Below are 71,016 nucleotides of genomic sequence, written 5' to 3' on the forward strand. Positions count from 1 at the left end.
ATGTCCTTGTCCAGTGTGGCATCTGGGATGGGTGAAAGGATCTTGCTCATTGCTGAAAGTGTCTCCTGGATTTTAGTCACGCAGAAATTCATACACACCTGTTTGGTAATCGATTCTGTTATTTGTCTTCCAACCTCCGCCGAAAACATTCCATGAGACAGCTGACGTCATGGCCTCAGACACACAGGACGGCTACAGTAGACATCCTGTCTCAGCTTCCCACAGATTTCCCACATTGCACAGCAGCACTATCTGGAAGAAAGGTATGCTTTCACCATTTCTTCTGGAGTACTGGTTTCCTCCCTGCCGCCCGGGGCCAGTTCACTTAGCTTCTCTGCTGCCAACATGGAGACGAGACTGGGACCCCCCAGTCAGTCTGGAGAAGCTGGGTGGCAATGTTCCACTGCAGAGCTAGAAAGATGTTACATGGATAATCATGATAGACTTTTAATTATGGAATATAAAGATACATGATGAACATGTCAAACAGTAACAAATCTACAGGACACACACACACACACACACACACACACACTTTGCATTACATAAGGGTGAATTGAAACAATAACAACTTCCAGACCCCCCCCCCCCCCGCCCCCCCCACTCGTTATGCCATTTTAGTGAGTGTTTGCATTGACTGGCTTTGCTAACCACAGGAAGAGTGGGAGAAGAGAGGTGGGGCAGCGGTAAACCTCATGACATCACGGCCTGTGCTGCTATTGGCTGCTGCCCCGGGCAACAGGGTTTAAAAAGCTGACTGGCAGCATCTCCCCAAGCAGCATCGGAACAGGACAGCCAGTCCTCCCCAGGAATCCGCGACAGCACATCGTGCAGCCTTGAAAGCCAACTCTGCCAACAGCAGGAAGCTTCAGCAATTCTCTGCAGACCTCCAGAGGTAAGAGGTGATCTCTCTCACGATGCAGCCAGCGTGGCCGTCATAATAACAGGGGGAAAATGCAGATGATCATTCAGTACTGTGTCACTACTGGAATTCTGCAACCAGTGCACAATATTCAGGGGCTATTGCAAAATGACTGAGGGCTGTTTTGGTAATTGAGACTCCTGCTTTTTGGATTATTAATACAGTTTGAGAGTAGTAATCACATTTCAGGTACAGGAGACAAGCATGTCTCCAGTACCTGAATGGACTGATGGATAAATAATAAGTTGCTTTATGTGCCTGACTACCGTGTGATTCAGTCCGGTGTCCCTTGCAAAGTAACATCAGCGTACGTGTTGTACAGGTGTGTCTTTGCACAGTGGCTGAGTCTGGTCAGACTGGTAAACAAATGCATGCCCACGAGAACCGCCCCACTGCAGAACCCTGCGGACACGTTCTCTAAATCATGTGTGTTTACTCACCCCAGTGTTTGGTATAGCGGCACCAGGTGCCACACCCTCTCGCTGAGTCTGTCCCCGGGTGTGGCGGCGGTGAGGTGTGAGGGGTACGGTTCGGCCCGACCCGTGAATGCTCGGATGACTTTGTTCTAAATCTGATGGGGGAAGGATCCCTTGAGGTGGCAGAGTGGCTGCAAGGAGATGACCTGGTGGCTGGCAAAACTTCAAAGCATGTCTTGACTTAACCTTTTCCCAAACAGAGCAACGTGTCCCCAGAGAGGCCTCCAGCCTGGGGGCGTCACTCCAGAGCTACCAAAATAAGGCTGGGATGATTTGCACTTCCCTCAGAAACATATGCATTTAACTCCCAAAATGGCCCATGGGCTGAGATCATTGCAGGCGCAGATGCACGTGTGTGTGACTCTGGAGGTGCCACACATGTGGACTCTGCGGACCGGCAGGTGTGGCTGAAGGAGATCCAGTGCAGATTTTGCAGTCTGACACTGCTGCTCGACTGGGCAGCTTTGCAGTGAGATTCCAGAGGAATTCCACTGCTGGGAATTTTTCCAGAACAGAACCTTATGCATCAGAATAAGCAGCAGTTTAATTCCATGTCCCACTTTAGCTGTACCTATCATTTCTTGTTTTACTTGTAGATGTAATTTTTCTGTTTTCTGAACATACTTTTATATTTATAGTACAGCTATTCCATGACTTAAAAGCTCTACTGACAAAACTGTTCCCTGGGATGTATTTATACGTATGTTAGATTATATTTATGGATGTTTATGTTTGATTATGTTACGTTTATAGATATGAAATGCAGGGCTGATTTCACCCTTATAACAAACAGAATTACAGCTAAACTACAGAGCCGTAGGACCCGCAAAATGTATGTGCAAAATACCTCCATCCACCAAATCCGGTAATATGGTCCCTTTCATGCTACACTTTGTTTAGCAGCAATTTAGCAACAACAGCAGCCTGACAGACATACGTAGCAGAAAATGAGTTAAGCGCCTGTCTGGAAATAACCAAACCCTGGGGAGGGTCTCAACCCAGCCCCCTTATGGAAGAAATGGTCATATGGGAGGGTTAGGGTCATGTCCTCTTCACTGCTAAAATGCTACACAGAATGTGTTTAACATAAACCTTTTGTTTTCTAGGATAACGTCAGAGAAAATGAAAACTGCCGTCATATTTCTTGTTCTCCTAGCAACAGTCATCTGCCATCCCGTAAGCAACAAAAGAGTTTATAATTGTGCTTTGAAATTAATAAAGTAATAAATATCTTCAACGGGGATAAGGAACTAGAAATTAAACAAATGAGATGTGAGATCATTACTGATTCAGAGACGTGTTCATGTAAAGACTAGTGGAGGAATTCTGGCATGTATTTTGTCTTATTTATGACTTTTCTAACTCACCCCCCACCCCCCCGGGTCCGTCTTCAAGGTGAAAAGATCTGCAAGCAGCTCAGAAAGCTCGGAGGAGCAGGTGAGAGATTCTCTTCCCAGAACCATCCAATCTCCCAAACAAAGCTGTATTTCGCTAATTGCCGATTGAACAATGCAACACCTCCCTCTGTGTCCTCCTCTTGGCCAGGTGAAGCCGGCTCGCGGGCAGGCAAAGCCAGCCCTCTCGCTGATGAAAGCCGCAGCGGATCTCTCTCAGACAGCCCCTGAGCAGGTAGGGGGCTTCCACCGGGCAGACACCATCCACAGCCGTCCAATTGTGAATTCCATTCATCTTACTCTCCATTTCAGGCTGTGACGGCGGGATCTGATGAGAGCTCTGACAGCTCCGATGAGAACCAGGTACCACTCCCCCCTCTTCTGCGTCTGGGTTCTGAAGGAGATCCCATCCACCTCGACGCTCACCGCCTCCTCCTTGTCTTTCAGGAGTCCGACACAGCGTCAGATGACAGCGATGATGATGACGTGAGTCACACACAGCGGCGTGACGGGACACTGCTGTAGCGTGTCAGAAACAATGGGCCCGTTTATTGCATCTGCTGCTGTGACGCACATCGCTACCCTCTGCTGCCTTTCCACAGCGCAGACTGACACACCTCAGATAGCCAATTGTAGCTACCTATGAACCAGTCGCTAGTGTCACTGGAAAAAGAGAGAGCCTGCACTGAAACTGCTGTCTCCACAGGACACCAGTGAGAGTGATGAGACCACGGAGGTCACCTCCGTGGCCCCAACCCTGGCGGCATGGACATTGCCCCCCTTCAACGGGAGAGGGGACAGCCTGGGCTACCCCAGCGACTACAAATCCAGCATGTTCATGGAGAGCAACAAGGTAGAGCAGGACCCATCTTCCTACAAGTCCTACAGTGCTAACAAAATGGATGAGAACTCCAACCTGGTGAACAAGAAGTCTTCTGTCTATACCGAAAAGGACAGGAACGACATTGAGAAGACCTTGAAAGTATACAAGGTGTGTGCACACTTTTACTCTCCATGTAGCTTCATTCCTGTTAGCTTCTGCCTTAAGCCTCGGCATCTGCGGAGCCGACATCGCAGTAGGCGGTGCCGTTGAGCGACGGTACATTCTCAGATTTTCATCCCTGCAGGCAGTCCAGGTTTATGAGGACCCCGCTGAGGAGGACACCAGCACCCCAGAGATGGATTCCCAGGGTCTCGACCCCTCCAGTGAGCGTCAGGGCCCGGCGGCCAGCCAGGGGACAGAGAGCACCGACGAGACAGAGGAGGCGGCGAACACCAGCAGCGACAGCACCAGTGCTGCCGATGGCTCTGAGAGCAGTCAGAGCAGCGAAGAAGCCACAGCTACACCCGGGGCCGCTGACGGCGACTCCTCGCAGAGCTCCGAGAGCCAGGAGAGCGACTCGACAGAGGACCACAGCGCGGCGCCTGAGCTCATCACTGCCAAATAACCTTCCTCCCATACCTACAGCGTCTAACCCTGAGCCCCCAGGTGCAATTAACAGTGAAGAACACGAGTGTACCCACAGCGCCACCTGGGGGCCCTCTACCTGCATGTCTCCACCACTAGAAAACAACACAGACGCAGTAGCAGAAGCGGCTTCGTAGGCCCTGTTGCTGCAGTAGCTGTTAGAAGCGCTCCTCTCTCAGGGACGCCCGGTCCTCGTTGGTTGCACAATGAATTATGTTAAGTGGTTATTTTGTTGAAAATATTTTATACTGCTTTGTATCATGTTTGATTATTTCTAAATAAATGTCCTTTTTGAGACGGACAATAACATCACAAACCTTGGGTCCTTTTGTCTGTTTACGCCCAAAGTCCGCAACCCTTGTGTGGTAGCAGCATCCACCGGTGAGGCGAATGCTCACCACACACCACTCAGGCATGATATAACGGCCATAATGAAATGCATGGGCAGAAGTACCAGACCACGCAGCAGTTAGAAAAACAGGAAGTCACAGAGGGGGAGATGCTGTTGTACCCTTGGGTTGGGCATTAGTCATAAATGAGCCGCGCCATTTAAAGGGGGGGGGGGGGGGGGTTAGGACAACTTGTCTATCATTCTAAGCTATGTCAGGTGCATTCTTTAAAAGCAGCTCTTAATTTTTTCCCAAGTAGTGTTTTATATTAAAATCGGCTATTAGTTTGGGAGCAAACGCTTCATAGCAGGAAGCCATCTGGAGGTCCTCACCTTCCACTCCTCTGCTTCTGGTTCACGTTGTACAGACCAAACCACTCCCAGCCAAACTTGGAGCCCTTTTCACAGTAATTATATTTGTCCAGCATTATTTATATCCGATGGATCGCTGTGTAATGACTGGGGTACGCTTGTGGGCATGCTTTGAAGTTCGTGTCATGCCATACCCTGCATTGTCCCTGAAGAGTGTGCCATGTAAACACTGGCAGATCTCTATGTTCCCTTATTTTGTTAGTTTGTGTGTCTCAGCCCAGCGCCATTTTTACCGGAAACCCAGTGTCACTTCTGCTGTTGGCCATTTGTACAGCTGCACCTTCGCGTTTTTACTGCACCGCCCCCTCAGTTGCTGGTGCATGAACTTCACTAGCACCGCCCCATCCGCTGCCCTCCCCATCCACTCTCTGAGGCTTAGCGCTAATGAGCTTCCGCAGGGCTTCTGCCGTGTGTGGGTGTGGCAGCTGGTCTGCGTGTGATTGGACCAGGCCAAAAACACACCAAAGCACCCCGCCGTGGTGCCCCTCACTGCGGTTTTGCTGTTTAAAAATACACAAGAATCCAGTGGGCCCACCAGGGATCACACTATGATTCTGCACAACACAGAAGAAGAAGCTCCTTTTAAAAAGCCTCTTACACTCACCCTTCTCCTAATCACTTCCAGTTTGATTCATATTCCCTTCCCAGAAATCAGAAAAACTAACAAGAGACCAGCCCTTGGTGGTTCCCATTAGATGGCAATGGAAATAAGACAAGCATCTGACCACAGGTGTATGATGTCAACCCATCCAGATGCCAGATTGTGGGCCCTCTAGTGGACATAATATTGTATTGCTGTCACTCTCTCTCTTTAAATGTAAAATGACAAACATCTTCCGAAAGCGCTGCACAGAAACCCGAAGGGAGCTGAGAAAAACGGGAAATTGTACCCAAACTGATTTCATTTTTTGATGTCTGATAGATTGGGCTTTACTGTACAAATCCCTGTATTTCCTAAACAGATTGTTGGTTGTTTTTACAAATAAAACAAATTTTTAAATAAAGTATATTAAATGTACCCTATGCAAAATAAAATGTGTGTGAGTACCACATTTCTTCTTATCCTGGGATTTCAGGGATTTGGATTACTCTGTTTATCCAGACGTCTCTAAGGACCCTCTGGTTAATCTTCTTCTTTCAAAAAAGCCGCAGAATTGCACTGACGGCTACGAAATGCATCTGTTCTTCCCGGATTCAAAACCAGACAAAAACTCCCAGTGGAAAAATACCAGGGATTTAAATCCAGTGCAGTTACTGTGGGAAACTGCTAATCACGTCCCCTCTGAATGTATTGTGTTGGTACCGTTCCCCAACCCTTAATAAGGCTACAGAAGTTAAACTGGCTGTCAAAATCAGTGTGTCCTTTATGGTGCCAGCACAGAAGACCTCGCACACCTTGGTGATTAATCACATATACAAGTATGCTGCAGTACCAACAGAAAAAAAATGTTTTAGTTTGTATATTCAGTATAGAAATGAAGGGTTATAAAGGGTTTATAAATGGTTTATAATCCGGTTATTAATTAGGTTGTAACACTTTTAAAATCATTAATAGAGGATTACAAACGGGTTACAGCAGGTTTTTTTTTTATTAACAAGGTACTATATTATACTACATATAAGAGGCATAAAAGGGGTCATATTGAAAAGCGGAACCATTAAATTCTATTTAAAATCTTTGTTCATGCTATTCTCCCTGTTAAAGTTACCACAATCAAAAAAATGATAACATTATTAAAATAAATAACATATTACAACATCAAAACAAGTTATTTATACTATTATAATCTGTCATTATTAATTTTTTGTTTTATTATGATAATGCTGTTCATCCAAGGAGCAGAGAGTTCTCCACATTGACAGTTTTATCCCTAAATCACAACTAAACCCCTCAATATGATAAAAGATAGACAGAGATATCGAAAACTGGAAAACTGTCAATTCACATGTGTATAAAAAGGCAGTGGTCCCTTCCTCACTTCAAAATGGCACTGAAGGAAGGTTATGTAGGCCTACCTATCTAAGGACAACAATAAGCACAACCAATGGGAAAGTAAATGAAGAATCAGAAGCAAATAGCATTATTTTTGCATAATGAGCGTCACATCCGAGTGACTCTCAGTTGTCCCCTCTACGGATTGTAGAAACAGGACTTGTAGTTGCTCCAATGGCCTTTGAAGTTGTCATCTCAGTGTTGATCCCCGGAGTCGTCATTTCAGTGTTTATCCCCGGAGTCGTCATCTCGGTGTTGATCCCCGGAGTCGTCATCTCGGTGTTGATCCCCGAAGTCGTCATCTCCGTTTTGATCCCCGGAGTCGTCATCTCGGTGTTGATCCCCGGAGTCGTCGTCTCGGTGTTGATCCCCGGAGTCGTCGTCTCGGTGTTGATCCCCGGAGTCGTCGTCTCGGTGTTGATCCCCGGAGTCGTCGTCTCGGTGTTGATCACCGGAGTCGTCGTCTCGGTGTTGATCCCCGGAGTCGTCGTCTCAGTGTTGATCCCCGGAGTCGTCATCTTGGTGTTGATCCCCGGAGTCGTCGTCTCGGTGTTGATCCCCGGACTCGTCATCTCGGTGTTGATCCCCGGAGTCGTCATCTCAGTTTTGATCCTCGGAGTCATTGTCTCTGTGATGATCCCTGGAGTAGTCATCGCTGTTCCTGAAGAAATAATTAATGTCATCGTGCTTTCCTCAGAGACACTACTCTGATCTGAATCTGATGACTTGGACGACTCTGACGATGATTCTGATGACTCTGATGATTCCAGTAATTGCGAGGACTCTGACGATTCAGATGACAGAGAAAGATTTGATGATTTTTTTGATGCTGGCAAATACCTGGAATCCGACGATTCAAATGATTTGGATCTTTTACCAGCCTGATATAGCTGTTGGCCAGAAAAACAGGCAACCTGAAAATGCTGAAAATTTCTGCCTTAATTTAAAAGAACAATACATGTATAAATACAATAATTACATTAAATATTTCAAGCCATGAAAAATTTAAGAGGAAACATAATTGTAAATAATTCTTACTGGCTTTGCGGATGCTGTTGCCACAATAATAATAGCAAAAAGTATCATCTTCCAGATCTTCATTTCACAATTCTGGGTTCTTAAAAACACACAGAGAGAGAGAGAGAATCACTGTTATTTACAGTTACTTTGGGTATATAAGACCCATGTGTTATGATCGCTGAAAGCGGGTAAGGCGCACGGACAGGCAGGCATCAGGCAGTCAGGTAGAATAAGGGGTAAACTGGGTTTAATCACAGGACTAAGGGCAAGAAGCATCAGATGCCAACTAACATCAATGACAGACGATGAACTGAGGCAAGACGGGGACTGAAATAGACAAGACAACAGGGTACAGCTGGGTACAATCAGGGAAGCACATGTGGATAATCAGGGGGGCGTGGCACACACAAGGATCGTACGAGCTGGGCATGACACCGTGAACACAATGAAAGTTGCGTGTGTCTATATGTAACATTACCACGACTTTTGTTGGATATGCACAGACATTCATAGTGTGGAAAAAAACCCACAGATTTAAAATTTAGACTATAGGCTTGAACAGAAAACCATACACCCATACATTTATATTTAGCTCAGGGGGGGAAATGTCATATTTTTAGAACAACTTCCTGTAACAAAACCATGGCAGGCGTATAATTTGAAAGCATTACCTTAGCCGCAGCAGACTCACGCTGTTCTTCTGGCAATCTGAGGAGCCCGACATCCCACTAATATACTCCCTGTCAGTGAGTAACAGCGGAAGAGTTAATCACCAGACAGACGTTAATGGCAATGACTGATTAGCTTTTTGTGGGCTGAACGCTTGTGGTTCTTGAGCAACTTTATGTTTTTCTCATCACTGTGTGACTAACTTCTCACATGATTACCACACCGCCGAGGACAAATACAGAGCAAGAGGCATTGGCATGGGCCACAGGGTCTCGCACCACCAGAAGGTACAATGTAAAGGTAAAAAAAAAGGTAAAAGGTACAACAAATTCACCATGACATTTAAGCCACTTTACAATCACGTGTGATGTTCACAGTAATTCAATATCACAACCTTCAGAAACAAAAATGTATTTCAGTCCTACATTACATATTACTTTAACATGCCAGAAAAAAATAACTTTTACCAAAAAGCCAAAACAAATCAGATATATATATATATATATATATATCTACTGGCCAGCTTACACCTCCATCCATCATGAATGGGTTGTTTTCTTCCCTGTTTGCATGGACATATTCCAAGACTAGAATGCCAAGATTCATTGGGTTCGAACTGTCAAAGAGTGGTTCAGGGGGCATGAGGAATTATTTTCACATATGACTTGGTCACCACAGAGTTGTGACCTTAACCTCATTGAAGGTCTTTGGGATGTGTTGAAAGAGGTTTTATGGAGGTTCAACTCACTTGTCAATGCAGGATCTCGGTGAGAAATGAATGCAAATCTGGATGAAAATGAAGGGTGAGATGTTTCATAAGCCTGTGGAAACAGCGGCATGACAGATGTCTGCCATAATCAAAGCTAAAGGTGATCCAACGAAAAATTCTAATGGCGGCTTTTTTGTGTGGCCGGGCAGTGTATGTGTGTGTGTGTGTGTGTGTGTCTTCCTTGGCAGGAAGAAGATTAAGATACACATGCAACTTGAATACTTGATAATATAATTTAAAACTAAGAGGGATATTTCTGTTAAAGGCAGTATTTAAATTGCTCCAGTAAATTATCCACTTGCACATCTGGGCAGAAAAATCACTTAAGAAGAAAATGTTTGCTGGGCAAAATACATCATTCCTGACTGAAAGTGTTTGTATACTACAGTATGTTCATTCTGGCATAAGCTGTGTGGAATTTGGAAAAGTTTACACAAACGAACATGTGTGTTCTTGTGCTTAATGCGGAATGGCAGCTGATGTTAAACAGACTCTAGCCGGCTGCTTCAGTGGTGAAGAGTCATGCAGCCACAAGAACTGGCTGGTGCAATTTACACAATAGTGGTGCAGATGGTGTTTCCGAGGTCCTCACACGTATTTTCTAGTGCGATGGCCTCCTTGGAATTTGTCTAAGGGAAAATTGGAGAATTTTGTTTGGTACGTTGAAGGGGATTGAAGGGGACTGAAGAGGATTATCAAGGGGGGGACTGTTGTGCTGTTACATGTCCAGCAGCACCGTTGTGGCCACCAGCCAACCAAAGCCTGGGACATGGCACCTGGAAACTCTGACTCAATCTCTCAGTACACAGCATGGAGATGCCGCTAATGTCCTGCTGAGCGTCACACCTGAGTAGCAGAACTGAAGACAGTACGACGCTGTTCTGTCTATTCTTACGAGTTTACGTCACTCACCTAATATTTCATGACCTTGTTACCTCATTTTCTTTTGTTAATTTCTTTTATTATCCATCTGTATTACCCTGTTAAATGGTGTGTTTCATTTATATATTATTCCATTTTCAACGCATCGCTCATAGTATGTTATTCGGCTCCTGCTGGGCTTCAAGCAGACTCTGGCTTCCTGCTCTTTTTATTTTCGCTTTCTGTACTTTTCAAAAGATAGAGACAAACTGGCTCAAGTAATCTGTAAATATTTAAGAATTGTTCACGCTGGCAAAGCTACTTTGTTTATGTTTCAGGAAACATAAAAGGACGGTTTCGCGAATTTAATTTCAAGAAATAATTGAAAAGTTGTCTGCAAGTAAATTTTACTTGCTTAGAGCATCAATGAAGAAAAGTGCATTTTGTCCATATCATTGTCTTGTTTTAGTTGATTGCACCGCCGTAGCTGGGGTCTCGCCCCTGTAGGGTGGCTGCTGGTTTGCTTGGCTGTTTTTACATACAGTATGTGTGAGAGGAGTGTTGGGTGTGCGGGGAAAAATGTTTAGCCTAGAGCAAATCGTTACTGCTCTGATTTCAGAGCGATTGGACCAGTGTCACAAAGTGAATCTGCTGCTACTCGCTGATTTCTTCAGCATCTCACTTGATCGGCATGTCAGGAAATTGGAAATTAAGTCTGCTTTGCACCAAAGGATGGGGCGGTGGCCAAGGCTGGGACAACATCTCTGTGCATGGCTGAAAGAACTGCAAAAACTGGAGCTCAAGTGAATAGCAGGTTCGTACTCTTGAAAATGAGGCTGAAAAGGCCATCAAATTGCAATAGCAACAGAAGGAGGTGAGATATGACCGGCAGGAGCCCACGTCTCACATCCCCATGCCCATCCTGTCTAGAAACTCTCTGGGGTTTGATATAAGCAGATTAATTAAACTAGTGCCTCAATTTCAAGAAACTGAAGTGGATTCCTATTTTTCAGAGTTGAAACGCATTGCTACATCTTTGCGTTGGCTGAGAAATGTTTGGCCTTTGTTATTGCGATGCAAACCGGCAGTGTTGCAAGCTAAGAATTTGCAAAGCATACTGTCAGAATTTTAGAAGGCCATGAAAAAACAGCCAATCCAACCGGTATTTGCTTGAGATACTGTAAAGGTGTTTTATTTGACAAATGGTGTAAAGACGGTAAAATTATTTGAACAACTTAGAGAATTAATACTACTTGAAGATTTTAAAAGCTGCTTGCCAGAGAAACATCTTATATATTTGAATGACCAGAAATTTGCTTGTCTTGCTGATGCCACAGTCACAGCAGATGGATATGTTTTAACCCATAAGATGGTGTTACCTGTTTTGACGATCTGTGATACCACCCAACTCCCCTTGGTTAATCAGGACCTTAAAGGTCTTTAAATTGGGTTGGTCAGTGCTCAAAAATTTATTATGACTCATTTCAATACCCAGTAGGATAAGCGGTTTGGAAAATGGATGGATGGATGGACTCATTTCAATGAGTGGAAGATTCGTGAATGTTTTAATTGCCACCAAGCTGTTCATCTTATTGCGGACTGTCCTGCCTTGAAAAGACATTAAAAAGATGTGGCTTTAAATCAGTCTATTTGTCAATTGTGATGCTGATTTTAAGCCTTTCATTTAACAAGTGTTTGAATCGGGTTCTGATGGCATGCACAATAAGCAACCAGGTACCATCTTAAGTGATACTGGAGCAGCTCAATCTTTTTTGCTTGAAGGTCTTCTGCAGCTGTCCAACTAAACAAACTGTGAATCTGAGGTCTTCAAGGCATCGGGTTACGGTACGTAAGGGTCCATTTTATACTTTATCTGCTGTCTGATTTGGTTTCTGGAAAGGTATGGGCTGGTATTCATTCTCATTTGCCAACCAAAGGGGTGACACTCATTCTAGGAAATGATTTAGTAGGTGGCAAGGTACTTCCCATTTTGGAAGTTATACCGGAACCAAGAGACGGTGGACAGCGAAATATTACAGAAATGATTTCCTTCTGTTTTTTCAACATTCGCAATTACAAACGCTCAAGTTTGTAAATATAGGGATGTTGGGCTTAATGAAACCCCTAATTCCCTTGCACTCCCTTGCACTCATGATGAGAGGGACCAACTTTTAACTGATTCTGGTACTACAGGTATTCCTGATTTGGGTTTTTGTGTTAATAGAGCAGATATGCTCGCAGCTCAGAGGGCAGATCCCCCTCTAGAAAAATTTAGGGCTGTACTAGCAACAGATGACCCTGAGAAAACTGGAGCCCATTTTCTTGACAAGAGTTTGCAAATAAGAAAGCGGATTCCTCCTACCTCTTTAGACCTGGACTGGGACACAGTCTTTACACAGTATTTTATTTGGATTCCATACTGGCAGACATACAGTATTACAACGTCTTGTAATCACAGCAGGATAATGATGGCCCTAAAACACGCAGTGCTTTCATCAGTAGTCATTCTTCAAGCTTCATTTCTCAGTTTAATGACAGTTTAGGTTAAACTAAAAATGCTAACTGTAAGGATCGGTGCCCATCTGTCCCTGTGCCATGTGTCTTTTCCCCGTTTGGCCAGTAATTTTCACTGGCCATCCCGTCTGGTGTTACCCTAGCGTGTTGTCTTGCTCCCTGGGCCACTGTATGGTTTATCATGTGTTTGTGTACAGTCGTTGCCAAAAGTTTTGAGAATGACACAAGTATTGGTTTTCACAAAGTCTGCTGCCTCGGTTTTTAGGATGGCAATTTGCATATACTCCAGAATGTTATGAAGAGTGATCAGGTGAATTGCAATTCAATGCAAAGTCGGTCTTTGTCATGAAAATGAACTTAATCACAACTGTATTTCAGTTACAGTTCCTTGTTTTTTGTTCCCTGATCCCTTTTTGTTTGATTTTGTTTCACTTTCCCTTGTTGTTTGGACCTTTTCTGTATCTGTTGATTTATTACCCCCACTTGTTCCCTGTTGCCCGGTGTCCTTAGCAACTGATTACGTTTGTCACCTGTGCCTTGTCTAGTCTTATTATCAGTGTATTTACGTGCCTGCTTTTGTTCTGTAGTCATTGCGGTTGCTATAATGTGTTAGCGTCTGTGTTTTTCGTGTTCTGTTCTTTCTTGATCTCCTCATGTTTTCTTAGTTGTATTTTTACTGGTAGTTTTCTTTGTGGTTAATTATTGTTAGTTCTTGTTTTTACCTGCTTGTTTTGACCCCTTGTGGTTCCTTTGTTTCCCGGTTCTCCCTTTGTGTTCTGTTCTGTTAAATAAACCATATTTGATGCGATCTAGGGGAGTGAATCATAAGTATAGTATAACAGTATAGCTCAGTATAACAGAGACAACAGACACGGTCACAGTCTTTTCAACTAGGCCTACTCACTCTTGTGCTGTTGTGATTTATTGGGAAACCGACATTTTCTCAAACTGCTAATCATGACTGAGTGTAACCAACTGACTGTGACCAACTGAGTGTAGCCATCAGCTATAACAAACTCCCAGCCACAATTAGCATAATGTTTTCTGTGTTGAACATCTACTTCTGAGTTTAGGTTCTGCCTGAGCTACGCCCTGTATTCTTGTATTCTTTTTTTTTCACTGTGGTTGCCGAACTGAAAATGAGGTACAAATGGTACATGATGAATACATGTACCACTGCAGCCTGAATAAAATCTGAGAAAAATCTTGTTTGCCCATGAATGAGGTCATCCTTGTGCAGTAGTTTTAAGAATTCAAATTAAAAATTACCAGTACAGCCCTAATATCATGAGTAAATCAATACTTTTTTCACAAACCAACAAGGAATGTTGGTGAATGATTGAGTTGTGTTATAGTTCAATTCGGAATGGGTAAATGTGTCGGTAATTTTTCGGTCGAGAGTGCGTATAATTGGAACGTCTAGGAGAAACAATGCTTCACTGGGTGAGTTTTAAAATGCATCATATTCTACAATTACTCAATCACATACTAAATAGAAAGTGATGTTGAATTTATTTAAGTCTATTTGCGTAAGGCCATTTGATACTTCACCTTTCCGCGTGCACCTTCGGGCTGCGGACGGGGTCGTCCGTGCGGCAGCTTGTGTTCATACTACTTTTGGCTGCGGATGCGGATGTGGGTCAAGGACGGTGCATGTATACAGCAGTGATATTCCACCGGAGCAGGAGAGGGCAGGTGTACTGCAACAAGCACAAATACCAGCAGTGCAGTCTAACAGGGAAATTTTCATGAACGGTTTTAAAGCTAGCAGTGTACGCTTCGTATTATGGTAATATGGCATAATGTGATGTTTTATAATCCTTATCGCAAATTCTATCTCCAAGATTTAAAAATGCCTCGGTATAATGTATGGACAGCGTGAAAATTCAGATATGCGGGTACCGCCGACACTCCTCACCATAACTACAATAACAGCAATAACTATTCTTCCTCTGCTCTTTCGTTGTTATCCACTGAACTGTGAAAATCAGCACTGCCACCTACTGGAAATACCTATTTAATTATCTTGCACATGCGAAGTTGTTTCCGCTAAACAAAAAAATCTGGGCTAGATGCACCAGCTACAGCCGTCTGCAACCAGCCCCTGATTACAAAATTTATGTCACTTCCCCACGTGTATGACCAAAAAAGTAGTGAGATGGGGTCCAGCAATATCGCATGGCTCTCTCCATTGACGAGCTACTCAAGTTTTAACTATGACTGTCACAGCACACATGAAATAATGTCATTGACATAAAGTTCATGCTGAAATTTCAAAATTTGCTGTCAAAATGAGCTGCCAGAAGTATTTTGTTTTTAATCATACAATTTTCGTTCTGAAAGAAATATAATGTATGCAGATGATATTTTTTGGGAACTACGTCATTAATGTTACGATGAACAATACAGAACTAGACACAACGACAAATACAGTGAAAACCTTATGAAAAGATTAGGTTGCATTTGCATTAAGTGAAAATTTTTCTGGTATAATACCACAGGATTTACAAGGTTTTGAAAAGAGGCTAACTTTGAAACTGCTTATTTTTTTTCATCTTGTTTTCAATGCTGCTCATTATTTGTTGAACAGTCAAAACACTTTTTTCAAATATGCTCAACCTTGCTCAAATCACGTTAGATAAATTCATTAGACATAAATGCATAATCGGATGGGTTTTTCAGTGGAGCTCTGAAATCGGGCACAGTTCTAAATCATATGACCTAAATACATAATCCAATTGGTTCCTCCAGCGCAACTGCAAATTGCGAAGCTGTGGAGCTTTGCAGCTGGACTCCGTTGCTTCAGTGAGTCGGAAAATCGATTTGTTTCGCTGAAGCTCTTTTTCATTAACCTTAGGGTGGTGTTACATGGAGATGGTCGATGTGATGATACGCTGGCATTAAAAAGATATTTTAGGTTGCAGTATATGAATGTTATGTTTCTTTACTTTATGTGAGGCACTGCTTCTTCTATTGCCTTAAAGAAACATCCTCAGTTAGAGGCTGACCTCACAAGAGGCACTGCATACAGTACACCAGTGGGTTACAATTATCTGAGCACTGACATCCAGGGGGGGGGGGGGTGTGATTGATACTTCATTAATCCCCCCATAAGGAAATTCTCTTAATGCCTCCCCCCAATTTGCTCTCTGTAGCTGACAGTAAGCTGGCTGTAAAGGGCAGCCCACCCCCATAGCAGCACCTAGGGAGGTGGGGGTTAAGGGCCTTGCTCAAGGACCTGCAGATGAGCTGAGGCTGGGCTCAAACTGGCAACCTTCTGACCACATGCACAGAGGCATAGCCCACTGAGCCACCCGCTGCCCCCTGCCCCAAATCCATCTCCGGAATGGGCTAGAAAGGTTCCAAATAGCTCGAGGGCTGTTATGTCTCTATATTGTGCACTGAATGTCTGTGTTATTGCATTGTAGAATTGACTCAAGTTGCCATCCGTTGAACCTGCTATTTTAGCCATTGATTTTCCTGCAGCATGTGTTACACACGTCAGCTATTAAGCATTAATGTTGCTGACGATGCAAATCTGGTCATTTTTCTGCACGCTTCCACGTGTCTGAATGCTAATTTCCTGGAAGGTGTAATACGGGAACATACAGTTATACAGTTAGTTCACAAGAGAATGTAATTATTAAATTACACTGAATAAAATAAATTTCTTTCCAGGGTTTTAAACTGAGTGACAACTGCCCCCTAGTGTCCATATAAAGAAATGCAAAAAACTGCATATCTGTATAAACTCCTTAGAGGTTAAAGACAAGCTAGGCACAATACATCAGGTTCCTCTTTAAGGAAACTGATGCTAGTGGGTTGTTAGCTTATTATCCTTTTGTATGGAGAGACGCAAATGTTGACATTGTTTCTCTGGATTGTGCGACATCGACGTCGAAACTCATAGTATCTTTATTGTCACCTTAAGCAGCCTGATCATACGTTGAGATGAAATCACAATCTCGTTTGTCGTACTGCAAAAAAAAACAGCGATAAATCTAGTATAAATGTCAATATGAAAGACAATTTCAACACGACATACGTATTGAGACAGGCACATAAGACATTGAGAAATATAATCAAAATACAGGTTAACAATATATACAATTGTGCAAAGGGGCATGAGTTGTTTGGGACAGAATGTTTACAGTAATAATAGATTAAGGTTACAGTATTGAATGTGCAGTATCGATTTTTGTTAGTTACAGTTACGATTCCAGTGCAGAGAAAGAGAGAGGGAGTCCTTTTAGGAGATTCTTAGATTGTTAGGGGGGGAGACCATTCCACAGCAAAAACAGCCTCGGAAGAAAAAACTGTTCTTAAGCCCCCCTGTCCTGGCTTTGAGGCAGAACCTCCAGTGGGGCAAAGAGGTTGTGAGAGGAGTGCAAACTGATCTCTGCCCAATCTGGCAGCCCTCGGGATGCAGTGGTCATCGTAGATGCAGTGTGGCCTTGTCAACCTTCTCTGCTGCTTTGCTGACGCACTGGAGGGACTGGTGTTTTGAGGTGGAAAAAACTCCTGGGTTACCATTCTTAACTTTTCAGTTTTAACCTCTAAGACAGAGGTCACCAACATGATGTCACCAGGACGCCCCCAAGGACCACATGAGTCGCCCGCGGACCTGTTCTAAAAATAGCACAACTCACCAGTGAGCAGCGTCTAAAATGTAATTTTATCCTGTTGCTATTCTTCTTTGATCACATTTGCATTTATATAGATTTGACATGTTTATTATACATGACGCTTAGGGGGGCATTTCAAACTGGTAGCCATTCGTATGGCTCAGTACCTGTGAAGTAGCCCTCAGTTTCAAATAGGTTGGTGACCCCTCCTCTAAAATATATTCTGAAAATTACTGTCCAAGTTAGTTGTAATATGTGTTCTTGTAATTTTGTTCGCTCACCCATTTGTTTTAATCATTCTTCATCAACAGCAACATCAACTTAAGCATGGAAGCAGGATGGAGTTTGGCCTGGGAGAGACTGACCAATAAACTCACCCCATGGAAATGAGCACATCCCTGGCAACCTATTAATTATCATTCAGAAAGATGGAGGGCAATTACCTAAGCTGGAGGGTGTTTATGTGTGACATTTGCCAGCAGAGTGTGTTATTAGCACAGTGACGGACAATTAGGAATGTTACTAAATACAGTGCTTGTAACATTTAGCAGAATCGGGCATTCACATAGTCCTCAGCTGGCATGTCCACAATGGTTCTGAACGCATCTTTGTCTGTTTCAAAAAACAACAGTGGATTCTTTGTCAGAAAGACTTAAAAATACCTCAGCAGATGTCGCATCTTAGGCAATGGATTAGTGTTGTTAAACACAGAGAAGGGTGGTATTTGTACCATAGTCACTGGCGCATGAGTTGAAGTCTAGTTTAGGAGTAAGTGTAGGTGAAAAACTTCCATCATTTTACGCTTCTGAAACAATAGATTGCGGATTTGGTTACAGACAATAGATCTTTGTGCCTTGGTACCAGCCAGGATGTTTCCCTCTGGGAAATGATTTTAAAAAGTCTGGGGTTCTTGAAGATTCGGGAACTGAATCTAGGACACTTGTTCCTCTCCCTCGAAATACTGTCAACTGGAATGCCCCTCCAGAGGCAGGTAAGAAGAGGATGAAAGCAAACTAGGGAAGGAAATGCAGGTCAAAGGTCAAGTATTTACAAATACAAGTTAATTAATCTGCATGCCAAACATTATCCAAGCAGATATACCATTTCTCGAGAAATAAATAACTAACTAACAATAAATAAATAACTCTGCTCTCAGTTAGAAATAACTCTACTCTCCGTACATCTGAATGGCATTTAATCGTCACTAAATGACTATCTGCTGAGAAAAAAAGATGAAGCTGATTGCCTGTTTCCTTTTAACTGCGTTGTGAAACCGAAATTCTCGATCTGCTCAAAGGGCAGAGATGCACAGCAAAGATTCCATGACTGGTTATTATTTAAAGGCTCTTAACTCACAGGCGGAGTTTTACAGCACTTAATTACATCCTTATAATGTCTCTGACGCGATAATCACAAGGAGGGGACACAAGTCATATTTCATATTTAGAATTCCAGGAAATCTCACGCAGTGCTGATAGCAGGAATGGTTCTCTGTGGGGGAAAATGCAGTGAACGCACAAGGCTAATTACAGGCATTGAGGAAACCATTTTAGGACATTGACCAGAAAGCAGATTTTACTTTAACCCTCGGATGCTCAGTCGAACCGAAAGGAAAGTTGGAATGCAGTTGTGAGCCACAGCTTGGTCAGAATTCCTGTATTTCAGCGAAGGTTGTAGGTTTAAATCTCACTCTGCTTCATGACACTGTACACTGCATGCACACTGTCCCCATACACAACGCAGCAGGAATAAGCCTGGGACTGAACACTGTTCTTTCACAAGAAAAATCACGCACATACCCTAATCAAACAGTCTTTAATCTTTTTATTCGTTGTTTCTAACACGACTTTTTTAAAACTCGGGATGAACACTTTCTTTAACCAGTGTAACACAACCGCACGCTTTGTAAACCCTTCTCTTTATGACCTTGTGAAAGATGCCAACCACAGCATCCTGTCAGCTTGTGAAATCATCCCTTTTGGAGGAACACTTCTGAGGCCCTGGGCTGGTGTGCAGCAGTACTCACAGTAACAAGGTAAGGATCAGATTTTGATTAGCAGAGCGCAGAAAGGCTACCAAGAAGAAGACAGAGAGGAGGAGGAGGAGGAGGAAGCAGGACCTGTGAGGATGGAAGAAGATCCTCCTACTGAATGGCGAGTCTAAGTTCTCTGATCCTCTAATTTTTAACCAACAGTCTGTTGATTATATCCATTGGTGCGGATCTTACTCACAAATATAATCCATTACAGACAGAGGTGGAAAATTCCGGTCCAGTAAGTAGAAACCTAGACCAAGGTTTTGTTTCAGCCAACCAGCTGAGTCCTCTGTGACTGTGACTTTTTTTTTTTTTGCTGAACTGAACTCTGCTACATGTTAATCTTCAAAAACGAAATAAAACCACCTTTCAACAAAAGATTCTGAGGAACGTTTGAGAAGAAGAGGCTGTGTCTGGGCCCTGACGTGTGCCTGCGGCCTTTCAGGCAGCACTTCCTGAAAGTGACTGCCAGTCAAAACCACTTCCTGTCCTGAGTGTACGTTCATCATCAGAGCTTAACTGTCAAGTAGGTAAGGAAACATTATCACACACCTGCACTCGTTGCAAAAATCGCATTGTCTATTTACAGGAAAGAGAATTTTAAAATAAATTCAAGTCACATCTAGAGATTAGCCGATAAAAAAAATAAAAACAGCAGAAACAAAGAATAACACCAATAAAGTGTCACAGTCACATTTTAGGGAAGGCAGTTGGTGTGGACAGCTGACACATCCCCATTCCTTCTGGCGGCATCTCGGGGGCAGACCTCCATCCTGAAAGCCAGCGAGAGGCTTGGCTTCTCAGTGCTCGTACAGTGGATTCTGGAAGTTGCCGACGGTGCTGTACTCGGTGTCTTCGAGGAGGCGACCATACGAAGATCTTCTGTAAGCACAGAGGCGTGTATCATTCTCAGGAAGGATGTGAACAATGCGGTCGCTCGATTCAAGCTGCAGGTTTAGGTGTCTGCATTTGAAAGGCCTTGTCTGTACTCAAAGGAGGTTTTAAAAGCTGTATTTCCCATGCAAACCGCTCCTCGGGAACCCACAGTCAGCAGCAAACGTTTTTGCATCCTTTATGTTTATGTTATGAATGTTTAATAGTAAAAACAGAGATACTTCATTCATCCTTGTGAGGAAGTTCTCTTCTCACCTGCTCCATCTGTCCCTCCATGAGACACACAGACACATATACAGGTAAGTGCAAACAGTGCTGGGTTCAGGGTGACCACCTAATCCAAGTCAGCGGGGACAATATGAGCCAGGACAGGGTTTGTAAACTACCATTTCAACCATTTCAGTTAAAAGGACCTGGATTGGATGGAGTTCTTGCTGTGCGCTGATTGGTCAATCTCCTATAATCATGCTAATATTCACTAATGTTAATGTAAAACAGCTGGGTGATTCAAAGTACTAAACAAAGTACTAAAAGTATAAAACAAACCGAACAATTTAGCCGAGCACGGGAGCCTTTAAAGTAGTTAGGAAAACCTGAATTAGCTCGTAGTGTCTGTCCTGACATGGATTAGGTGGCCACCCTAGCTGGGCTGGCCAGTGTCCACTACACCTGGACTAACTGGGGTTAAGTGTCTTGCTTAAGGGCCCCACTAAGGCATCACTCAGCCGGCCACAGGAATCGAACCAGTGAGCTAATCACGGCGTATGATCCCAACCCGCTGAGCCATACACTGTCCCATATTAAGTCCAACACTTCTGCTGTTCTTGTCAAATTTTTGTTAAGTGCTTTGCCATTATTCTGTTTGGATGGATGCCATATAAAATTAATGATAATAAAATAAATATAATGATGAAAATAATTCAAATACGCTATAATACAGAACAGTACTGTACATAAACATTCAGTTCAATTCAATTTTATTTATACAGCGCATTTTAACAACGTTACATTGTCTCAAAGCGCTTATTGAAGTTTCACTGCTGCATCGCTTTGGCTCGTTTTTGGTGGTTTACAATAGGCTTTGATGAGATTGATAAGAGAAACTTATATTTGTCATTGAGAGAAAATGACTTTTTTTTCAGTCATGTTTTCTATGCACACACATAGCTAGACAGAAGCAGATGGCTTACCTCAAAGCAAAGCAGTTTTAATATTTTCCATGTGCTGTCATGTTTAAAACACCCAAAAAAGAACACTGTAAGCAGACTACTTGATTATTTAAACAGTATTTTTACAGGAATGATTCTGTCCCAAGCCTTTTGATCCCTATAAGCAGTTGATCACTATAACTGTGATCACTACAAGCGTATTCCACTGTATTAAGACGTAGGAATGTGTTCAGGAAACCTCCATTCCAGAAATGGCCATGGAACAGCCTGAGAGCGTACACAACAGGGAGGCCTCTGGCCTGGTACTCACCTCATCTTAAGGTAGTAGGCTCCCCCAAACACCACGATGACAATGACAATGACGACGAGCACTATGGCCACAACGCTGGCTGTGGAATTAAGAGGTGGGAGGTGTATTTTAATAGTGGATTCAACAAATATCCGACATACAAGTTCATGGTATGAGTCAATGGGATGTAATGTGATACTGTAAGCAATCACCCAATTGAGAAATTAGTGGGAGACACTGCTAAGAAAAGGGATGCTATTTTTACGGAACAAGGCCTCCCAGCATGCAGGGATGGGGGGGGGAGCGGGGGGGCTTAGCTAACAAAACTGTTAAGTGATAACTTTACCTTCCAAAACAAAAAAAAAAAAAAAAGATTTAATCAGGAACAGGAACAGGTTAAACATCTACCGGCAGTAAGTCAAAGGTCTACAATGAGAGGCTTTCAGTCACTGTAACAATTGAGAATTAAAACAACAGGGTGGTTGTAAATTAAATCACAGTCTGCATTTACAACTGAACTGTTTCACTCTCAAATGAACATATTCTGTGTTTCCATTTAGTTTGAGCTGCACTATGTGTGTCATGATACAGAATTTACAGCAAAGCAAGGATACATTTTAGCATAAAAAACATGGGTAAGATACTGTGAGTCTATTCAGAGTGAGCCTGGAATCATGGGATTTCCCCTGCAGAAGCTCTGTCTGTGGTCCACAGGGACGAGTAGCCAATAATTAGGGGTTCCCAGAAGTACTTTGACCGCTGTGTCACAAGAGTGGTAAACATAATGACTTAACATTCACACCGTCATGTGGACCCGTGACTGACAACAAAGAATAACAATTAAAAAGGAAGTGTGAAACATTTTCATTTATGTATCAACTGAAATTAAATCGTGAGCTTTAAACCAGCTCCTTGATTTACATGACAAACCTGAAGGGCAAAAAATACATGAATTCAGTGCTAAATAATTTTTTTTTTTGGGTTAGACATGATGTGAAATGCTCAGTTATTCAAAATGTCATTCAGACTGATTTGAAGAGGTAGGGTGTTGTGTGGTGAATGAAACGTGAGGAGTGAGCTGTTTACTCTGGACTATTTTACGGTGAGAGCTGTAGGCTTGGGAAGCAGAGTTTGTGCCACGAAATGCCTTGAAAGATGCCTTCAAAAAGCAGACTTCGATATCTCCGGAAGTGTTCCCTCTGGACCTTAAGCATGCAGCTGATAACAATTTGTTCCTTGACCACAAGAAACGACAACAACTGTGCCATCAGCGATAAAGGTCTAATGAGTCACACCATGCTTGCATTCTTCTGATAAACATAACTCTAAATACGAACGCTTAAATCCATTTCACACGGATGACGTCATTCACAGGCAAACACACGATGCTTTTCTCAGTTTCCATTACAGCCGTAACGGTACGCCTGTTGCACGTGTGCCGTTCGGTTACGTCGTTTTTGGTTCAGAACACACAATGAAATGAATACAAGTCATGATGAGGCCGGAACCTAAATTCACAACCAGATGTTCAACATGGAAAACATTATGCTAACTCAGGTTGCGATACGGCTAATGCTGTTTACAGTCAATCATACTGGCGAAAGGAGAGATGCTGAAAACCCATCCTGAGACATCAGAACCCGAGTTTGGGAATGACGAGAGCGAGGCAAACACAGCCTCTGCGCCCTGTGGCATTTCAGGTGCTTCTGCCAGGAAATTCAGACCAGGCTTAGAACATAACAAAAAACAAGTCCTTTGCTACAGATATGGAACCATACTCTGTAGTAGAGAACATGGGATTTAGTTCATTATGATTGCTATAATGTAGTTTTATTATTTATGTATTTATTTTACATATTTATTTTGTGCAAATAAGTATCTTTTGTCATTCAGACACATTGCCTTTGGTTTACTGGTTTCCAACTGTGCTTGTGGTTTTAATAAACAATTTCATAACAAAACTGTTTTACCCACTGTACAGGACCATGAACCGAAAACCAAAGTGTGTACTGAAATATGAATTCTGTGTACCGTTACACCCCTAGTTTCTATGGAGTGCTTCTCAGGCGTATTATGGGCTAGCAGGTCTGACTTACAAGTAGAATTTGGAAAGGTCTCAGTAGTGGGGGTGAATATGAGGGCTGGGTGATTCTGTCTGCATCCGCTGGTGGGTCACTACATACGTCACTCTGTGGCTGTGCAGCCATGTGGCTGGGCGAAATGTACCTGCACTGAGGGCTGTGGGCTCCGTTACGTCGATCTCGGCCTTTCCTGAGGTGGTCTGTGGCAGCACTGTGTTGCTCATCCTGGCTGTGGAGCTTAAAGCTGGGATCTGCGTCGAACGCGTTCTCTCTGCCTTTGTGCTCGTCATACCAGGCCCCACGGCAGCAGTTGTTGAGTTGGGGGTTGAGCTTGCCATGGGTTTGGAATCCGGAGGGAGAGTGATGCTGGTTAGTGGTAAACTGGTAGGTTTAGAGGACGTGCCGTTAACCGTGGATGAGGAATTAACATCGACTGTGGATGAGTCCATGGGCATGGCTGTTGTATTCGTTGTGGCATTAGCTGATGATGAGTTTGTGGATGTGGCTATCGATGGCTTTGTGGGCGATACCGCGGTGGAATCTGAGTATGTAGAAACAGAGTATTGACTGGTGACAACACTGGCAGATGGTGTTGGACTCGTTGATGCTGTCCAGCTTGATACGGAGGAGAGAAGGCTGGTGTTTGGCTCTATCGTAGATAATGTTGTGTTTCCATAGACAAGTGACCCTGTATAAATGAAACAAAATAAATAAGAATAATTATTAAACAATAATCAGTTCCTTCATGCCAGTGTATTTGATTTTTGTTGAAGTAGTTTCTTAATTTTGGGTTGAAAGATGTCAAATTAATTTCCAGGGAGATTAAAATGGCTTCCACTTTTTATACCATTCTAATTCTGAAACTGTTGTCTGTATGTGGGTTGTGTGAACATATGAAAGCAGGAAGGTGCTCTTCCTGCCTTTCCTCATCCTGATCTCAAAAATCGATGATAACATGTTGCCCAAGCAGCACCGTATGAAACAAAGTTGCTTCGCAAGATGCAAGATGTGACAGCTAGCATTTGGCCGTTAACTCTAAACCTTTTATCCTATGATGTGTAGTAATACAAGCAGACTCACGCATCAGATCTAAAATGTGTCATGTGTGTTTGGTCAGCAGGATGTATCGTTCAGCAGCTCGTTTCGCAGACTGAAAGGGCGATCCGGTTAAACTTTGACAGGTGATCGACAAAGGCTGGCATTCGGTTTATTTATATACGTGCGTGTGCGTGTGTGTGTAAAGACAGCCGGCTCATGACCAGACGCCCCTCTGAACATTAAGCACTGGCATAAGGCACAATATACATTATATTTATTGGGGGAGACTATTGTTCTGACGACTGTTCTGGGAGTTTTTGTAATGCCGTGGGATTCGTTCTGTCTTAATTTAGTATAGGCACCATCTGTTATTTATTTCATTGTATCTTGAAACTTAAGCATTAACTCTTGGTTAGTTCAGTAAGAATGAAACTGTTCGGAAGGGTAAAAAAATACGATGTCATCTTGCCCTCTTGCCCGTGCGTCTTCAGACATCAGGATCAAACAAATCTAAATTACGTACAATGAAGATTCACGATCAATTCCCGCTAACGATACAGCTCAATTATTTAAATCTTTCTTTAGATATTGTTATACTGAAAGTTTTCTTTAGTCATTTTACTCCTAATGACATTGCTACTAATTAAATATTAGTGTTATTCCGTATAAGAAGTGAAAGTAGTTATAATTCTCCTAAAAACAGCACAAACTAGTATATATGATTTTTTCTTTTATAATCTGAAATGATGAGCAATTAAACGGAAGCGCAATCGTACAAATTCCTACTTGACCGAGATCGGACCGCACTTTCCACCAACTTCTGTTCGCACGCAACATTTCGGCCCAGTCGGCAAGCCAACGTACCTGTTAAGAGGACAAAGCAGTAAATCGCCGGACAAAACATCTTCCCGTGCTTTGGAGGGACCTCTCCTGACGCCACCAGTTCCCAGGACAGACTGGCTATAAATAGAAAGTCAGCGGTGTCTCGCTGCGCGCCGAATCTCCGCAGTAAGTCCCGTTAAAGGGGCAGGCAGCCGATTCTGTAGAGCGCAATGACAAAGTCCTCTTTACGCCCATATTCCGGAGACGCCCGAAGCCGCGTCGGAGTCACACCCCGTCATTCATTATGCATGACCTGCGCCTCTTAATTGTCAACGACAGCGGCGGAGCCATAACATTTTCAGTGGGGTAGTCAGAGTGGGACCAGAGGTTATTTTGGGGTGGCACATAAATCTAAATACAAACGCAAGTCAACTAGAAAATAACGGAATATTTAAGGTTTATTTAACTCTACATTGTTTATAATTCAGGCATTGGTGAAATTATGAAATACACATTTAATGTGTCGATTTCTTGCATTTAAGGTAAAAAGCTTACACCAAGTATAAGGTTCCAAAACTTCCGCATTAGTACTGTTCTCTGAGCACATGTTTTGCTCAGGAGCACTATGAGCTCATTCTTTATCAGTATATGATCAGGGACACGGAAAACAGTTATGTAATAGAGCTTTCTTAGCAGCTTTTAAAGACATGACTTACTGTAGCGGCTTTAAATTGCTACTTATTTTATGTTGTTATTATTTTCATTATACAAAAGCGGTACATCCTCGTGAACATACCTATTATTCGCATGTTTTTCGAAAATGTCATGATGAAATATAATTACGCTTTGCCACTGTGCCGCCTCACTACCCCGGATACGATCAAGGAGAGAATTTCTCTCTTTGGGGATCAATAGAGTGTTGTTATTATAACGTCTAAAACGTATGATGGTCTGTCGATAAATCAATAACAATATCAATGAAGTCAATGTTTATGTAAAGAAATCAGAATTCAGGAAAAGCCAGGGGCCGGACCGGAGTGTAGGGGGCGTGGCCAGAGACAGCCTGCTGACTGTTCCAAATCATGGGTGCATGTTACAAGTCCGGAACATATTTTAACTTAGTACTAACTTAGCATCATATTTGATCTGATTCGACTGAATATCCCAGGTTTCCATCTCTCATGCATCTGGTGTGACGTGTTTGTCAGACTCTCAGGCTGGCGCAAAGAAATCTTACGGGAATTGAACGTCTCACTCCGGTCAGCTGAGCAAAGTTAGTAACCTTGGTATTGTGTGTAGGAGATTCGGTATAACTATAATTTCGTTCTCCATTTACATGCCGGAAGTGTCTTTAAGTGTTATGTAGTTTTGCCTGAAACGCAAAAATAAAACAAAGCAATTAAAGCCAAGCAGTTGCTGAAATTCTGCCGTAGCGATTGAAGAACTTTTGTCGGAAGTTGGATTCGAACCCACGCCTTACTTCGGAAAACAGAACACCCCTTACTTTGAAAGGCCATTTTCGCTGCGCAGGAGGCTTTAGACCGCTCGGCCATGGGGCAGTTTCCAGTTGAACTGGAAGGAGTAGGTTAAGTCCAGCCTTGGCTTCCAAGCTGACGTTTTTCTACATATGTGCTTGTGTATCATGGACAGTAAGAGGGGGCAGGCAAGGAGAGAATTTCTCTCTTTGGGGATCAATAGAGTGTTGTTATTATAACGTCTAAAACGTATGATGGTCTGTCGATAAATCAATAACAATATCAATGAAGTCAATGTTTATGTAAAGAAATCAGAATTCAGGAAAAGCCAGGGGCCGGACCGGAGTGTAGGGGGCGTGGCCAGAGACAGCCTGCTGACTGTTCCAAATCATGGGTGCATGTTACAAGTCCGGAACATATTTTAACTTAGTACTAACTTAGCATCATATTTGATCTGATTCGACTGAATATCCCAGGTTTCCATCTCTCATGCATCTGGTGTGACGTGTTTGTCAGACTCTCAGGCTGGCGCAAAGAAATCTTACGGGAATTGAACGTCTCACTCCGGTCAGCTGAGCAAAGTTAGTAACCTTGGTATTGTGTGTAGGAGATTCGGTATAACTATAATTTCGTTCTCCATTTACATGCCGGAAGTGTCTTTAAGTGTTATGTAGTTTTGCCTGAAACGCAAAAATAAAACAAAGCAATTAAAGCCAAGCAGTTGCTGAAATTCTGCCGTAGCGATTGAAGAACTTTTGTCGGAAGTTGGATTCGAACCCACGCCTTACTTCGGAAAACAGAACACCCCTTACTTTGAAAGGCCATTTTCGCTGCGCAGGAGGCTTTAGACCGCTCGGCCATGGGGCACTTTCCAGTTGAACTGGAAGGAGTAGGTTAAGTCCAGCCTTGGCTTCCAAGCTGACGTTTTTCTACATATGTGCTTGTGTATCATGGACAGTAAGAGGGGGCAGGCAAGGAGAGAATTTCTCTCTTTGGGGATCAATAGAGTGTTGTTATTATAACGTCTAAAACGTATGATGGTCTGTCGATAAATCAATAACAATATCAATGAAGTCAATGTTTATGTAAAGAAATCAGAATTCAGGAAAAGCCAGGGGCCGGACCGGAGTGTAGGGGGCGTGGCCAGAGACAGCCTGCTGACTGTTCCAAATCATGGGTGCATGTTACAAGTCCGGAACATATTTTAACTTAGTACTAACTTAGCATCATATTTGATCTGATTCGACTGAATATCCCAGGTTTCCATCTCTCATGCATCTGGTGTGACGTGTTTGTCAGACTCTCAGGCTGGCGCAAAGAAATCTTACGGGAATTGAACGTCTCACTCCGGTCAGCTGAGCAAAGTTAGTAACCTTGGTATTGTGTGTAGGAGATTCGGTATAACTATAATTTCGTTCTCCATTTACATGCCGGAAGTGTCTTTAAGTGTTATGTAGTTTTGCCTGAAACGCAAAAATAAAACAAAGCAATTAAAGCCAAGCAGTTGCTGAAATTCTGCCGTAGCGATTGAAGAACTTTTGTCGGAAGTTGGATTCGAACCCACGCCTTACTTCGGAAAACAGAACACCCCTTACTTTGAAAGGCCATTTTCGCTGCGCAGGAGGCTTTAGACCGCTCGGCCATGGGGCACTTTCCAGTTGAACTGGAAGGAGTAGGTTAAGTCCAGCCTTGGCTTCCAAGCTGACGTTTTTCTACATATGTGCTTGTGTATCATGGACAGTAAGAGGGGGCAGGCAAGGAGAGAATTTCTCTCTTTGGGGATCAATAGAGTGTTGTTATTATAACGTCTAAAACGTATGATGGTCTGTCGATAAATCAATAACAATATCAATGAAGTCAATGTTTATGTAAAGAAATCAGAATTCAGGAAAAGCCAGGGGCCGGACCGGAGTGTAGGGGGCGTGGCCAGAGACAGCCTGCTGACTGTTCCAAATCATGGGTGCATGTTACAAGTCCGGAACATATTTTAACTTAGTACTAACTTAGCATCATATTTGATCTGATTCGACTGAATATCCCAGGTTTCCATCTCTCATGCATCTGGTGTGACGTGTTTGTCAGACTCTCAGGCTGGCGCAAAGAAATCTTACGGGAATTGAACGTCTCACTCCGGTCAGCTGAGCAAAGTTAGTAACCTTGGTATTGTGTGTAGGAGATTCGGTATAACTATAATTTCGTTCTCCATTTACATGCCGGAAGTGTCTTTAAGTGTTATGTAGTTTTGCCTGAAACGCAAAAATAAAACAAAGCAATTAAAGCCAAGCAGTTGCTGAAATTCTGCCGTAGCGATTGAAGAACTTTTGTCGGAAGTTGGATTCGAACCCACGCCGTACTTCGGAGAACAGAATACCCCTTACTTTGAAAGGCCATTTTCGCTGCGCAGGAGGCTTTAGACCGCTCGGCCATGGGGCAGTTTCCAGTTGAACTGGAAGGAGTAGGTTAAGTCCAGCCTTGGCTTCCAAGCTGACGTTTTTCTACATATGTGCTTGTGTATCATGGACAGTAAGAGGGGGCAGGCAAGGAGAGAATTTCTCTCTTTGGGGATCAATAGAGTGTTGTTATTATAACGTCTAAAACGTATGATGGTCTGTCGATAAATCAATAACAATATCAATGAAGTCAATGTTTATGTAAAGAAATCAGAATTCAGGAAAAGCCAGGGGCCGGACCGGAGTGTAGGGGGCGTGGCCAGAGACAGCCTGCTGACTGTTCCAAATCATGGGTGCATGTTACAAGTCCGGAACATATTTTAACTTAGTACTAACTTAGCATCATATTTGATCTGATTCGACTGAATATCCCAGGTTTCCATCTCTCATGCATCTGGTGTGACGTGTTTGTCAGACTCTCAGGCTGGCGCAAAGAAATCTTACGGGAATTGAACGTCTCACTCCGGTCAGCTGAGCAAAGTTAGTAACCTTGGTATTGTGTGTAGGAGATTCGGTATAACTATAATTTCGTTCTCCATTTACATGCCGGAAGTGTCTTTAAGTGTTATGTAGTTTTGCCTGAAACGCAAAAATAAAACAAAGCAATTAAAGCCAAGCAGTTGCTGAAATTCTGCCGTAGCGATTAAAGAACTTTTGTCGGAAGTTGGATTCGAACCCACGCCTTACTTCGGAGAACAGAACACCCCTTACTTTGAAAGGCCATTTTCGCTGCGCAGGAGGCTTTAGACCGCTCGGCCATGGGGCAGTTCCCAGTTGAACTGGAAGGAGTAGGTTAAGTCCAGCCTTGGCTTCCAAGCTGACGTTTTTCTACATATGTGCTTGTGTATCATGGACAGTAAGAGGGGGGCAGGCAAGGAGAGAATTTCTCTCTTTGGGGATCAATAGAGTGTTGTTATTATAACGTCTAAAACGTATGATGGTCTGTCGATAAATCAATAACAATATCAATGAAGTCAATGTTTATGTAAAGAAATCAGAATTCAGGAAAAGCCAGGGGCCGGACCGGAGTGTAGGGGGCGTGGCCAGAGACAGCCTGCTGACTGTTCCAAATCATGGGTGCATGTTACAAGTCCGGAACATATTTTAACTTAGTACTAACTTAGCATCATATTTGATCTGATTCGACTGAATATCCCAGGTTTCCATCTCTCATGCATCTGGTGTGACGTGTTTGTCAGACTCTCAGGCTGGCGCAAAGAAATCTTACGGGAATTGAACGTCTCACTCCGGTCAGCTGAGCAAAGTTAGTAACCTTGGTATTGTGTGTAGGAGATTCGGTATAACTATAATTTCGTTCTCCATTTACATGCCGGAAGTGTCTTTAAGTGTTATGTAGTTTTGCCTGAAACGCAAAAATAAAACAAAGCAATTAAAGCCAAGCAGTTGCTGAAATTCTGCCGTAGCGATTGAAGAACTTTTGTCGGAAGTTGGATTCGAACCCACGCCTTATTTCGGAGAACAGAACACCCCTTACTTTGAAAGGCCATTTTCGCTGCGCAGGAGGCTTTAGACCGCTCGGCCATGGGGCAGTTCCCAGTTGAACTGGAAGGAGTAGGTTAAGTCCAGCCTTGGCTTCCAAGCTGACGTTTTTCTACATATGTGCTTGTGTATCATGGACAGTAAGAGGGGGCAGGCAAGGAGAGAATTTCTCTCTTTGGGGATCAATAGAGTGTTGTTATTATAACGTCTAAAACGTATGATGGTCTGTCGATAAATCAATAACAATATCAATGAAGTCAATGTTTATGTAAAGAAATCAGAATTCAGGAAAAGCCAGGGGCCGGACCGGAGTGTAGGGGGCGTGGCCAGAGACAGCCTGCTGACTGTTCCAAATCATGGGTGCATGTTACAAGTCCGGAACATATTTTAACTTAGTACTAACTTAGCATCATATTTGATCTGATTCGACTGAATATCCCAGGTTTCCATCTCTCATGCATCTGGTGTGACGTGTTTGTCAGACTCTCAGGCTGGCGCAAAGAAATCTTACGGGAATTGAACGTCTCACTCCGGTCAGCTGAGCAAAGTTAGTAACCTTGGTATTGTGTGTAGGAGATTCGGTATAACTATAATTTCGTTCTCCATTTACATGCCGGAAGTGTCTTTAAGTGTTATGTAGTTTTGCCTGAAACGCAAAAATAAAACAAAGCAATTAAAGCCAAGCAGTTGCTGAAATTCTGCCGTAGCGATTGAAGAACTTTTGTCGGAAGTTGGATTCGAACCCACGCCTTATTTCGGAGAACAGAACACCCCTTACTTTGAAAGGCCATTTTCGCTGCGCAGGAGGCTTTAGACCGCTCGGCCATGGGGCAGTTCCCAGTTGAACTGGAAGGAGTAGGTTAAGTCCAGCCTTGGCTTCCAAGCTGACGTTTTTCTACATATGTGCTTGTGTATCATGGACAGTAAGAGGGGGCAGGCAAGGAGAGAATTTCTCTCTTTGGGGATCAATAGAGTGTTGTTAAAACGTATGATGGTCTGTCGATAAATCAATAACAATATCAATGAAGTCAATGTTTATGTAAAGAAATCAGAATTCAGGAAAAGCCAGGGGCCGGACCGAGTGTAGGGGGCGTGGCCAGAGACAGCCTGCTGACTGTTCCAAATCATGGGTGCATGTTACAAGTCCGGAACATATTTTAACTTAGTACTAACTTAGCATCATATTTGATCTGATTCGACTGAATATCCCAGGTTTCCATCTCTCATGCATCTGGTGTGACGTGTTTGTCAGACTCTCAGGCTGGCGCAAAGAAATCTTACGGGAATTGAACGTCTCACTCCGGTCAGCTGAGCAAAGTTAGTAACCTTGGTATTGTGTGTAGGAGATTCGGTATAACTATAATTTCGTTCTCCATTTACATGCCGGAAGTGTCTTTAAGTGTTATGTAGTTTTGCCTGAAACGCAAAAATAAAACAAAGCAATTAAAGCCAAGCAGTTGCTGAAATTCTGCCGTAGCGATTAAAGAACTTTTGTCGGAAGTTGGATTCGAACCCACGCCTTACTTCGGAGAACAGAACACCCCTTACTTTGAAAGGCCATTTTCGCTGCGCAGGAGGCTTTAGACCGCTCGGCCATGGGGCAGTTCCCAGTTGAACTGGAAGGAGTAGGTTAAGTCCAGCCTTGGCTTCCAAGCTGACGTTTTTCTACATATGTGCTTGTGTATCATGGACAGTAAGAGGGGGCAGGCAAGGAGAGAATTTCTCTCTTTGGGGATCAATAGAGTGTTGTTATTATAACGTCTAAAACGTATGATGGTCTGTCGATAAATCAATAACAATATCAATGAAGTCAATGTTTATGTAAAGAAATCAGAATTCAGGAAAAGCCAGGGGCCGGACCGGAGTGTAGGGGGCGTGGCCAGAGACAGCCTGCTGACTGTTCCAAATCATGGGTGCATGTTACAAGTCCGGAACATATTTTAACTTAGTACTAACTTAGCATCATATTTGATCTGATTCGACTGAATATCCCAGGTTTCCATCTCTCATGCATCTGGTGTGACGTGTTTGTCAGACTCTCAGGCTGGCGCAAAGAAATCTTACGGGAATTGAACGTCTCACTCCGGTCAGCTGAGCAAAGTTAGTAACCTTGGTATTGTGTGTAGGAGATTCGGTATAACTATAATTTCGTTCTCCATTTACATGCCGGAAGTGTCTTTAAGTGTTATGTAGTTTTGCCTGAAACGCAAAAATAAAACAAAGCAATTAAAGCCAAGCAGTTGCTGAAATTCTGCCGTAGCGATTGAAGAACTTTTGTCGGAAGTTGGATTCGAACCCACGCCTTACTTCGGAGAACAGAACACCCCTTACTTTGAAAGGCCATTTTCGCTGCGCAGGAGGCTTTAGACCGCTCAGCCATGGGGCAGTTCCCAGTTGAACTGGAAGGAGTAGGTTAAGTCCAGCCTTGGCTTCCAAGCTGACGTTTTTCTACATATGTGCTTGTGTATCATGGACAGTAAGAGGGGGCAGGCAAGGAGAGAATTTCTCTCTTTGGGGATCAATAGAGTGTTGTTAAAACGTATGATGGTCTGTCGATAAATCAATAACAATATCAATGAAGTCAATGTTTATGTAAAGAAATCAGAATTCAGGAAAAGCCAGGGGCCGGACCGGAGTGTAGGGGGCGTGGCCAGAGACAGCCTGCTGACTGTTCCAAATCATGGGTGCATGTTACAAGTCCGGAACATATTTTAACTTAGTACTAACTTAGCATCATATTTGATCTGATTCGACTGAATATCCCAGGTTTCCATCTCTCATGCATCTGGTGTGACGTGTTTGTCAGACTCTCAGGCTGGCGCAAAGAAATCTTACGGGAATTGAACGTCTCACTCCGGTCAGCTGAGCAAAGTTAGTAACCTTGGTATTGTGTGTAGGAGATTCGGTATAACTATAATTTCGTTCTCCATTTACATGCCCGTAGTGTCTTTAAGTGTTATGTAGTTTTGCCTGAAACGTAAAAATAAAACAAAGCAATTAAAGCCGATCAGTGGCTCAAATTCTGCTGTAGCGATTGAAGAACTTTTGTTGGAAGTTGGATTCGAACCCACGCCGTACTTCGGAGAACAGAATACCCCTTACTTTGAAAGGCCATTTTCGCTGCGCAGGAGGCTTTAGACCGCTCGGCCATGGGGCAGTTTCCAGTTGAACTGGAAGGAGTAGGTTAAGTCCAGCCTTGGCTTCCAAGCTGACGTTTTTCTACATATGTGCTTGTGTATCATGGACAGTAAGAGGGGGCAGGCAAGGAGAGAATTTCTCTCTTTGGGGATCAATAGAGTGTTGTTATTATAACGTCTAAAACGTATGATGGTCTGTCGATAAATCAATAACAATATCAATGAAGTCAATGTTTATGTAAAGAAATCAGAATTCAGGAAAAGCCAGGGGCCGGACCGAGTGTAGGGGGCGTGGCCAGAGACAGCCTGCTGACTGTTCCAAATCATGGGTGCATGTTACAAGTCCGGAACATATTTTAACTTAGTACTAACTTAGCATCATATTTGATCTGATTCGACTGAATATCCCAGGTTTCCATCTCTCATGCATCTGGTGTGACGTGTTTGTCAGACTCTCAGGCTGGCGCAAAGAAATCTTACGGGAATTGAACGTCTCACTCCGGTCAGCTGAGCAAAGTTAGTAACCTTGGTATTGTGTGTAGGAGATTCGGTATAACTATAATTTCGTTCTCCATTTACATGCCGGAAGTGTCTTTAAGTGTTATGTAGTTTTGCCTGAAACGCAAAAATAAAACAAAGCAATTAAAGCCAAGCAGTTGCTGAAATTCTGCCGTAGCGATTGAAGAACTTTTGTCGGAAGTTGGATTCGAACCCACGCCTTACTTCGGAGAACAGAACACCCCTTACTTTGAAAGGCCATTTTCGCTGCGCAGGAGGCTTTAGACCGCTCGGCCATGGGGCAGTTCCCAGTTGAACTGGAAGGAGTAGGTTAAGTCCAGCCTTGGCTTCCAAGCTGACGTTTTTCTACATATGTGCTTGTGTATCATGGACAGTAAGAGGGGGCAGGCAAGGAGAGAATTTCTCTCTTTGGGGATCAATAGAGTGTTGTTATTATAACGTCTAAAACGTATGATGGTCTGTCGATAAATCAATAACAATATCAATGAAGTCAATGTTTATGTAAAGAAATCAGAATTCAGGAAAAGCCAGGGGCCGGACCGGAGTGTAGGGGGCGTGGCCAGAGACAGCCTGCTGACTGTTCCAAATCATGGGTGCATGTTACAAGTCCGGAACATATTTTAACTTAGTACTAACTTAGCATCATATTTGATCTGATTCGACTGAATATCCCAGGTTTCCATCTCTCATGCATCTGGTGTGACGTGTTTGTCAGACTCTCAGGCTGGCGCAAAGAAATCTTACGGGAATTGAACGTCTCACTCCGGTCAGCTGAGCAAAGTTAGTAACCTTGGTATTGTGTGTAGGAGATTCGGTATAACTATAATTTCGTTCTCCATTTACATGCCGGAAGTGTCTTTAAGTGTTATGTAGTTTTGCCTGAAACGCAAAAATAAAACAAAGCAATTAAAGCCAAGCAGTTGCTGAAATTCTGCCGTAGCGATTGAAGAACTTTTGTCGGAAGTTGGATTCGAACCCACGCCTTACTTCGGAAAACAGAACACCCCTTACTTTGAAAGGCCATTTTCGCTGCGCAGGAGGCTTTAGACCGCTCGGCCATGGGGCACTTTCCAGTTGAACTGGAAGGAGTAGGTTAAGTCCAGCCTTGGCTTCCAAGCTGACGTTTTTCTACATATGTGCTTGTGTATCATGGACAGTAAGAGGGGGCAGGCAAGGAGAGAATTTCTCTCTTTGGGGATCAATAGAGTGTTGTTATTATAACGTCTAAAACGTATGATGGTCTGTCGATAAATCAATAACAATATCAATGAAGTCAATGTTTATGTAAAGAAATCAGAATTCAGGAAAAGCCAGGGGCCGGACCGGAGTGTAGGGGGCGTGGCCAGAGACAGCCTGCTGACTGTTCCAAATCATGGGTGCATGTTACAAGTCCGGAACATATTTTAACTTAGTACTAACTTAGCATCATATTTGATCTGATTCGACTGAATATCCCAGGTTTCCATCTCTCATGCATCTGGTGTGACGTGTTTGTCAGACTCTCAGGCTGGCGCAAAGAAATCTTACGGGAATTGAACGTCTCACTCCGGTCAGCTGAGCAAAGTTAGTAACCTTGGTATTGTGTGTAGGAGATTCGGTATAACTATAATTTCGTTCTCCATTTACATGCCGGAAGTGTCTTTAAGTGTTATGTAGTTTTGCCTGAAACGCAAAAATAAAACAAAGCAATTAAAGCCAAGCAGTTGCTGAAATTCTGCCGTAGCGATTAAAGAACTTTTGTCGGAAGTTGGATTCGAACCCACGCCTTACTTCGGAGAACAGAACACCCCTTACTTTGAAAGGCCATTTTCGCTGCGCAGGAGGCTTTAGACCGCTCGGCCATGGGGCACTTTCCAGTTGAACTGGAAGGAGTAGGTTAAGTCCAGCCTTGGCTTCCAAGCTGACGTTTTTCTACATATGTGCTTGTGTATCATGGACAGTAAGAGGGGGCAGGCAAGGAGAGAATTTCTCTCTTTGGGGATCAATAGAGTGTTGTTATTATAACGTCTAAAACGTATGATGGTCTGTCGATAAATCAATAACAATATCAATGAAGTCAATGTTTATGTAAAGAAATCAGAATTCAGGAAAAGCCAGGGGCCGGACCGGAGTGTAGGGGGCGTGGCCAGAGACAGCCTGCTGACTGTTCCAAATCATGGGTGCATGTTACAAGTCCGGAACATATTTTAACTTAGTACTAACTTAGCATCATATTTGATCTGATTCGACTGAATATCCCAGGTTTCCATCTCTCATGCATCTGGTGTGACGTGTTTGTCAGACTCTCAGGCTGGCGCAAAGAAATCTTACGGGAATTGAACGTCTCACTCCGGTCAGCTGAGCAAAGTTAGTAACCTTGGTATTGTGTGTAGGAGATTCGGTATAACTATAATTTCGTTCTCCATTTACATGCCGGAAGTGTCTTTAAGTGTTATGTAGTTTTGCCTGAAACGCAAAAATAAAACAAAGCAATTAAAGCCAAGCAGTTGCTGAAATTCTGCCGTAGCGATTGAAGAACTTTTGTCGGAAGTTGGATTCGAACCCACGCCTTACTTCGGAAAACAGAACACCCCTTACTTTGAAAGGCCATTTTCGCTGCGCAGGAGGCTTTAGACCGCTCGGCCATGGGGCACTTTCCAGTTGAACTGGAAGGAGTAGGTTAAGTCCAGCCTTGGCTTCCAAGCTGACGTTTTTCTACATATGTGCTTGTGTATCATGGACAGTAAGAGGGGGCAGGCAAGGAGAGAATTTCTCTCTTTGGGGATCAATAGAGTGTTGTTATTATAACGTCTAAAACGTATGATGGTCTGTCGATAAATCAATAACAATATCAATGAAGTCAATGTTTATGTAAAGAAATCAGAATTCAGGAAAAGCCAGGGGCCGGACCGGAGTGTAGGGGGCGTGGCCAGAGACAGCCTGCTGACTGTTCCAAATCATGGGTGCATGTTACAAGTCCGGAACATATTTTAACTTAGTACTAACTTAGCATCATATTTGATCTGATTCGACTGAATATCCCAGGTTTCCATCTCTCATGCATCTGGTGTGACGTGTTTGTCAGACTCTCAGGCTGGCGCAAAGAAATCTTACGGGAATTGAACGTCTCACTCCGGTCAGCTGAGCAAAGTTAGTAACCTTGGTATTGTGTGTAGGAGATTCGGTATAACTATAATTTCGTTCTCCATTTACATGCCGGAAGTGTCTTTAAGTGTTATGTAGTTTTGCCTGAAACGCAAAAATAAAACAAAGCAATTAAAGCCAAGCAGTTGCTGAAATTCTGCCGTAGCGATTGAAGAACTTTTGTCGGAAGTTGGATTCGAACCCACGCCGTACTTCGGAGAACAGAATACCCCTTACTTTGAAAGGCCATTTTCGCTGCGCAGGAGGCTTTAGACCGCTCGGCCATGGGGCAGTTTCCAGTTGAACTGGAAGGAGTAGGTTAAGTCCAGCCTTGGCTTCCAAGCTGACGTTTTTCTACATATGTGCTTGTGTATCATGGACAGTAAGAGGGGGCAGGCAAGGAGAGAATTTCTCTCTTTGGGGATCAATAGAGTGTTGTTATTATAACGTCTAAAACGTATGATGGTCTGTCGATAAATCAATAACAATATCAATGAAGTCAATGTTTATGTAAAGAAATCAGAATTCAGGAAAAGCCAGGGGCCGGACCGGAGTGTAGGGGGCGTGGCCAGAGACAGCCTGCTGACTGTTCCAAATCATGGGTGCATGTTACAAGTCCGGAACATATTTTAACTTAGTACTAACTTAGCATCATATTTGATCTGATTCGACTGAATATCCCAGGTTTCCATCTCTCATGCATCTGGTGTGACGTGTTTGTCAGACTCTCAGGCTGGCGCAAAGAAATCTTACGGGAATTGAACGTCTCACTCCGGTCAGCTGAGCAAAGTTAGTAACCTTGGTATTGTGTGTAGGAGATTCGGTATAACTATAATTTCGTTCTCCATTTACATGCCGGAAGTGTCTTTAAGTGTTATGTAGTTTTGCCTGAAACGCAAAAATAAAACAAAGCAATTAAAGCCAAGCAGTTGCTGAAATTCTGCCGTAGCGATTGAAGAACTTTTGTCGGAAGTTGGATTCGAACCCACGCCGTACTTCGGAGAACAGAATACCCCTTACTTTGAAAGGCCATTTTCGCTGCGCAGGAGGCTTTAGACCGCTCGGCCATGGGGCAGTTTCCAGTTGAACTGGAAGGAGTAGGTTAAGTCCAGCCTTGGCTTCCAAGCTGACGTTTTTCTACATATGTGCTTGTGTATCATGGACAGTAAGAGGGGGCAGGCAAGGAGAGAATTTCTCTCTTTGGGGATCAATAGAGTGTTGTTATTATAACGTCTAAAACGTATGATGGTCTGTCGATAAATCAATAACAATATCAATGAAGTCAATGTTTATGTAAAGAAATCAGAATTCAGGAAAAGCCAGGGGCCGGACCGGAGTGTAGGGGGCGTGGCCAGAGACAGCCTGCTGACTGTTCCAAATCATGGGTGCATGTTACAAGTCCGGAACATATTTTAACTTAGTACTAACTTAGCATCATATTTGATCTGATTCGACTGAATATCCCAGGTTTCCATCTCTCATGCATCTGGTGTGACGTGTTTGTCAGACTCTCAGGCTGGCGCAAAGAAATCTTACGGGAATTGAACGTCTCACTCCGGTCAGCTGAGCAAAGTTAGTAACCTTGGTATTGTGTGTAGGAGATTCGGTATAACTATAATTTCGTTCTCCATTTACATGCCGGAAGTGTCTTTAAGTGTTATGTAGTTTTGCCTGAAACGCAAAAATAAAACAAAGCAATTAAAGCCAAGCAGTTGCTGAAATTCTGCCGTAGCGATTGAAGAACTTTTGTCGGAAGTTGGATTCGAACCCACGCCTTATTTCGGAGAACAGAACACCCCTTACTTTGAAAGGCCATTTTCGCTGCGCAGGAGGCTTTAGACCGCTCGGCCATGGGGCAGTTCCCAGTTGAACTGGAAGGAGTAGGTTAAGTCCAGCCTTGGCTTCCAAGCTGACGTTTTTCTACATATGTGCTTGTGTATCATGGACAGTAAGAGGGGGCAGGCAAGGAGAGAATTTCTCTCTTTGGGGATCAATAGAGTGTTGTTATTATAACGTCTAAAACGTATGATGGTCTGTCGATAAATCAATAACAATATCAATGAAGTCAATGTTTATGTAAAGAAATCAGAATTCAGGAAAAGCCAGGGGCCGGACCGGAGTGTAGGGGGCGTGGCCAGAGACAGCCTGCTGACTGTTCCAAATCATGGGTGCATGTTACAAGTCCGGAACATATTTTAACTTAGTACTAACTTAGCATCATATTTGATCTGATTCGACTGAATATCCCAGGTTTCCATCTCTCATGCATCTGGTGTGACGTGTTTGTCAGACTCTCAGGCTGGCGCAAAGAAATCTTACGGGAATTGAACGTCTCACTCCGGTCAGCTGAGCAAAGTTAGTAACCTTGGTATTGTGTGTAGGAGATTCGGTATAACTATAATTTCGTTCTCCATTTACATGCCGGAAGTGTCTTTAAGTGTTATGTAGTTTTGCCTGAAACGCAAAAATAAAACAAAGCAATTAAAGCCAAGCAGTTGCTGAAATTCTGCCGTAGCGATTGAAGAACTTTTGTCGGAAGTTGGATTCGAACCCACGCCTTATTTCGGAGAACAGAACACCCCTTACTTTGAAAGGCCATTTTCGCTGCGCAGGAGGCTTTAGACCGCTCGGCCATGGGGCAGTTCCCAGTTGAACTGGAAGGAGTAGGTTAAGTCCAGCCTTGGCTTCCAAGCTGACGTTTTTCTACATATGTGCTTGTGTATCATGGACAGTAAGAGGGGGCAGGCAAGGAGAGAATTTCTCTCTTTGGGGATCAATAGAGTGTTGTTAAAACGTATGATGGTCTGTCGATAAATCAATAACAATATCAATGAAGTCAATGTTTATGTAAAGAAATCAGAATTCAGGAAAAGCCAGGGGCCGGACCGAGTGTAGGGGGCGTGGCCAGAGACAGCCTGCTGACTGTTCCAAATCATGGGTGCATGTTACAAGTCCGGAACATATTTTAACTTAGTACTAACTTAGCATCATATTTGATCTGATTCGACTGAATATCCCAGGTTTCCATCTCTCATGCATCTGGTGTGACGTGTTTGTCAGACTCTCAGGCTGGCGCAAAGAAATCTTACGGGAATTGAACGTCTCACTCCGGTCAGCTGAGCAAAGTTAGTAACCTTGGTATTGTGTGTAGGAGATTCGGTATAACTATAATTTCGTTCTCCATTTACATGCCGGAAGTGTCTTTAAGTGTTATGTAGTTTTGCCTGAAACGCAAAAATAAAACAAAGCAATTAAAGCCAAGCAGTTGCTGAAATTCTGCCGTAGCGATTAAAGAACTTTTGTCGGAAGTTGGATTCGAACCCACGCCTTACTTCGGAGAACAGAACACCCCTTACTTTGAAAGGCCATTTTCGCTGCGCAGGAGGCTTTAGACCGCTCGGCCATGGGGCAGTTCCCAGTTGAACTGGAAGGAGTAGGTTAAGTCCAGCCTTGGCTTCCAAGCTGACGTTTTTCTACATATGTGCTTGTGTATCATGGACAGTAAGAGGGGGCAGGCAAGGAGAGAATTTCTCTCTTTGGGGATCAATAGAGTGTTGTTATTATAACGTCTAAAACGTATGATGGTCTGTCGATAAATCAATAACAATATCAATGAAGTCAATGTTTATGTAAAGAAATCAGAATTCAGGAAAAGCCAGGGGCCGGACCGGAGTGTAGGGGGCGTGGCCAGAGACAGCCTGCTGACTGTTCCAAATCATGGGTGCATGTTACAAGTCCGGAACATATTTTAACTTAGTACTAACTTAGCATCATATTTGATCTGATTCGACTGAATATCCCAGGTTTCCATCTCTCATGCATCTGGTGTGACGTGTTTGTCAGACTCTCAGGCTGGCGCAAAGAAATCTTACGGGAATTGAACGTCTCACTCCGGTCAGCTGAGCAAAGTTAGTAACCTTGGTATTGTGTGTAGGAGATTCGGTATAACTATAATTTCGTTCTCCATTTACATGCCGGAAGTGTCTTTAAGTGTTATGTAGTTTTGCCTGAAACGCAAAAATAAAACAAAGCAATTAAAGCCAAGCAGTTGCTGAAATTCTGCCGTAGCGATTGAAGAACTTTTGTCGGAAGTTGGATTCGAACCCACGCCTTACTTCGGAGAACAGAACACCCCTTACTTTGAAAGGCCATTTTCGCTGCGCAGGAGGCTTTAGACCGCTCAGCCATGGGGCAGTTCCCAGTTGAACTGGAAGGAGTAGGTTAAGTCCAGCCTTGGCTTCCAAGCTGACGTTTTTCTACATATGTGCTTGTGTATCATGGACAGTAAGAGGGGGCAGGCAAGGAGAGAATTTCTCTCTTTGGGGATCAATAGAGTGTTGTTAAAACGTATGATGGTCTGTCGATAAATCAATAACAATATCAATGAAGTCAATGTTTATGTAAAGAAATCAGAATTCAGGAAAAGCCAGGGGCCGGACCGGAGTGTAGGGGGCGTGGCCAGAGACAGCCTGCTGACTGTTCCAAATCATGGGTGCATGTTACAAGTCCGGAACATATTTTAACTTAGTACTAACTTAGCATCATATTTGATCTGATTCGACTGAATATCCCAGGTTTCCATCTCTCATGCATCTGGTGTGACGTGTTTGTCAGACTCTCAGGCTGGCGCAAAGAAATCTTACGGGAATTGAACGTCTCACTCCGGTCAGCTGAGCAAAGTTAGTAACCTTGGTATTGTGTGTAGGAGATTCGGTATAACTATAATTTCGTTCTCCATTTACATGCCCGTAGTGTCTTTAAGTGTTATGTAGTTTTGCCTGAAACGTAAAAATAAAACAAAGCAATTAAAGCCGATCAGTGGCTCAAATTCTGCTGTAGCGATTGAAGAACTTTTGTCGGAAGTTGGATTCGAACCCACGCCGTACTTCGGAGAACAGAATACCCCTTACTTTGAAAGGCCATTTTCGCTGCGCAGGAGGCTTTAGACCGCTCGGCCATGGGGCACTTTCCAGTTGAACTGGAAGGAGTAGGTTAAGTCCAGCCTTGGCTTCCAAGCTGACGTTTTTCTACATATGTGCTTGTGTATCATGGACAGTAAGAGGGGGCAGGCAAGGAGAGAATTTCTCTCTTTGGGGATCAATAGAGTGTTGTTATTATAACGTCTAAAACGTATGATGGTCTGTCGATAAATCAATAACAATATCAATGAAGTCAATGTTTATGTAAAGAAATCAGAATTCAGGAAAAGCCAGGGGCCGGACCGAGTGTAGGGGGCGTGGCCAGAGACAGCCTGCTGACTGTTCCAAATCATGGGTGCATGTTACAAGTCCGGAACATATTTTAACTTAGTACTAACTTAGCATCATATTTGATCTGATTCGACTGAATATCCCAGGTTTCCATCTCTCATGCATCTGGTGTGACGTGTTTGTCAGACTCTCAGGCTGGCGCAAAGAAATCTTACGGGAATTGAACGTCTCACTCCGGTCAGCTGAGCAAAGTTAGTAACCTTGGTATTGTGTGTAGGAGATTCGGTATAACTATAATTTCGTTCTCCATTTACATGCCGGAAGTGTCTTTAAGTGTTATGTAGTTTTGCCTGAAACGCAAAAATAAAACAAAGCAATTAAAGCCAAGCAGTTGCTGAAATTCTGCCGTAGCGATTGAAGAACTTTTGTCGGAAGTTGGATTCGAACCCACGCCTTACTTCGGAGAACAGAACACCCCTTACTTTGAAAGGCCATTTTCGCTGCGCAGGAGGCTTTAGACCGCTCGGCCATGGGGCAGTTCCCAGTTGAACTGGAAGGAGTAGGTTAAGTCCAGCCTTGGCTTCCAAGCTGACGTTTTTCTACATATGTGCTTGTGTATCATGGACAGTAAGAGGGGGCAGGCAAGGAGAGAATTTCTCTCTTTGGGGATCAATAGAGTGTTGTTATTATAACGTCTAAAACGTATGATGGTCTGTCGATAAATCAATAACAATATCAATGAAGTCAATGTTTATGTAAAGAAATCAGAATTCAGGAAAAGCCAGGGGCCGGACCGGAGTGTAGGGGGCGTGGCCAGAGACAGCCTGCTGACTGTTCCAAATCATGGGTGCATGTTACAAGTCCGGAACATATTTTAACTTAGTACTAACTTAGCATCATATTTGATCTGATTCGACTGAATATCCCAGGTTTCCATCTCTCATGCATCTGGTGTGACGTGTTTGTCAGACTCTCAGGCTGGCGCAAAGAAATCTTACGGGAATTGAACGTCTCACTCCGGTCAGCTGAGCAAAGTTAGTAACCTTGGTATTGTGTGTAGGAGATTCGGTATAACTATAATTTCGTTCTCCATTTACATGCCGGAAGTGTCTTTAAGTGTTATGTAGTTTTGCCTGAAACGCAAAAATAAAACAAAGCAATTAAAGCCAAGCAGTTGCTGAAATTCTGCCGTAGCGATTGAAGAACTTTTGTCGGAAGTTGGATTCGAACCCACGCCTTACTTCGGAAAACAGAACACCCCTTACTTTGAAAGGCCATTTTCGCTGCGCAGGAGGCTTTAGACCGCTCGGCCATGGGGCACTTTCCAGTTGAACTGGAAGGAGTAGGTTAAGTCCAGCCTTGGCTTCCAAGCTGACGTTTTTCTACATATGTGCTTGTGTATCATGGACAGTAAGAGGGGGCAGGCAAGGAGAGAATTTCTCTCTTTGGGGATCAATAGAGTGTTGTTATTATAACGTCTAAAACGTATGATGGTCTGTCGATAAATCAATAACAATATCAATGAAGTCAATGTTTATGTAAAGAAATCAGAATTCAGGAAAAGCCAGGGGCCGGACCGGAGTGTAGGGGGCGTGGCCAGAGACAGCCTGCTGACTGTTCCAAATCATGGGTGCATGTTACAAGTCCGGAACATATTTTAACTTAGTACTAACTTAGCATCATATTTGATCTGATTCGACTGAATATCCCAGGTTTCCATCTCTCATGCATCTGGTGTGACGTGTTTGTCAGACTCTCAGGCTGGCGCAAAGAAATCTTACGGGAATTGAACGTCTCACTCCGGTCAGCTGAGCAAAGTTAGTAACCTTGGTATTGTGTGTAGGAGATTCGGTATAACTATAATTTCGTTCTCCATTTACATGCCGGAAGTGTCTTTAAGTGTTATGTAGTTTTGCCTGAAACGCAAAAATAAAACAAAGCAATTAAAGCCAAGCAGTTGCTGAAATTCTGCCGTAGCGATTAAAGAACTTTTGTCGGAAGTTGGATTCGAACCCACGCCTTACTTCGGAGAACAGAACACCCCTTACTTTGAAAGGCCATTTTCGCTGCGCAGGAGGCTTTAGACCGCTCGGCCATGGGGCACTTTCCAGTTGAACTGGAAGGAGTAGGTTAAGTCCAGCCTTGGCTTCCAAGCTGACGTTTTTCTACATATGTGCTTGTGTATCATGGACAGTAAGAGGGGGCAGGCAAGGAGAGAATTTCTCTCTTTGGGGATCAATAGAGTGTTGTTATTATAACGTCTAAAACGTATGATGGTCTGTCGATAAATCAATAACAATATCAATGAAGTCAATGTTTATGTAAAGAAATCAGAATTCAGGAAAAGCCAGGGGCCGGACCGGAGTGTAGGGGGCGTGGCCAGAGACAGCCTGCTGACTGTTCCAAATCATGGGTGCATGTTACAAGTCCGGAACATATTTTAACTTAGTACTAACTTAGCATCATATTTGATCTGATTCGACTGAATATCCCAGGTTTCCATCTCTCATGCATCTGGTGTGACGTGTTTGTCAGACTCTCAGGCTGGCGCAAAGAAATCTTACGGGAATTGAACGTCTCACTCCGGTCAGCTGAGCAAAGTTAGTAACCTTGGTATTGTGTGTAGGAGATTCGGTATAACTATAATTTCGTTCTCCATTTACATGCCGGAAGTGTCTTTAAGTGTTATGTAGTTTTGCCTGAAACGCAAAAATAAAACAAAGCAATTAAAGCCAAGCAGTTGCTGAAATTCTGCCGTAGCGATTGAAGAACTTTTGTCGGAAGTTGGATTCGAACCCACGCCTTACTTCGGAAAACAGAACACCCCTTACTTTGAAAGGCCATTTTCGCTGCGCAGGAGGCTTTAGACCGCTCGGCCATGGGGCACTTTCCAGTTGAACTGGAAGGAGTAGGTTAAGTCCAGCCTTGGCTTCCAAGCTGACGTTTTTCTACATATGTGCTTGTGTATCATGGACAGTAAGAGGGGGCAGGCAAGGAGAGAATTTCTCTCTTTGGGGATCAATAGAGTGTTGTTATTATAACGTCTAAAACGTATGATGGTCTGTCGATAAATCAATAACAATATCAATGAAGTCAATGTTTATGTAAAGAAATCAGAATTCAGGAAAAGCCAGGGGCCGGACCGGAGTGTAGGGGGCGTGGCCAGAGACAGCCTGCTGACTGTTCCAAATCATGGGTGCATGTTACAAGTCCGGAACATATTTTAACTTAGTACTAACTTAGCATCATATTTGATCTGATTCGACTGAATATCCCAGGTTTCCATCTCTCATGCATCTGGTGTGACGTGTTTGTCAGACTCTCAGGCTGGCGCAAAGAAATCTTACGGGAATTGAACGTCTCACTCCGGTCAGCTGAGCAAAGTTAGTAACCTTGGTATTGTGTGTAGGAGATTCGGTATAACTATAATTTCGTTCTCCATTTACATGCCGGAAGTGTCTTTAAGTGTTATGTAGTTTTGCCTGAAACGCAAAAATAAAACAAAGCAATTAAAGCCAAGCAGTTGCTGAAATTCTGCCGTAGCGATTGAAGAACTTTTGTCGGAAGTTGGATTCGAACCCACGCCGTACTTCGGAGAACAGAATACCCCTTACTTTGAAAGGCCATTTTCGCTGCGCAGGAGGCTTTAGACCGCTCGGCCATGGGGCAGTTTCCAGTTGAACTGGAAGGAGTAGGTTAAGTCCAGCCTTGGCTTCCAAGCTGACGTTTTTCTACATATGTGCTTGTGTATCATGGACAGTAAGAGGGGGCAGGCAAGGAGAGAATTTCTCTCTTTGGGGATCAATAGAGTGTTGTTATTATAACGTCTAAAACGTATGATGGTCTGTCGATAAATCAATAACAATATCAATGAAGTCAATGTTTATGTAAAGAAATCAGAATTCAGGAAAAGCCAGGGGCCGGACCGGAGTGTAGGGGGCGTGGCCAGAGACAGCCTGCTGACTGTTCCAAATCATGGGTGCATGTTACAAGTCCGGAACATATTTTAACTTAGTACTAACTTAGCATCATATTTGATCTGATTCGACTGAATATCCCAGGTTTCCATCTCTCATGCATCTGGTGTGACGTGTTTGTCAGACTCTCAGGCTGGCGCAAAGAAATCTTACGGGAATTGAACGTCTCACTCCGGTCAGCTGAGCAAAGTTAGTAACCTTGGTATTGTGTGTAGGAGATTCGGTATAACTATAATTTCGTTCTCCATTTACATGCCGGAAGTGTCTTTAAGTGTTATGTAGTTTTGCCTGAAACGCAAAAATAAAACAAAGCAATTAAAGCCAAGCAGTTGCTGAAATTCTGCCGTAGCGATTAAAGAACTTTTGTCGGAAGTTGGATTCGAACCCACGCCTTACTTCGGAGAACAGAACACCCCTTACTTTGAAAGGCCATTTTCGCTGCGCAGGAGGCTTTAGACCGCTCGGCCATGGGGCAGTTCCCAGTTGAACTGGAAGGAGTAGGTTAAGTCCAGCCTTGGCTTCCAAGCTGACGTTTTTCTACATATGTGCTTGTGTATCATGGACAGTAAGAGGGGGCAGGCAAGGAGAGAATTTCTCTCTTTGGGGATCAATAGAGTGTTGTTATTATAACGTCTAAAACGTATGATGGTCTGTCGATAAATCAATAACAATATCAATGAAGTCAATGTTTATGTAAAGAAATCAGAATTCAGGAAAAGCCAGGGGCCGGACCGGAGTGTAGGGGGCGTGGCCAGAGACAGCCTGCTGACTGTTCCAAATCATGGGTGCATGTTACAAGTCCGGAACATATTTTAACTTAGTACTAACTTAGCATCATATTTGATCTGATTCGACTGAATATCCCAGGTTTCCATCTCTCATGCATCTGGTGTGACGTGTTTGTCAGACTCTCAGGCTGGCGCAAAGAAATCTTACGGGAATTGAACGTCTCACTCCGGTCAGCTGAGCAAAGTTAGTAACCTTGGTATTGTGTGTAGGAGATTCGGTATAACTATAATTTCGTTCTCCATTTACATGCCGGAAGTGTCTTTAAGTGTTATGTAGTTTTGCCTGAAACGCAAAAATAAAACAAAGCAATTAAAGCCAAGCAGTTGCTGAAATTCTGCCGTAGCGATTGAAGAACTTTTGTCGGAAGTTGGATTCGAACCCACGCCTTACTTCGGAAAACAGAACACCCCTTACTTTGAAAGGCCATTTTCGCTGCGCAGGAGGCTTTAGACCGCTCGGCCATGGGGCAGTTCCCAGTTGAACTGGAAGGAGTAGGTTAAGTCCAGCCTTGGCTTCCAAGCTGACGTTTTTCTACATATGTGCTTGTGTATCATGGACAGTAAGAGGGGGCAGGCAAGGAGAGAATTTCTCTCTTTGGGGATCAATAGAGTGTTGTTATTATAACGTCTAAAACGTATGATGGTCTGTCGATAAATCAATAACAATATCAATGAAGTCAATGTTTATGTAAAGAAATCAGAATTCAGGAAAAGCCAGGGGCCGGACCGGAGTGTAGGGGGCGTGGCCAGAGACAGCCTGCTGACTGTTCCAAATCATGGGTGCATGTTACAAGTCCGGAACATATTTTAACTTAGTACTAACTTAGCATCATATTTGATCTGATTCGACTGAATATCCCAGGTTTCCATCTCTCATGCATCTGGTGTGACGTGTTTGTCAGACTCTCAGGCTGGCGCAAAGAAATCTTACGGGAATTGAACGTCTCACTCCGGTCAGCTGAGCAAAGTTAGTAACCTTGGTATTGTGTGTAGGAGATTCGGTATAACTATAATTTCGTTCTCCATTTACATGCCGGAAGTGTCTTTAAGTGTTATGTAGTTTTGCCTGAAACGCAAAAATAAAACAAAGCAATTAAAGCCAAGCAGTTGCTGAAATTCTGCCGTAGCGATTGAAGAACTTTTGTCGGAAGTTGGATTCGAACCCACGCCTTACTTCGGAAAACAGAACACCCCTTACTTTGAAAGGCCATTTTCGCTGCGCAGGAGGCTTTAGACCGCTCGGCCATGGGGCACTTTCCAGTTGAACTGGAAGGAGTAGGTTAAGTCCAGCCTTGGCTTCCAAGCTGACGTTTTTCTACATATGTGCTTGTGTATCATGGACAGTAAGAGGGGGCAGGCAAGGAGAGAATTTCTCTCTTTGGGGATCAATAGAGTGTTGTTATTATAACGTCTAAAACGTATGATGGTCTGTCGATAAATCAATAACAATATCAATGAAGTCAATGTTTATGTAAAGAAATCAGAATTCAGGAAAAGCCAGGGGCCGGACCGGAGTGTAGGGGGCGTGGCCAGAGACAGCCTGCTGACTGTTCCAAATCATGGGTGCATGTTACAAGTCCGGAACATATTTTAACTTAGTACTAACTTAGCATCATATTTGATCTGATTCGACTGAATATCCCAGGTTTCCATCTCTCATGCATCTGGTGTGACGTGTTTGTCAGACTCTCAGGCTGGCGCAAAGAAATCTTACGGGAATTGAACGTCTCACTCCGGTCAGCTGAGCAAAGTTAGTAACCTTGGTATTGTGTGTAGGAGATTCGGTATAACTATAATTTCGTTCTCCATTTACATGCCGGAAGTGTCTTTAAGTGTTATGTAGTTTTGCCTGAAACGCAAAAATAAAACAAAGCAATTAAAGCCAAGCAGTTGCTGAAATTCTGCCGTAGCGATTGAAGAACTTTTGTCGGAAGTTGGATTCGAACCCACGCCGTACTTCGGAGAACAGAATACCCCTTACTTTGAAAGGCCATTTTCGCTGCGCAGGAGGCTTTAGACCGCTCGGCCATGGGGCAGTTTCCAGTTGAACTGGAAGGAGTAGGTTAAGTCCAGCCTTGGCTTCCAAGCTGACGTTTTTCTACATATGTGCTTGTGTATCATGGACAGTAAGAGGGGGCAGGCAAGGAGAGAATTTCTCTCTTTGGGGATCAATAGAGTGTTGTTATTATAACGTCTAAAACGTATGATGGTCTGTCGATAAATCAATAACAATATCAATGAAGTCAATGTTTATGTAAAGAAATCAGAATTCAGGAAAAGCCAGGGGCCGGACCGGAGTGTAGGGGGCGTGGCCAGAGACAGCCTGCTGACTGTTCCAAATCATGGGTGCATGTTACAAGTCCGGAACATATTTTAACTTAGTACTAACTTAGCATCATATTTGATCTGATTCGACTGAATATCCCAGGTTTCCATCTCTCATGCATCTGGTGTGACGTGTTTGTCAGACTCTCAGGCTGGCGCAAAGAAATCTTACGGGAATTGAACGTCTCACTCCGGTCAGCTGAGCAAAGTTAGTAACCTTGGTATTGTGTGTAGGAGATTCGGTATAACTATAATTTCGTTCTCCATTTACATGCCGGAAGTGTCTTTAAGTGTTATGTAGTTTTGCCTGAAACGCAAAAATAAAACAAAGCAATTAAAGCCAAGCAGTTGCTGAAATTCTGCCGTAGCGATTAAAGAACTTTTGTCGGAAGTTGGATTCGAACCCACGCCTTACTTCGGAGAACAGAACACCCCTTACTTTGAAAGGCCATTTTCGCTGCGCAGGAGGCTTTAGACCGCTCGGCCATGGGGCAGTTCCCAGTTGAACTGGAAGGAGTAGGTTAAGTCCAGCCTTGGCTTCCAAGCTGACGTTTTTCTACATATGTGCTTGTGTATCATGGACAGTAAGAGGGGGCAGGCAAGGAGAGAATTTCTCTCTTTGGGGATCAATAGAGTGTTGTTATTATAACGTCTAAAACGTATGATGGTCTGTCGATAAATCAATAACAATATCAATGAAGTCAATGTTTATGTAAAGAAATCAGAATTCAGGAAAAGCCAGGGGCCGGACCGGAGTGTAGGGGGCGTGGCCAGAGACAGCCTGCTGACTGTTCCAAATCATGGGTGCATGTTACAAGTCCGGAACATATTTTAACTTAGTACTAACTTAGCATCATATTTGATCTGATTCGACTGAATATCCCAGGTTTCCATCTCTCATGCATCTGGTGTGACGTGTTTGTCAGACTCTCAGGCTGGCGCAAAGAAATCTTACGGGAATTGAACGTCTCACTCCGGTCAGCTGAGCAAAGTTAGTAACCTTGGTATTGTGTGTAGGAGATTCGGTATAACTATAATTTCGTTCTCCATTTACATGCCGGAAGTGTCTTTAAGTGTTATGTAGTTTTGCCTGAAACGCAAAAATAAAACAAAGCAATTAAAGCCAAGCAGTTGCTGAAATTCTGCCGTAGCGATTGAAGAACTTTTGTCGGAAGTTGGATTCGAACCCACGCCTTACTTCGGAGAACAGAACACCCCTTACTTTGAAAGGCCATTTTCGCTGCGCAGGAGGCTTTAGACCGCTCGGCCATGGGGCAGTTCCCAGTTGAACTGGAAGGAGTAGGTTAAGTCCAGCCTTGGCTTCCAAGCTGACGTTTTTCTACATATGTGCTTGTGTATCATGGACAGTAAGAGGGGGCAGGCAAGGAGAGAATTTCTCTCTTTGGGGATCAATAGAGTGTTGTTAAAACGTATGATGGTCTGTCGATAAATCAATAACAATATCAATGAAGTCAATGTTTATGTAAAGAAATCAGAATTCAGGAAAAGCCAGGGGCCGGACCGGAGTGTAGGGGGCGTGGCCAGAGACAGCCTGCTGACTGTTCCAAATCATGGGTGCATGTTACAAGTCCGGAACATATTTTAACTTAGTACTAACTTAGCATCATATTTGATCTGATTCGACTGAATATCCCAGGTTTCCATCTCTCATGCATCTGGTGTGACGTGTTTGTCAGACTCTCAGGCTGGCGCAAAGAAATCTTACGGGAATTGAACGTCTCACTCCGGTCAGCTGAGCAAAGTTAGTAACCTTGGTATTGTGTGTAGGAGATTCGGTATAACTATAATTTCGTTCTCCATTTACATGCCGGAAGTGTCTTTAAGTGTTATGTAGTTTTGCCTGAAACGCAAAAATAAAACAAAGCAATTAAAGCCAAGCAGTTGCTGAAATTCTGCCGTAGCGATTGAAGAACTTTTGTCGGAAGTTGGATTCGAACCCACGCCTTACTTCGGAAAACAGAACACCCCTTACTTTGAAAGGCCATTTTCGCTGCGCAGGAGGCTTTAGACCGCTCGGCCATGGGGCACTTTCCAGTTGAACTGGAAGGAGTAGGTTAAGTCCAGCCTTGGCTTCCAAGCTGACGTTTTTCTACATATGTGCTTGTGTATCATGGACAGTAAGAGGGGGCAGGCAAGGAGAGAATTTCTCTCTTTGGGGATCAATAGAGTGTTGTTATTATAACGTCTAAAACGTATGATGGTCTGTCGATAAATCAATAACAATATCAATGAAGTCAATGTTTATGTAAAGAAATCAGAATTCAGGAAAAGCCAGGGGCCGGACCGGAGTGTAGGGGGCGTGGCCAGAGACAGCCTGCTGACTGTTCCAAATCATGGGTGCATGTTACAAGTCCGGAACATATTTTAACTTAGTACTAACTTAGCATCATATTTGATCTGATTCGACTGAATATCCCAGGTTTCCATCTCTCATGCATCTGGTGTGACGTGTTTGTCAGACTCTCAGGCTGGCGCAAAGAAATCTTACGGGAATTGAACGTCTCACTCCGGTCAGCTGAGCAAAGTTAGTAACCTTGGTATTGTGTGTAGGAGATTCGGTATAACTATAATTTCGTTCTCCATTTACATGCCGGAAGTGTCTTTAAGTGTTATGTAGTTTTGCCTGAAACGCAAAAATAAAACAAAGCAATTAAAGCCAAGCAGTTGCTGAAATTCTGCCGTAGCGATTGAAGAACTTTTGTCGGAAGTTGGATTCGAACCCACGCCGTACTTCGGAGAACAGAACACCCCTTACTTTGAAAGGCCATTTTCGCTGCGCAGGAGGCTTTAGACCGCTCGGCCATGGGGCAGTTCCCAGTTGAACTGGAAGGAGTAGGTTAAGTCCAGCCTTGGCTTCCAAGCTGACGTTTTTCTACATATGTGCTTGTGTATCATGGACAGTAAGAGGGGGCAGGCAAGGAGAGAATTTCTCTCTTTGGGGATCAATAGAGTGTTGTTATTATAACGTCTAAAACGTATGATGGTCTGTCGATAAATCAATAACAATATCAATGAAGTCAATGTTTATGTAAAGAAATCAGAATTCAGGAAAAGCCAGGGGCCGGACCGGAGTGTAGGGGGCGTGGCCAGAGACAGCCTGCTGACTGTTCCAAATCATGGGTGCATGTTACAAGTCCGGAACATATTTTAACTTAGTACTAACTTAGCATCATATTTGATCTGATTCGACTGAATATCCCAGGTTTCCATCTCTCATGCATCTGGTGTGACGTGTTTGTCAGACTCTCAGGCTGGCGCAAAGAAATCTTACGGGAATTGAACGTCTCACTCCGGTCAGCTGAGCAAAGTTAGTAACCTTGGTATTGTGTGTAGGAGATTCGGTATAACTATAATTTCGTTCTCCATTTACATGCCGGAAGTGTCTTTAAGTGTTATGTAGTTTTGCCTGAAACGCAAAAATAAAACAAAGCAATTAAAGCCAAGCAGTTGCTGAAATTCTGCCGTAGCGATTGAAGAACTTTTGTCGGAAGTTGGATTCGAACCCACGCCGTACTTCGGAGAACAGAATACCCCTTACTTTGAAAGGCCATTTTCGCTGCGCAGGAGGCTTTAGACCGCTCGGCCATGGGGCAGTTCCCAGTTGAACTGGAAGGAGTAGGTTAAGTCCAGCCTTGGCTTCCAAGCTGACGTTTTTCTACATATGTGCTTGTGTATCATGGACAGTAAGAGGGGGCAGGCAAGGAGAGAATTTCTCTCTTTGGGGATCAATAGAGTGTTGTTATTATAACGTCTAAAACGTATGATGGTCTGTCGATAAATCAATAACAATATCAATGAAGTCAATGTTTATGTAAAGAAATCAGAATTCAGGAAAAGCCAGGGGCCGGACCGGAGTGTAGGGGGCGTGGCCAGAGACAGCCTGCTGACTGTTCCAAATCATGGGTGCATGTTACAAGTACGGAACATATTTTAACTTAGTACTAACTTAGCATCATATTTGATCTGATTCGACTGAATATCCCAGGTTTCCATCTCTCATGCATCTGGTGTGACGTGTTTGTCAGACTCTCAGGCTGGCGCAAAGAAATCTTACGGGAATTGAACGTCTCACTCCGGTCAGCTGAGCAAAGTTAGTAACCTTGGTATTGTGTGTAGGAGATTCGGTATAACTATAATTTCGTTCTCCATTTACATGCCGGAAGTGTCTTTAAGTGTTATGTAGTTTTGCCTGAAACGCAAAAATAAAACAAAGCAATTAAAGCCAAGCAGTTGCTGAAATTCTGCCGTAGCGATTGAAGAACTTTTGTCGGAAGTTGGATTCGAACCCACGCCTTATTTCGGAGAACAGAACACCCCTTACTTTGAAAGGCCATTTTCGCTGCGCAGGAGGCTTTAGACCGCTCGGCCATGGGGCAGTTCCCAGTTGAACTGGAAGGAGTAGGTTAAGTCCAGCCTTGGCTTCCAAGCTGACGTTTTTCTACATATGTGCTTGTGTATCATGGACAGTAAGAGGGGGCAGGCAAGGAGAGAATTTCTCTCTTTGGGGATCAATAGAGTGTTGTTATTATAACGTCTAAAACGTATGATGGTCTGTCGATAAATCAATAACAATATCAATGAAGTCAATGTTTATGTAAAGAAATCAGAATTCAGGAAAAGCCAGGGGCCGGACCGGAGTGTAGGGGGCGTGGCCAGAGACAGCCTGCTGACTGTTCCAAATCATGGGTGCATGTTACAAGTCCGGAACATATTTTAACTTAGTACTAACTTAGCATCATATTTGATCTGATTCGACTGAATATCCCAGGTTTCCATCTCTCATGCATCTGGTGTGACGTGTTTGTCAGACTCTCAGGCTGGCGCAAAGAAATCTTACGGGAATTGAACGTCTCACTCCGGTCAGCTGAGCAAAGTTAGTAACCTTGGTATTGTGTGTAGGAGATTCGGTATAACTATAATTTCGTTCTCCATTTACATGCCGGAAGTGTCTTTAAGTGTTATGTAGTTTTGCCTGAAACGCAAAAATAAAACAAAGCAATTAAAGCCAAGCAGTTGCTGAAATTCTGCCGTAGCGATTGAAGAACTTTTGTCGGAAGTTGGATTCGAACCCACGCCTTACTTCGGAGAACAGAACACCCCTTACTTTGAAAGGCCATTTTCGCTGCGCAGGAGGCTTTAGACCGCTCGGCCATGGGGCAGTTCCCAGTTGAACTGGAAGGAGTAGGTTAAGTCCAGCCTTGGCTTCCAAGCTGACGTTTTTCTACATATGTGCTTGTGTATCATGGACAGTAAGAGGGGGCAGGCAAGGAGAGAATTTCTCTCTTTGGGGATCAATAGAGTGTTGTTATTATAACGTCTAAAACGTATGATGGTCTGTCGATAAATCAATAACAATATCAATGAAGTCAATGTTTATGTAAAGAAATCAGAATTCAGGAAAAGCCAGGGGCCGGACCGGAGTGTAGGGGGCGTGGCCAGAGACAGCCTGCTGACTGTTCCAAATCATGGGTGCATGTTACAAGTACGGAACATATTTTAACTTAGTACTAACTTAGCATCATATTTGATCTGATTCGACTGAATATCCCAGGTTTCCATCTCTCATGCATCTGGTGTGACGTGTTTGTCAGACTCTCAGGCTGGCGCAAAGAAATCTTACGGGAATTGAACGTCTCACTCCGGTCAGCTGAGCAAAGTTAGTAACCTTGGTATTGTGTGTAGGAGATTCGGTATAACTATAATTTCGTTCTCCATTTACATGCCGGAAGTGTCTTTAAGTGTTATGTAGTTTTGCCTGAAACGCAAAAATAAAACAAAGCAATTAAAGCCAAGCAGTTGCTGAAATTCTGCCGTAGCGATTGAAGAACTTTTGTCGGAAGTTGGATTCGAACCCACGCCTTATTTCGGAGAACAGAACACCCCTTACTTTGAAAGGCCATTTTCGCTGCGCAGGAGGCTTTAGACCGCTCGGCCATGGGGCAGTTCCCAGTTGAACTGGAAGGAGTAGGTTAAGTCCAGCCTTGGCTTCCAAGCTGACGTTTTTCTACATATGTGCTTGTGTATCATGGACAGTAAGAGGGGGCAGGCAAGGAGAGAATTTCTCTCTTTGGGGATCAATAGAGTGTTGTTATTATAACGTCTAAAACGTATGATGGTCTGTCGATAAATCAATAACAATATCAATGAAGTCAATGTTTATGTAAAGAAATCAGAATTCAGGAAAAGCCAGGGGCCGGACCGGAGTGTAGGGGGCGTGGCCAGAGACAGCCTGCTGACTGTTCCAAATCATGGGTGCATGTTACAAGTCCGGAACATATTTTAACTTAGTACTAACTTAGCATCATATTTGATCTGATTCGACTGAATATCCCAGGTTTCCATCTCTCATGCATCTGGTGTGACGTGTTTGTCAGACTCTCAGGCTGGCGCAAAGAAATCTTACGGGAATTGAACGTCTCACTCCGGTCAGCTGAGCAAAGTTAGTAACCTTGGTATTGTGTGTAGGAGATTCGGTATAACTATAATTTCGTTCTCCATTTACATGCCGGAAGTGTCTTTAAGTGTTATGTAGTTTTGCCTGAAACGCAAAAATAAAACAAAGCAATTAAAGCCAAGCAGTTGCTGAAATTCTGCCGTAGCGATTGAAGAACTTTTGTCGGAAGTTGGATTCGAACCCACGCCTTACTTCGGAGAACAGAACACCCCTTACTTTGAAAGGCCATTTTCGCTGCGCAGGAGGCTTTAGACCGCTCGGCCATGGGGCAGTTCCCAGTTGAACTGGAAGGAGTAGGTTAAGTCCAGCCTTGGCTTCCAAGCTGACGTTTTTCTACATATGTGCTTGTGTATCATGGACAGTAAGAGGGGGCAGGCAAGGAGAGAATTTCTCTCTTTGGGGATCAATAGAGTGTTGTTATTATAACGTCTAAAACGTATGATGGTCTGTCGATAAATCAATAACAATATCAATGAAGTCAATGTTTATGTAAAGAAATCAGAATTCAGGAAAAGCCAGGGGCCGGACCGGAGTGTAGGGGGCGTGGCCAGAGACAGCCTGCTGACTGTTCCAAATCATGGGTGCATGTTACAAGTCCGGAACATATTTTAACTTAGTACTAACTTAGCATCATATTTGATCTGATTCGACTGAATATCCCAGGTTTCCATCTCTCATGCATCTGGTGTGACGTGTTTGTCAGACTCTCAGGCTGGCGCAAAGAAATCTTACGGGAATTGAACGTCTCACTCCGGTCAGCTGAGCAAAGTTAGTAACCTTGGTATTGTGTGTAGGAGATTCGGTATAACTATAATTTCGTTCTCCATTTACATGCCGGAAGTGTCTTTAAGTGTTATGTAGTTTTGCCTGAAACGCAAAAATAAAACAAAGCAATTAAAGCCAAGCAGTTGCTGAAATTCTGCCGTAGCGATTGAAGAACTTTTGTCGGAAGTTGGATTCGAACCCACGCCTTATTTCGGAGAACAGAACACCCCTTACTTTGAAAGGCCATTTTCGCTGCGCAGGAGGCTTTAGACCGCTCGGCCATGGGGCAGTTCCCAGTTGAACTGGAAGGAGTAGGTTAAGTCCAGGCTTGGCTTCCAAGCTGACGTTTTTCTACATATGTGCTTGTGTATCATGGACAGTAAGAGGGGGCAGGCAAGGAGAGAATTTCTCTCTTTGGGGATCAATAGAGTGTTGTTAAAACGTATGATGGTCTGTCGATAAATCAATAACAATATCAATGAAGTCAATGTTTATGTAAAGAAATCAGAATTCAGGAAAAGCCAGGGGCCGGACCGAGTGTAGGGGGCGTGGCCAGAGACAGCCTGCTGACTGTTCCAAATCATGGGTGCATGTTACAAGTCCGGAACATATTTTAACTTAGTACTAACTTAGCATCATATTTGATCTGATTCGACTGAATATCCCAGGTTTCCATCTCTCATGCATCTGGTGTGACGTGTTTGTCAGACTCTCAGGCTGGCGCAAAGAAATCTTACGGGAATTGAACGTCTCACTCCGGTCAGCTGAGCAAAGTTAGTAACCTTGGTATTGTGTGTAGGAGATTCGGTATAACTATAATTTCGTTCTCCATTTACATGCCGGAAGTGTCTTTAAGTGTTATGTAGTTTTGCCTGAAACGCAAAAATAAAACAAAGCAATTAAAGCCAAGCAGTTGCTGAAATTCTGCCGTAGCGATTAAAGAACTTTTGTCGGAAGTTGGATTCGAACCCACGCCTTACTTCGGAGAACAGAACACCCCTTACTTTGAAAGGCCATTTTCGCTGCGCAGGAGGCTTTAGACCGCTCGGCCATGGGGCAGTTCCCAGTTGAACTGGAAGGAGTAGGTTAAGTCCAGCCTTGGCTTCCAAGCTGACGTTTTTCTACATATGTGCTTGTGTATCATGGACAGTAAGAGGGGGCAGGCAAGGAGAGAATTTCTCTCTTTGGGGATCAATAGAGTGTTGTTATTATAACGTCTAAAACGTATGATGGTCTGTCGATAAATCAATAACAATATCAATGAAGTCAATGTTTATGTAAAGAAATCAGAATTCAGGAAAAGCCAGGGGCCGGACCGGAGTGTAGGGGGCGTGGCCAGAGACAGCCTGCTGACTGTTCCAAATCATGGGTGCATGTTACAAGTCCGGAACATATTTTAACTTAGTACTAACTTAGCATCATATTTGATCTGATTCGACTGAATATCCCAGGTTTCCATCTCTCATGCATCTGGTGTGACGTGTTTGTCAGACTCTCAGGCTGGCGCAAAGAAATCTTACGGGAATTGAACGTCTCACTCCGGTCAGCTGAGCAAAGTTAGTAACCTTGGTATTGTGTGTAGGAGATTCGGTATAACTATAATTTCGTTCTCCATTTACATGCCGGAAGTGTCTTTAAGTGTTATGTAGTTTTGCCTGAAACGCAAAAATAAAACAAAGCAATTAAAGCCAAGCAGTTGCTGAAATTCTGCCGTAGCGATTGAAGAACTTTTGTCGGAAGTTGGATTCGAACCCACGCCTTACTTCGGAGAACAGAACACCCCTTACTTTGAAAGGCCATTTTCGCTGCGCAGGAGGCTTTAGACCGCTCGGCCATGGGGCAGTTCCCAGTTGAACTGGAAGGAGTAGGTTAAGTCCAGCCTTGGCTTCCAAGTTGACGTTTTTCTACATATGTGCTTGTGTATCATGGACAGTAAGAGGGGGCAGGCAAGGAGAGAATTTCTCTCTTTGGGGATCAATAGAGTGTTGTTAAAACGTATGATGGTCTGTCGATAAATCAATAACAATATCAATGAAGTCAATGTTTATGTAAAGAAATCAGAATTCAGGAAAAGCCAGGGGCCGGACCGGAGTGTAGGGGGCGTGGCCAGAGACAGCCTGCTGACTGTTCCAAATCATGGGTGCATGTTACAAGTCCGGAACATATTTTAACTTAGTACTAACTTAGCATCATATTTGATCTGATTCGACTGAATATCCCAGGTTTCCATCTCTCATGCATCTGGTGTGACGTGTTTGTCAGACTCTCAGGCTGGCGCAAAGAAATCTTACGGGAATTGAACGTCTCACTCCGGTCAGCTGAGCAAAGTTGGTAACCTTGGTATTGTGTGTAGGAGATTCGGTATAACTATAATTTCGTTCTCCATTTACATGCCGGAAGTGTCTTTAAGTGTTATGTAGTTTTGCCTGAAACGCAAAAATAAAACAAAGCAATTAAAGCCAAGCAGTTGCTGAAATTCTGCCGTAGCGATTAACACTAGAACTGCCAAATCTACGCAAATTTGCGTAAATTCCCTGGGCCTAACACCTACTAGCATCCCTGCTGAGAGTTTCTTGGGCCATTGTCCTCCTGCTTTTGTTGTGCAAACACACCCATTACCTGTGAGGCCTGGCACATTTGCATTTTTTTACTCAGAGCAGCTAAAATCCAAGGCAGGCTAAACCTCTGTGTGTGACATGGAAACCTTCACAAAAGTCTGCCATATCTATACCAAATATCCCACATGCTGACTGACCTGCAAATATGAAAGACACACATTCACAAAATATATGGAAGCACAAGTCTGTTTTATTTATAAAAAAAATTTAGTGTTTCAAACTTTGCAGTGTTTGCAGACCCAGTGACCATCATCCCTGCATTTGGCGCAAGTGAATTTGTAACACTTTGCACTGGTAAACCTGCTGCGGTTTCTGTTGCAGTTCTCCTGTACCTGACACTGAGTTGTCCATACAAGTCCTGGCACAGCAGCAGCCTTCCTCTGTCCCCATAGCCTTTTGTGGCATAAATTGGCAATGGAGTTCCTTGGCTAGATGACTCAAAAATAATCTTCTTTTGCCTTCCCACCCTGTACATGCCTTGTACAGAACGTAGGAATTTGCCACCACCAGGTCCAGCATGTTGTAAAATACAGCTACTGGCCACCTGCATGTTGCTGCTCTTACGGAATACATGCGCGCCATTTGGTCCAACACATTTACACCACACTATAACAGCAGAGAGAGAGAGAGTCATGAGTGTATTTGCTTTTTTTCTACCTTCTTTCTATATAGGCCTGTATAGTACATATCAGAAAGCATTGTAGCACTGATGTAAAATTATACACACATTCACATACCTTCATGTGGTTATAGTCTGTTATCGTGTTGGGTTTCCTCTTTCTGCCTTCACAGATCGCCACATCTTGGTCCAAGGAACTCAGAACACACACAATCTTGTTTTTTTAGGTGCATAAATTGTCAAGGAGACACTGCCACTTCTAAGCACTGACGCGGAGAATTCCTCTTGCTGTGCAGTGTCCTTTGAAATTGGAGGAAGTTCATACCAAACTTTATTCCCTGTGCTCAGTAGTGTTGTTTTGCGCTGAAGCAGTCTGTGTGACAGTGCCAGTGAGGTGAAGAAATTGTCCGTTGTGACATTTCTCCCGTCATCCAGAAATGGCTCCATCAGACTCATGACCATGTTCTCTGCCAGCCTCTCCCTTTTCTGGTGACTGGGGTCCTTTCCCAAGTTAGGGGACACGTTGCAGACGTATTTGGTCTCCAAATCCGTGGCCATCCAGAACTTGATCCCAAATTTGTCCGGCTTGGATGCGATATACCAAGTGACATGGAATGGATCCACATCTACTCCACGTTGTCTTTCCACCGGTGTCCCTCAGGGCTCGGTTCTTGGTCCTCTCCTATTCTCCCTCTACACTAAATCTCTTGGCGAAGTTATATCCTCACATGGCTTCTCCTACCACTGCTATGCCGATGACACTCAACTCATCCTCTCCTTCCCTCCCTCAGACACTCATGTCTCCACTAAGATCTCTACATGCTTGGCAGACATCTCATCTTGGATGACCACTCACCAGCTAAAACTCAAAACTAGTAAAACTGAGTTGCTTTACATCCCGGCTGACTCATCCCCCCTCCAGGACCTTGCGATCTCCTTTGACAACTCCCTGATCCGTCCTTTGGTTTCTGCTAGAAACCTTGGAGTTACCATAGATGATCGGTTGTCATTTTCCTCACATATCACCAGTCTTTCTCGCTCTTGTCGGTTTCTCCTCTTTAACATCAGGAGGATACGTCCATTTCTTTCCACCCAGGCTACCCAGATACTCGTCCAGTCCCTCGTCATCTCACGCCTTGACTACTGCAACTCGCTTCTAGCGGGTTTACCACTGAGCGCCATCCGTCCCCTCCAACTGATTCAGAATGCAGCTGCTCGTCTTGTTTTCATCCTTCCCAAGTTCTCCCACACCACTCCTTTGCTGCGCTCCCTCCACTGGCTTCCTGTAGCTGCACGCATCAGATTCAAAACACTGATGCTCGCATACAAAGCCAAAAATTCTCTGGCACCATCCTACCTAAAGGACCTCATCACACCCCGCTCTGCACCACGATCTCTCCGATCCTCCAGCACTGCTCGACTGGTCCCACCTCCCCTCAAGGCACAAGGAAGACACGCATCTCGGCTCTTCTCTGTCCTGGCACCTAATTGATGGAATGAACTCCCCCTAGATGTCCGAACAGCTGAATCCTTGAATGTCTTCAAGCGACGACTCAAAACTTTTCTTTTTCAGAAATACCTGACGTAGAACTTCTATATTCTTACTCGACTCTTTTTCTGGTGTGTGTTTTAAAAAAATAAAATAAAATAAAAATTCTGCACTACTCAATGGCGTTCTCAGAGATAGTATTCGTAGCTGGGGTCCTTATTGAGCTAGCATCGGAAATTCATTGCAGAGTCTCAAAGCACTTATGTAAGTCGCTCTGGCTAAGGGCGTCTGCCAAATCCTGTAAATGTAAATGTAAATATACTGCATGGACAATGAACCTTGGTCGAGAACAGCTGTACATCTATGTTCATGTGTTCTCCTGGAGTGAAACTTTCAGCACAGTTCTTGGTGAAGGCTGGCAGAGAACGTGGTCATGAGTCTGATGGAGTCATTTCTGGATGACGGGAGAAATGTCACAATGGACAATTTCTTCACCTCACTGTCACTGTCACACAGACTGCTTCACTTTACTGGGCATGGTGAATAACGTTTGCCGTGAACTTCCTCCATTGGCAAAGGACACTGCACAGGGAGAGGAATTCTCCACGTCAGTGTTTAGAATGGCGCGCATGTATTCAGTACGAGCAGCAACAAGCAAGTGGCCAGTAGCTGTGTTTTACAACATGCTGGACTTGGTGGCGGTGAATGCCTACGTTCTGTACAAAGCATCTACAGGGTGGAAAGGAAAAAGAAGATTGTTTCCGATTCTTCTAGCCAAGGAACTCCATTGCCAAATACAGGGATGATGGTCACTGGGTTTTCAAACGCTGCAAACACAGACTTTGAAAGATAGACAGACTGTGTGGGACAGTAACCACTGAGACAAAAGGCAGAAAGATGACGAAGAGATGAACCTGGAACTGAGGCACGGATACATCAATTTTTACATGAACAGCCAAACATGCAAAGCTGGAGAGATCACACCAAAACAAAATTCACTTTTGGTGTTATAATTCAGTGATGGCCAATGAAAATGAAATGACATTTTATTCTGTATGTGTATGAGCATGTCAAAAACCATGGACCATGACTTCACTCAGCTTATGACATTTATATACAAACATGCATTGGAGACTGAAGTGTTAGCATGTTTTCATTTTATTCATTTCATTCTATTAGCAACTTTTCATTCTATTTTCACTCAATTTGTTTTATAAATAACACAGACTTGTGTTTCCATATATTTTGTGAATGTGCGTCTTTCATATTTGCAGGTCAGTCAGCGTGTGGGATATTTGGTATAGATATGGCAGACTTTTGTGAAGGTTTCCATGTCACACACAGAGGTTTAGCCTGCCTTGGATTTGAGCTACTCTGAGTAAAAAATGCAAATGCGCCAGGCCTCACAGGTAATGGGTGTGTTTGCACAACAAAAGCAGGAGGAGGATGGGGCTGAAGACCTGCGAAAATCACAGCAGGGGTGACAAACACCTTGGGACTCTCAGCAGAGAATAAAAACTCGGTAAATCTAGTGTTAAAGAACTTTTGTCGGAAGTTGGATTCGAACCCACGCCTTACTTCGGAGAACAGAACACCCCTTACTTTGAAAGGCCATTTTCGCTGCGCAGGAGGCTTTAGACCGCTCGGCCATGGGGCAGTTCCCAGTTGAACTGGAAGGAGTAGGTTAAGTCCAGCCTTGGCTTCCAAGCTGACGTTTTTATACATATGTGCTTGTGTATCATGGACAGTAAGAGGGGGCAGGCAAGGAGAGAATTTCTCTCTTTGGGGATCAATAGAGTGTTGTTATTATAACGTCTAAAACGTATGATGGTCTGTCGATAAATCAATAACAATATCAATGAAGTCAATGTTTATGTAAAGAAATCAGAATTCAGGAAAAGCCAGGGGCCGGACCGGAGTGTAGGGGGCGTGGCCAGAGACAGCCTGCTGACTGTTCCAAATCATGGGTGCATGTTACAAGTCAGAATTCTGACTTTTTTATCCCAGAATTCGGACAAGTCAAAATTCTGACTTTTTTATCTCAGAATTCTAACTTTTTTTATCTCAGAATTCCGACTTATTGTCAGAATTCTGACTTTTTTATCTCAGAATTCTGACTTATTTATATCAGAATTCTGACTTTTTTATCTCAGAACTCCGACTTAAGTCAAAATTCTGACTTTTTAAGGCTGATCCTCCGGCTCCAACATTGGACACCTTTTGGTCCACGGTTCCTGGGCCTGATCCCCCTATTAATTGTGAATATGTTTCGACCATATGTTGATATTATCATGGCGATGTCAACAACCTTGACCAACAATATCGCTTGACCTTTGAAATGCTGATTGTCAAACACGCGTTAAGCTGAAAAAAAAAACAAATATGGCTGACCGGGTCATGAACAACAGGACTACTGCAGCTGTCTGGCAGTTTTTTGGTCTTAAACAAAATGAGAAAGGTGAGCTGGCCAATTTGAACTAAGTCACTTGTTACATTTGCCGAAAGGACACCAAAACAAAAGATGGTGGCACCACAAATCTGTACTCTCACTTGAGAGCTCACCACTCCAGCTGAATTCAGAAAGATCAGCAAGTCGAATCCATCATCAGCTGCAGTGCTGGGTATTTCAGGCTGGAAGTCCAGTCAGATCAATGTACAACCAACTATCGTCGAAGCATTTGCAAAATGCACAAAATACAAACCTTAGAGTTCAAAATGTTAAATGCAGAGGACACATTTCATTGTGGTGTGCAAATAAATACTTAATTATTTTTCATTAAGCCCGTGTTATTTTCATGTAAAAAAATTAATGACCACACTTAAATACAATTATTATTATTATTATTATTATTATTATTATTATTATTATTATTATCATTCTTATTATTAACACAGCAAAATTATGCGATAGATAAGTGATTTTCTTCCTTGTTCTCAACTCGTGCTGTTTGTAGTTGGGTACTTAGGAGTGACATCATTTGAATGCCACCTAGTGGCCACATTCTGTATTTTTTTTAAATGAGCGATATATTTTTCTATAGTTATGTAAATGATAATATTTTCTTTTGCGAGATTTTAAAATGACATACTGGCGAGTTTGAAAACTTATGGAAGCCCGTTTCTGTCAGTGTGGTAAAATATATATATATATATATATATATATATATATATATATATATATATATATATATATATATATATATATATATGTAATTTAAGTTGAAATAACGACCGCTTCCAGGCCTCCCACTCTCAGGTCCGCTGCTCTCAGGCCTCCCACTCTCAGGTCCGCTGCTCTCAGACCTCCCACTCTCAGGTCCGCTGCTCTCAGGCCTGCCACTCTCAGGTCCGCTGCTCTCAGGCCTCCCACTCTCAGGTCCGCTGCTCTCAGGCCTCCCACTCTCAGGTCCGCTGCTCTCAGGCCTCCCACTCTCAGGTCCGCTGCTCTCAGGCCTCCCACTCTCAGGCTCCGCCACTCTCAGGCCTGCCACTCTCAGGCCCACCACTCTCAGGCCTGTCGATCTCAGGCCCGCCACTCTCATGCCCCGCCACTCTCAGGCCCCGCCACTCTCAGGCCCGCCACTCTCAGGCCCGCCACTCTCAGGCCCGCCACTCTCAGGCTCACCACTCTCATGCCTGTCGATCTCAGGCCCCGCCACTCTCAGGCCTGCCACTCTCAGGCCCTGCCACTCTCAGGCCTGCCACTCTGAGGCCCCACCACTCTCAGGCCTGTCACTCTCAGGCCCGCTGCTGTCAGGTACAAACCATCGGGAATGATGATTTCCTGCCATTTTCCCCAATGCAACATAAAGCCATAAAGGTAAGCCAGCTGCACCACCTCATCTGGCTCCTCTCAATGCGGAGGAGCAGCGGCTCTAGTCTGAGTCCCTCCTGAATGACCGAGCTCCTCACCCTATCTCTAAGGGAGAGCCCAGCCACCCTGCGGAGGAGCAGCAGCTCTACACTGAGTCCCTCCCGAATGACCGAGCTCCTCATCCTATCTCTAAGGGAGAGAGAGCCCAGCCACCCTGCGGAGGAGCAGCGGCTCTACTCTGAGTCCCTCCCAAATGACTGAGCTCCTCACCCTATCTCTAAGGGAGAGCCCAGCCACCATGTGGAGGAAACCCATTTTGGCCGCTTGCACTCGCAATCTCGTTCTGTCGGTCACTACCCATAGCTCGTGACCATAGGTGAGGGTAGGAACGTAGATTGACTGGTAAATCGAGAGCTTTGCCTTTTGACTCAGCTCCTTCTTCACCATGACAGACCGATGCAGCACCCGCATCACTGCTGATGCCTCACCGATCCGCCTGTCGATCTCCCGTTCCATCCTTCCCTCACTTGTGAACAAGACCCCGAGGTACTTAAACTCCTCCACTTGGGGGAGGATCCCATCCCCAACCCGGAGAGAGCATTCTACCCTTTTCCGGCTGAGGACCATGGTCTCGGATTTGGAGGTGCTGATTCTCATCCCAGCCGCTTCACACTCGGCTGCGAACTATCCCAATGAGAGCCGAAGGTCACGGTCCGATGAATCCAACAGAACCACATTATCTGCAAAAAGCAGAGACCTAATCCTGAGGTCACCGAACCGGACACTCTCACCCTGGCTGCACCTAGAAATCCCGTCCATAAAAACTATGAACAGAATCGGTGACAAAGGGCAGCCCTGACGGAGTCCAACCCTCACTGGAAACGAGTCCGACTTATTGCCGCCCATGCGGACCAGGCTTGCATGAATGAGTGAGCAAAAATCATAAATTATTTTTTGAAAGAACAACAACAAATGCTTTTGTTCTATTAAACAAATCAGGCCCCATCTTAATCTATAAATAGTACACAGTAATAATAGAATGAAAAATATGCTAGTCAATTTAAACAAATCAGGGCCCTTGTATATTGTGCTAATATAAGGGCAAAAAAATCTTTTTAAAAGCATATTGTACAACTTGTCATGATAATTCATCGCAGTGTAACAAATGGATTTCATGGTAGCCTCCATTCCTGACTTCCCTAATCTGTAATTCAGGCAACATATTCTAATGCTGCAGAGCCGGTCAACACGACAGATCATTCATATTACCACCATGTCGTGCTCCACGTGGCTTATATGTGTAATCGTGTTATTTAAGGTAACTGCAGATTTACGTTGGATTGCGTGTGTTTTCGAAAGCGTCCAAGCCCAAGTGTGAATGTGATGTAAACTGCCAACTTCCCTTGTCTGTACGGCTGCTGGTTGTCACTGGCAGTGCACTGTAAATAAATGTGGAACTTCCGTTCCTATTTATAAAGAATTGCCTCCTGTTATTTACACAAGGGATCATAATAAATTAAATTGTGTGAGTGGAGCTGTACATAACGTTAAAAAGCGGTACAAGCAGACTGGCTGAAACCTGGAGTGATATTCTTTTTGACAACAAAAAGGATGCATAATTATCTACAGGGAAACCGGAAATGAACACATGATAATATATCGTAGAGTAGGAGATGCTAACCTGGTGGAGTGGTGATGTCTAGGGTCGGTCCTTTCAATCTGAAGGAATAAGAGACATCAACTCCAGTGATGTCACAACTCCAGTGATGTGAAGTGCTATATATATATATATATACACTGTATATACTGTATATACATACTGTATATACTGTATATATATACTGTATATACATACTGTATATACTGTATATATATACTGTATTTACTGTATATATATACTGTGTATATATACTGTGTGTATATATATATATATAGCATTTATACTGCCGTCTCTGTTCCAGGAATACCATGTGCGGGAAGCTGCAGTGTGAAAACGTGCAGTCAGTCACTATATTCGGCATCGAACCCTCCATCATCCAGACGCCCATCGCCGTCACCAAGTGCTGGGGGGTGGATTTCCTGCTGGGCTCAGACGTGCCAGACCCGGGCATGGTTAACGAGGGCACCCGATGCGGGGAGAACAAGGTATTATGAAAATGTCCAGCCTGAGTCAGAGCAGAACATGATATGAGCCCAGCAGCCATAACCGAGAGATTAAAGCTTGGTTTGCTGCCCATAGCTTCCCTCTTCCCAGAATCACACCAAGGCGTCCAAGTTTAGATCCTCAGACTTTCGTTTCCTCTTTCTAACTCTGTGCTGGCTGGTTAGGGTTAGGGTTAGGGTTAGGGTTAGGGTTAGGGTTAGATGTACGTCATGATAGACCCCAAAGGGGGGGAGGGGCTATGGAGAGAGAAATGAGTCATTCATTAGTTACCGGAAGAAAAGACAAAGTTGGCATAAATACGTGGGCATGAAGGTGAGATTTATAATGTCGCTTTGCTCGTCACCATAAGTCCAGTCAGGCGTCAGTATGTCAGAAAGCTCTTCCATGTACTCTGTGAAGGGAGGGGTTCAGATACAGTTACTGCTGTTTTATGTGTACTTCCAGGCAGGGGGGGCGGGGGGCGGCTGACCATAAGGCCAGTGCAGGCAGCCAGCTGGGGCCCCTGAAAACTATGGATCTCATGAAGACAGAATTTCCAAAAGTTTATGGCTATAAGATAAATGATCAGTTATATTATAGCAATATGTATTATTTGGCTTGGTGGCAGCACAAGGCTCAGTGCGCTAAGCCTGTGTGCCTGTGATCGGAAGGTTGAGTCTGGCCTAGACACAATTATTTACATTTTTTTTTCAGGATAGACAATGTTACCCCCTGTCCAGCTGTAATGGACTATTCCTCCTTTGAGATGTAAATCTACCCAACTTCTGTTCACACTGGTGTCGAATGGTAGGCAACTGCTAGGGGAATCAACACAAAGTAGCCTCACAGAAGAGGAAAATGGTGCTAAGATACAAGACTACCATCACAGCCCCCATGTCTTTGATACTATCCCTCTAGAGTGGTAGACAAATTGTAAACTGACGTGGACAGAATATTATTAAATGTATGAATGTGGTTTATCCTAGGCTACAGCTCAGGGCCATGGTAAAAGGGAAAAAATTTGCCTGATTGCTCCACCAGCGCGATACTCCCCCCCCCCCTTTCCCCCTATGGTGGAAACGCAGCCAAAGACAACGAATGAAAGTAGCAAAGTTATTTATCACATTATTTGATGCACCAAATACGCTTGGACACCGTGTCCACATACAAGTGGCCACAATTATTTTCTTGTGCAGTTCCTTTGTACTTATCATTCACTAATCACTTTATCATTATATGTGATAAGGAAGAAGGTTTACAGTTACTGTCTCTGTGTGGAACCAGACAGAAGTTATCAGAACCAGCTGCGTAAGTATCAGGTTGACCTTCCTCTCCCTCAGATGCCAAACAGCTCCTGCTTCCCACACGGACAGACAGCACTTTGTGATCATAGCGAATATTTTCTAAGTGTAGAATTTTCCACTATGTCTAAATGTATAATTTCCACTACACCTTTCCCCCTTTTATTAAACATTAATATAGCATGAACATAAAGCACATAATCTCAGAGAGATTATAGCATCCATTTCTGCATCCCACAGTGGTTTCAGCCGAAACGTCTCCTTTTATGTTGCTCTAGACTGAAGTTCCTGCAAATCTGAAACCCCAGGGTTAATTTCACCGGCATTATCTGCGCACACCATCGTGCGAATGGGGGATGCTGGGCCCGCTGCTGCATATCCCTTTGGAAACACAATCTGTAGCCTTAGTGTGAGCTTCTTGTTTACATATTGCTAGACTTTTAGGTAATAGAATTGCCTGCTATAAATCAGAAATTCAAAATCCAAGTTGACAAGCCTCAAAATTTCTGGGAGAATGTCCCATGGATTGATGAGTCAAAACTGGAGTTTTTTTGGGCAGTGACAAAAGCTGTATGTTTACAGAAGGAAAAATGAAGCTTTAAAGGAAAAGAACACCATACCTACTGTGACACATGGAGGGGACTCGGGTTTGTTTTGGGGCTGCTTTGGGGCCACACCCTTTTGGGGGGGTTCTGTCATGACCTGCTCGTATGATCCTTCCGTGTGCCACACCCCCCTCATTACCTCATGTGAATTCCTGATTGTATTCAGCTGTTCCCTGTTATTTCTGAGTGATCCTGTGTATTTAAGTCCATGTGTGAGTCCGTATCCCCAGGTCTGTCATACGACGATGTAATGTTCACTGTTTAGAGTCTGTTTCCCATCAATAAACTTTGCTTGCTCGCATTTATGGCTCCAATTGCCTGCTTGCCTGTCTCGACCCAACAATACTAGATATTTGTTCTGTTCATTAATGCATATGATGATGGTGATTATTTCAAACATTTCACAATACATCTGCATTATTTAGCATTTTTGAAGCTTTCAAATCAATCAAATAAAAGTAATATATTTCTTCTTTAAAGTTTTCCTTAAACTATTGTTAAAATACTGTCTTGTTGTCGTGTCTCGTCTCGTATCATTACACCCCTAGCACCGGTATTTTGTTTTAAAGGCCCTGAATTACTCACTATAAAAGTAAATTATTTCAGCTGTTAGTTTGCTGGTGACAATTATCAGGAAGACATGGTCAGCGATGCTATATTGAATGAGCACTGATTAGCTGGCCCATCCAGAATAGACGACCAATCCCACCAGATTCCTTCAAAGTGACCTTCCTGGAAGTGATCTAATAATATAGCTAGTCAGACTAAGAGAGAAACTGAAAGTGGCTCATAGCTAGGTGGGGGGGGGGGGCAGGGGATCCTACAGCCCTTATTCATGGCTTGCCTTGTGATGACAACATGATGATGTAAGCATGCCAAGGAAC

The 71,016-nt window shown here is 43.6% G+C and overlaps 3 protein-coding genes across 5 annotated transcripts; 1 reads left to right on the forward strand and 2 right to left on the reverse strand.

Moving 5' to 3' along the window:
- Positions 1-779: 779 nt before the first annotated feature.
- spp1 (secreted phosphoprotein 1) lies at positions 780-4,576 on the forward strand. The gene is made up of 8 exons (XM_049018611.1): positions 780-895; positions 2,505-2,574; positions 2,794-2,835; positions 2,944-3,027; positions 3,105-3,155; positions 3,240-3,278; positions 3,499-3,783; positions 3,920-4,576. Exons 2-8 carry the CDS (start codon positions 2,521-2,523, stop codon positions 4,238-4,240), a joined length of 876 nt encoding a protein of 291 aa, XP_048874568.1. The 5' UTR covers positions 780-895; positions 2,505-2,520; the 3' UTR covers positions 4,241-4,576.
- A 2,014-nt stretch (positions 4,577-6,590) lies between these two features.
- On the reverse strand, positions 6,591-14,528 carry LOC125745606 (uncharacterized). Of its 2 annotated transcripts, XM_049018610.1 has the most exons (5): positions 14,398-14,528; positions 13,569-13,655; positions 8,705-8,773; positions 8,052-8,130; positions 6,591-7,903 (listed from the first exon to the last, which is right to left on the reverse strand). In XM_049018610.1, the coding sequence occupies exons 3-5, from the start codon at positions 8,755-8,757 to the stop codon at positions 7,139-7,141; spliced, it is 897 nt and encodes a 298-aa protein (XP_048874567.1). In that variant the 5' UTR covers positions 8,758-8,773; positions 13,569-13,655; positions 14,398-14,528; the 3' UTR covers positions 6,591-7,138. The 2 variants fall into 2 exon arrangements, with proteins under 2 accessions (XP_048874567.1, XP_048874566.1); XM_049018609.1 differs by lacking the exon at positions 13,569-13,655 and having other exon boundaries at positions 14,398-14,482.
- Positions 14,529-19,277: 4,749 nt separating this feature from the next.
- On the reverse strand, positions 19,278-26,039 carry parm1 (prostate androgen-regulated mucin-like protein 1). Of its 2 annotated transcripts, none has more exons than XM_049018616.1 (4): positions 25,842-26,039; positions 24,085-24,627; positions 21,880-21,958; positions 19,278-20,385 (listed from the first exon to the last, which is right to left on the reverse strand). In XM_049018616.1, exons 1-4 carry the CDS (start codon positions 25,879-25,881, stop codon positions 20,307-20,309), a joined length of 741 nt encoding a protein of 246 aa, XP_048874573.1. In that variant the 5' UTR covers positions 25,882-26,039; the 3' UTR covers positions 19,278-20,306. The 2 variants fall into 2 exon arrangements, with proteins under 2 accessions (XP_048874573.1, XP_048874572.1); XM_049018615.1 differs by having other exon boundaries at positions 19,278-20,388; positions 25,842-26,038.
- Positions 26,040-71,016: the final 44,977 nt, after the last annotated feature.

The sequence above is a fragment of the Brienomyrus brachyistius genome, chromosome 7 (genome assembly GCF_023856365.1).
Source record: "Brienomyrus brachyistius isolate T26 chromosome 7, BBRACH_0.4, whole genome shotgun sequence".
NCBI lineage: Eukaryota > Metazoa > Chordata > Actinopteri > Osteoglossiformes > Mormyridae > Brienomyrus > Brienomyrus brachyistius.

Bases quoted from the DNA above. Each gene is read 5' to 3' on its own strand.
- spp1 (XM_049018611.1), top strand. From the start codon at position 2,521: ATGAAAACTGCCGTCATATTTCTTGTTCTCCTAGCAACAGTCATCTGC. The intron at 3,028-3,104 runs GTAGGGGGCTTC...TCTCCATTTCAG, and splicing joins CTCAGACAGCCCCTGAGCAG to GCTGTGACGGCGGGATCTGA. The intron at 3,156-3,239 runs GTACCACTCCCC...CTTGTCTTTCAG, and splicing joins ACAGCTCCGATGAGAACCAG to GAGTCCGACACAGCGTCAGA.
- parm1 (XM_049018615.1), bottom strand. From the start codon at position 25,881: ATGTTTTGTCCGGCGATTTACTGCTTTGTCCTCTTAACAG. The intron at 24,628-25,841 runs GTACGTTGGCTT...TCATTTATACAG, and splicing joins CTGCTTTGTCCTCTTAACAG to GGTCACTTGTCTATGGAAAC. The intron at 21,959-24,084 runs GTACATTTCGCC...TTAATTCCACAG, and splicing joins GCCCACAGCCCTCAGTGCAG to CCAGCGTTGTGGCCATAGTG.
- LOC125745606 (XM_049018609.1), bottom strand. From the start codon at position 14,456: ATGAACACAAGCTGCCGCACGGACGACCCCGTCCGCAGCCCGAAGGTG. The intron at 8,774-14,397 runs GTGAAGTATCAA...ACTCACTGACAG, and splicing joins CCGAAGGTGCACGCGGAAAG to GGAGTATATTAGTGGGATGT. The intron at 7,904-8,051 runs GTAAGAATTATT...TCTGGCCAACAG, and splicing joins CAACAGCATCCGCAAAGCCA to CTATATCAGGCTGGTAAAAG.